This window comes from Ochotona princeps, chromosome 16, assembly GCF_030435755.1.
Source record: "Ochotona princeps isolate mOchPri1 chromosome 16, mOchPri1.hap1, whole genome shotgun sequence".
NCBI lineage: Eukaryota > Metazoa > Chordata > Mammalia > Lagomorpha > Ochotonidae > Ochotona > Ochotona princeps.
This window is the reverse complement of record NC_080847.1, coordinates 30835353-30906902: the sequence shown is the minus strand read 5'-3', so window position 1 is coordinate 30906902 and position 71550 is coordinate 30835353. Positions and strand designations below refer to the sequence as shown.

The 71550-nt window shown below is 45.5% G+C and overlaps 1 protein-coding gene and 1 long non-coding RNA gene across 2 annotated transcripts; one reads left to right on the top strand and one right to left on the bottom strand.

Moving 5' to 3' along the window:
• Window positions 1-24874: 24874 nt before the first annotated feature.
• On the bottom strand, window positions 24875-39282 carry DNAJA2 (DnaJ heat shock protein family (Hsp40) member A2). Its single transcript, XM_058674352.1, has 9 exons — window positions 39075-39282; window positions 37784-37843; window positions 37267-37490; window positions 34389-34469; window positions 34024-34157; window positions 31294-31490; window positions 26916-27060; window positions 26667-26794; window positions 24875-26110 (listed from the first exon to the last, which is right to left on the bottom strand). The coding sequence occupies exons 1-9, from the start codon at window positions 39150-39152 to the stop codon at window positions 25919-25921; spliced, it is 1239 nt and encodes a 412-aa protein (XP_058530335.1). The 5' UTR covers window positions 39153-39282; the 3' UTR covers window positions 24875-25918.
• A 120-nt stretch (window positions 39283-39402) lies between these two features.
• LOC131482212 (uncharacterized) lies at window positions 39403-59595 on the top strand. The gene is made up of 3 exons (XR_009246809.1): window positions 39403-39536; window positions 41611-41734; window positions 59432-59595. It is a non-coding gene; the product is annotated as an uncharacterized LOC131482212 (long non-coding RNA).
• Window positions 59596-71550: the final 11955 nt, after the last annotated feature.

Here is a 71550-nt window from a genome sequence, read left to right as displayed (position 1 = left end):
CCATCTCACCGGTTACCCAATCAATGCCAGTGCTGTCGCCAGGGCCTGATGGCCCCTTTACACCAACGCCCCCTGCTGGCGGCAGGAGCGACAGTGATAGACTGAAAATGTCCTAAGCCAGGAGGAAGGGATTGAATTGTTTCAAACTGAGTTTGGCCCGTCTTCTGGCTCTCCGTGGGTGAAGGGAACAGAGCTTGGCAGCAAGAGAGCAGGTGATCTGATCTGACTGGAGGTGTTTTAACCAAATGCAAAGAGCTCTGCCTTCACCTTGGCTCCTGGCTCTACCTAACCCCTGTCTAGGTGCACTGGTCATCCCTCTGGGCCAGGAGAGGGGCAGCCACCAAGCGCGCAGCCTCCATGGCACTAGCATCCTCGCTGGCCCACATCCCAAGAGAGCAGGTGCCACAGGCAACAGCTCCACTTGGTGTTCTCCTCCCTTTACTGGGAGCCCTCCGCTGACCTCCTGCGGGAAGTCGGGGAAGCTGTGCCAGCTCAGGAGCCTGGGGACCCAGCAAGTCTCCAAGTAGACTGGAAGGAGCTGGGCAAGGGAAATCACAAGAGGTCGCGAGGTGAGGCCCGCAGCAGTCCCGATGCGGTAACTCCCACACTGGGTGCGTGCTGGGGAAGACGCTGAAGACCGCAAACTGCCATTGCGCTCCCCAGGAAGGGGGTGGCCAGCATCTCTAACAGTAAAAGGGAGTATTTCAGAACTTCTTTCCAGAAAAAAAAAAATTGAAGAAATTCCACTTGTGCTTACAGTATGGTACATAAACCAGGACATGTCCTAAGGTCATGAGTTCTCTGGTGGAGAGGTTACATAGTAGAAGCTAGTATATTTTTTATATTTTTGTAACAATTGCTTTTTTCATGGGGAAGGGAGGAAGGGTTAGCATTTGTAGTCTTAACAAACCCAGTCATTTTTTTACAAATCTCTTCAGATTATAAATAACCCCTTTACAACTTTGCAACGTTTACATGATTTTTTAAGATATGGTTTGCTTTTGAAACAAACAAATGATAAGGTCAGCCGGGGTGGATAAACATCAGGTCGGAGTGCTGACCATCGGTTACCGTGGTGCCTTTCCTGTCTGGGCACCACCTGGGAAAGCTATCTGTGGCTTGGGGTTGCACTTTGGGTGTACAGCTGGGAACCTGCTGCTGTTCATCCGGGTACCGGCAGGGGGATGTGCCCCAGGCCTGGAGTTCAGGCCGCGTTCCAGGCCCATGCATACAAGTATACGGGAGGACCAGACTTGGGCCTGCTTTGGCTGTTTTTCAACCCCGGGCTCTCACAGGCATCTCCCAACAAAGGTACCTAATGATAGCTGTTGCTGGAAAATTCTAAACAATAAAGTATGTGTCCAAAATGGTGCCTGCGTTGAGCTTTCCTGTGGTTTACCTCTGGGAATGGAGTACAGAGCCCCCACTGCACAGCTTCACTCTGTCTTGTGCGTTTCTGGCACAGCCTGAACGCTGGAGTTTTTGTAAACTCCAGTAGCAGCTTTTCAGCTTCCATGTCTTAGGGTAACCCCTAAGATCCCTGGAATTCACCCCCCAACACTTCTTTTTTTAGGTAGAGAAACTTGGGGTTAAATAGATGAAGACTATGGCTTTCTAGAGGAGGATGTTAAAAGAAGTTACAGCTTCATCACAGGGTTGGGGCCACTGGCCAGAAGGGGGAGCTGGGGAGGAGGCTCCAAGGAAGCACACGCAGGGGTGTTTGTCTACAGGAGAGACTTCGTTCATTTACCCCAGCCTTGTTCCATACCACATCAATTCTAATGTGTAGTTCGGGAATACAGAACTTTCTTCCCTTAAAAAGCCAAAATCTCTGTTCAAGGAAAATTGGAAAATGTTTTTTAAAATGAGGACTCTCCATTGGAAACCATAGAAACTCGTGGGGTAGCTTAAGCAGGAAAGAGAAAAGAGGCGTGTGCTTCCTCAGGTAACTCCTAGGGGGAGCTGGCTTTTGTCCTGAGGGTCCCTCTGGGCAGCAACACTCACCAGCACACACAAAACCCGTTGCTGGGATCGTGCCTGGTAGGAGAGCGTGAGGAACTCCCGTGCTAGACTGCATCTCCCACTGATACGTGTAAAAGCCAGGGCTAGCAGCAGGCTAGACCAGACTGGGCTGCAGCACCCATTGGCGTATATGTAAGCTGGGTCTGAATGCAAGTGAGGCAGGGTCAGTCTGCGGCACACAGAGCAGCACAATTCAGAGCCAGAACAGGGTCCATGCAGGCCAGGCCAGGTTGGACTGCAACATTTACCAGTTCACATCAGGGCTAGGACTGGGAGTGGGCCAGGCTGGGCTAGGCTGCTGTGCTCAACAGTAAGAGTTGGACTGGGGGTGAACCTGGCTGAGTCAGGCTGCAATACCTGCTGCCAAATGCCAACACTGGGGTGGGTCATTGAGACTGCATTGTACCACCAGCTAGCAAGTGGCAGGACGGTGCAAAGCATGTCAGCTGGACCACAATACCCCATGGCAGATACAAGATCAGAGGCTGGGAGCATGCCTGGCAGGGGAACTATGGGCACTATGTACCTGTGGTTGGTGAGTGCAAGAACCAGGGCTGAGGGGTGGACCAGGCTGGACAAGGCTGTACCACCTGTTAGCATACATGACAGCTGGCTGTCTGGGGATGGATGGGTCAAACTGAGCTAAGTTGCAGAACCCATGGATGTACACAATAGCCAGCTGGGATCTGGGCTGGGCTGGGCTAGGCCAAAGCAGAGGCTGGCACATGCAAAAGCCAGGGCTGTGGGTTGGCCTGGTGGGAGTTATTGGGGGTCATTTTATCTGGGTTGCAGCAAGCCCATTGCTATGAGTGAAGACAGTCTAGTGGTATGGCTGGGCTGGGCTGCAGCACCCATTAGTTCATATGAGTTACAGGGTTGGGACAGAACTGACCGGGCAGCTTGCATTCTGCCAATGCAGGTAATAGGCTGAATCTGATACTGCACTGGCTGATGCACACACAAGTCTGAGGTCACCCCAGGCAAGGTTTCTTGGGGACTCCCCAACTAGACTTCTGGATGCAGACCCTGGCCATAGGGAGAATCATAGGATGTGTAGTTCAACTTTGGAGTGTGTGTGTCTGTGTTGAGACTGGGCCTGCTCAGTTGCTGATGCCTACGTTGTGGACAGCATGCCCAGACGCACCTGGGGGACATGACAGCCAGCTCATCTAGGCCAGCAGGGGACATCAAGTGCCTCATCAGAGGATGGAAAGAACAGGCTGAACAATTCTGGCCAAACTTTGCAGTATGTTTCTGGGTCAGCGGATGCACTAAGGAGGACTTCGTCAACAATAAACCTTGGAAAGGTTTTATGAACCATGGAACAACACAATCAACAGCTTCTGAGAACTACCAAAATCACCCAAGTAACATTCTTAGAACACTCTTAGCACATCAGGGTCTGTAAGACATCATCAAATGACTGTTCCCCATTCCTGGCTTCTTATATAGCTTGACAGGAAGGAACAGTCCTCTCCCTCCTCTCCCCTGCTGACACGGGAGAAAAAAGAAAAAGGCTGAAACTATCCCACCCACCCTCCTTCATACATGACCCTCCCCACCCTAATCTGAGGCCCACATGGGCACGCATCCTTCTCAACCATGTAACAACATTAAAAAGAAAATTGGAAAAAACAGTTTAAGAGATTTATTTATTTGAAGGGAACAATGAGAGAAGGAGGGAGGGAGGGGAAGAAAGAGGAAATATTTTCCATCCCTGGTTCCCTCCCCTGGATAGCGGCAGTACCTGGGGCTTGTGCAGACCCAAACCAGGAGCCCAGAAGTCCATCTGGACCACCCACGTGGGTGGCAGGTGGCAGGTGGGTGACGTGGGTCACCTTTCTTGGCTCTCCCAGGCACATTATGAGAGGATGGAAGCAGAGCAAAGCTCTGATGGGGAGTGCCAGAGACACAGGTAGCAGCTCAGCCTGCCAGCCTCAACCACCTCTTAAAAAAAAAAACAGACACAGAATCCTAGCGGTGCTTAGAACCCGAGAATAGTATACATTTACATTACACACAAGTGCAAAAAAAGAAGTTCTGGTTATCCATGCAAACACATACGTGTGAAAAAGCTGAAAATGAAAATCAAGAAGATGTGAAACTTGCAATCTTCCAACGACAGCAAATCAAGCCTAATATTCTGGACCAGAAACACGTCCTTTCTCTCCTTTTTTGGAGAATGTTTTATGTGGTTGACAGATATGTGTATGTGACGTGTCTAGCTTAAGATCCTTTTCTCCCTTGAATATTATAACATTTTAATAAAATGTCTGGGGCTGCCATTGTGGCTCAGTGAATTAAGCCACTGTCTGAGACTCTGGCAACCCATGTGAGTGCCAGTTCGAATACCAGCTGCTCTGCTTCTGATCCAGCGCCCTGCTAATGTGCGTGGGAAAGCAGCAGGTGATGGTTCAAACACCTGGGCCCCTGCCATCCACGTGGAAAATGCAAATGGAGTTCCAGGTGCCTGCCTTTAGCCTGGTCCAGCCTTTTCTGCTGCAGCCATTTGGAGAGTGAACCAACAGCTGGGGATATCTCTGTGTCTGCTTCTCTCTCTTTGATTCTACATTTCAAATAAATAAATAAAGATAAAAATGCCTGATGAGCAATTTCCTGGCTATCATATCTATGCCATGTGTGACTATTAGTTAATGCCACTCTTAAACATTTGGGTGTGACATAAAATCATCTTCCAGCTCACTCCCCTCAAAATGTCTACCACTGGTACAGTGACCCAACTGAAACCGGGAGACAGGAACTCCATCAGAGTATCCCACGGGAGCAGCATCCCCCGCAGCCTTTTCGGTGCATCAGCAGGAAACTGGAATGAAGCAGACCCAGTGATATGGTGTGCCAGCAAGGCAAGCAGGGTTTAAGATTGGAGTGATAGCAATTTGTGCTTCATGTCCTCCAGGTAGTAAACAGAGACACCCCCACCAGGGAATCCTACCCTTCATTTCAAAAGACCAGTCTAACCTGTCTCCACTCCCTCTCTGGCTCCTTTGACTCCCTTGCCCCAGGGAGCAGACCTAGTAATGTGAACAGCTGTCCTATCCTCACCCACACCTCCATTTCCGAGGAATTTCCCTACCCCCTAAGAACACCCCAAAACCCCAAACTACAAAAAGCCCATCCTGCTAAGGGCCTGGGCTTCTGCCATACGGTCCTCTATCTACACACTGGCAGACGGCCACAGTTTTTAAATTGATTCAATTTGGTTGTGAATTTGCTCTCCATTTCTCAGTTTCTCTGCCTTTTTCCCAATAGCGTAACCCACTGTACCACAACTCTAGTTCCTACAAATGGTATTTTTAAAATCTGTGGGGAAATGTAGTTATGAGTTTATTTTGGTATCCAAAACTTTTTTGCTTAATACATGTATGCTTCGAAAAAGTTACACACGGGGCCTGACACAATGCCTCAATTGGCTAATCCTCCCCCCTCAAGCACCAGGGTCTCACATAGGCACCAATTCATGTCCCAGCTGCTCATTTCCATCCAGCTCTGCTTTATGGCCTAGGAAAGCACTGGAGGATGGCCCAAAGCCTTGGGAACCTACGCTCATGTGGGAGAACTGGAAGAAGCTTCTGGCTCCTGGCTTCGAATCAGCTCAGCTCCACCCATTGCGGCCACTTGGGAAGTAAATCAGTGAATGGAAGATCTTTCTGTCTCTCCTTCCTTGTGTAAATCTGCCTTTCCAATTTTAAAAAAAAACCTTTAAAAGAGAAAATTATAGGTGGATTTCAAATTTTTCTTGCACCAAAATAAACCAATGCATTAAATTAAAGACTGCTTTTCTATCAGTAACTTTTGCTTTTGGTTACGATTCATAAAATTAAAGTGTTCTTCATCAGACCCACAAGCTGGGGACTTTATTTCTTATCCTTCCTTGCAGCTATATATGACCATTTAATGGGACATAAGTAAGAATGTATTATTGCTAAGAACTTCTTTTAAGCAATTATCCTCCCTCCTCGCCCCTCATTCCTTTCCATTCACTGCTTGGAGTGCCAACCATAACTGGTAAATCCTAGTCATGACAGCAGGGCTCCAGGCTTGAGGCAGGTGTTTGACCACAGCAGAGTACCTGGGTTCAAGTTCCAGCTCTACTCTCGAGTCCAACTTTCTACTGACGTACACCCTAGAAGGCAACACAGTGGGAGACCCAAGTTTAGTTTCTGATTCTGACTTCGACCTGATCCAGCACCAGCAGTTCTAGGAATTTGGGGAGTGACCCAGCAGATGGAAGATTTCTGTCTGCCTTTAAAATAATAAAATTAGTTAACATTAAAGAGTTATCTACTATTGTTATTACTGCACTCTTAAGTCCTGAAGCACAACCTTTGCACTCTCAGAAACACTCGCTGGAGTTAAGTGTTGTCTCATTTTTGTTACCATAGTATCTTTACTGAATTCATTCTTAGAGAAGTTTAAGTTTCTTCTTATTTGTTCAGCCCCACCAACCAGGCAGCTCTGCCTCAGGTCCAGTGCTGGGTGACAAGGATACCCAGGAAGTAAGGCAAGGTCTCCACAAGAGATGAGAAATGAATTCAAGCAACCTTTAGAAATTGCATTTTGGCACTATCAATATTAAATATATATAAATGCCCACTCTAAAGCTATAGTAATCACAACAGGCTGATATTGCTGAAAAGACAGTTAAATAATGGAACAGAATAGAACCCAGAAATAGAGTACTTCTACTATGGCATAAGTAGTCCACATACTTACACACTGGCCTTGGTCACTGCATTGACAAAATGATCTTTGACAAGCATGTCAAAGTAATGCAATGGGAATTGAAAATATCTTCAATAGCCCGGCGGCATGGCCTAGCGACTCAAGTTCTTGCCTTGTGTGCGCCAGGATCCCATATAGGCGCTGGTTCTAATCCCGGCAGCTCTACTTCCCATCCAGCTCCCTGTTTGTGCCCTGCAAAAGCAGTCGAGGATGGCCCAAAGCCTTGGGACCCTGGACCCGCGTGGGAGACCTGGAAGAAGTTCCTGGCTCCTGGCTTTGGATCGGCATAGTACCGGCCGTTGGACTCACTTGGGGAGTGAATCATCGGACGGAAGATCTTTCTTTCTGTGTCTCCTTCTCTCTGTATATCTGACTTTCCAATAAAAATAAAATAAAATAAAAAATATATCTGCAATAAAGTATCTTCAATTAATGACTCAATTCCCTGAAATTCAAACAGGCGAAATATAGTGAAGCTCAATGCCTTTCTCTTATTCATACAAAATTGTAAATAGATTTCAGACTCCAAAGTTAAGAGAGAAAATTATAAAGCTTCTAGAAGGAAACAAACTGTCTTTGCTATTTTTCTTAGAATAAAGAATCACAAATCATAAAATCAAAAATCAATATATTTGGTATCATCAAAATTAAGAACCTCTGGGCCCGACATGATGGCTCAATGGCTAAATCATTATCTTGCAAGCGCCAGGATCCTATATGGGTGCTGGTTCATGTCCTAGCTGCTCCACTTCCCATCTAGCTCTCTGTCTACGGCCTGGGAAAGCAGTCGAGGATGGCCCAAAACCTTAGAATCCTGCGTGGGAGAACCAGAAGAAGCTCCTGGCTTCTGGCTTCAGAAAGAATCAGCTCTGGCTGTTGCGGTTATTTGGAGGAGTGAATCAATGGGTTGGAAGATCTTTCTCTCTGCCTTTCCTTCTCTCCGTAAATCTGATTTGCCTTTCCAATAAAAATAAATATTTTTAGAGAATATAATCATTATGTAAAACTAGTGGCTTCTTACAAAGTGAGATATACATCTACTTCCTTTCCTAGCTACATTTACCCCTGAAGAAATGGATGTCCTCAAAGGCCCAGCCTAAGAAGACTCTACAGGGGTCCCTGTCGCCGTACTGTGGTCTGGGGATCTCCAGGCAGAATGCTGAACTAGTTCCAGGTTCACTTAATTTATTTGCCATCTCAGGGACACTTGGACTGCCTGTTGGCAAGTAGCTAAAAACTACTGTTTCAGATTTTTTCCAATTTGTTTACTCTCCCCTCTTATTTCGTCATGTCCTCAAACACAAACCCTTTATTCCTTTTTCTTTTTTTGCATAAAAAAGTGATAAAAATTATTCAGAAGGTGAGGAATGAACCTGTGTTGTGTGCTAAGGAGTTGATTAGCGCTGGTTGGAATGGGCGGGAACAGGAACTGGGCTTGTGGCTAAAAACACCTAGACTAATTGGACTCATCTGTATTCAATATCCTGGCGAAATTAGGACTTGGCCGAGGAAGAGTATATAAGGAGAGGTGAAGGAGCAATAAAGAGAGATTCGCAGAGACTTCCACCATCACTGGTCTCCTGTCGGTGCTTCATCCCCAGACCCTCTCCCTGTCCACGTTACTGGCTCTGCTGGTTGGAGCAAACATGGGCCATATTCAGGGAGAGTAGTCCGGGAAGGGAAGGGTGAGAGAGAGAGAGAGGTTGCTACCTTCCATCTTCACAACCTGTCTGTGGGAAGACAGCGCACCAGAGCCACATGTTTTTTTGTTTTTTGTTTGTTTGTTTAAGATTTTTCAAGATTCATTTCAGGGCAAACTTGTGGCATAATAAGAAAAGCTTCCACCTGAGACATTAGCGTTCTACTTCAGTGCCAGTTCATCTCCTGGGTGTTCCACCTCTGATCCAAACCCCTGCTAATCACCTGGGCAAGTAGCAGAAGATTGCCAAGTGTTTGGGCCCCTGTACCCATATGGGAGACCTGGATAAAGCTCTTGGCTCCTGACTTCAGCATGGACCAGCTCTGGCCATTGCAGTCATGCGCTAAGTGAACCAGAGAATGAAAGATTGTTCTTTCTCTCTTGCTCACTCAGTCTCTCAAGAGTAAGAAAGACTATGCTCTTATACATACAGCTGAAGTTTATAAGTGACTGACAGCCAGGGCTGGGCCAGGTCAAAGCCAGGTGCCAGGAAGTTTATCCAGTTCACCCAGGCTAACAGGGACCCAAGTACTGGGGTCATCCTCAGCTGCCTTCCCAGGTGCATTAGGAAGGGGCTGGATCGAATAGAGCAGCCATAACTTGAGTCAGCACTCCAATACTGAATGCTTGCATCACAAGCGACAGCTTACCTGCTCTGTGAACATGCCTGCCTCTGTTCCAAGTCATAGAACTGTGGGATACATTTGTCAAAATTATAAAACTTTCTCTAATGAATTTTTTGTGTTTCATTGTAATGAACTTCAACAGACTTAGCCAGTGTAGAAATTCTACCTCTGGGAATCTATCCTAGAACATTTCTGCACTTGTGATAAATACTTGTACAAGAATGTTCCTGCTAGCATCGTTAGCAATAGCAAAAGGGGGGATGAAATCCGAGTATTCACTCCAGAGGGCTATGCAACTGCTAAGCATATGACTGCTTCTGTCCCCCCTGATGGGAAAAGCCACCTGGGAGACACTGCTGACATGAAGCAGCAGTTGCAGTGGACATCAGCAGGGCTGTGGTTGACAGGGACATCCCTCCTGACCATCTGTGGGGAATTTGCTTCCCTCCCCAAAGGAGCTGCCTTATTCAATTGAGTTGTACCGTGGGTTCTTTGGGTAAATCAACAAATTCCCTCCCAGGATTAATAAACTGGAAACAAAGTCGAATTCTCCAGCAGTCCAAACTACTACAAACCTGGAGCTTGTAGCCAGCACTGTGACATAGTAGGTTAAGCCAGCACCGCAGGTGCCAGTTTGCATCCCGGCTGTTCTACTTCCATTCTAGCTCCCTGCTAATAGTCTGGGAAAGCAGACAAAATGGCACAAGGCCTTGGACCCTGTACCCACGTGGGAGACCTGAAGGAAGTTTCTGGCTCCTGACTTTGGACTGGCCCAGCTCCAGTTGTTGCAACTATTTGGGAAGTGAATCAGCAGATAAAAGACCTATCTCTCGGACCCAGCTGCGTGGCCTAGCGGCTAAAGTCCTCGCCTTGAATGCCCCACCAGGATCCCATATGGGTGCCGGTTCTAATCCCAGCAGCTCCACTTCCCATCCAGCTCCCTGCTTGTGGCCTGGGAAAGCAGTCGAGGACAGCCCAATGCTTTGGGACCCTGCACCCGATGGCAGACCTGGAGGAGGTTCCAGGTTTCCGGCTTCTGATCGGTGCAGCACCGGCCGTTGTGGTCACTTGGGGAGTGAATCATTGGACGGAAGTTCTTCCTCTCTGTCTCTCCTCTCTGTATATCTGACTGCGTAATAAAAATAAATATATCTTTAAAAAAAAAAAAAACTCTCTCTCTGTCCTTTTCTCTGTCTGCAACTCTGCCTTTCAAATTCAAAAAAGTAATAAAATAAAGAGCCTTTTAAAAACAAAGCAAAACAATGTGGAGCCCAAGTCCTGAAGACACACCTGGATGGTGGCTTCATGGAGGAAAGGGACTTTGCTAAGGCACCAGAACTGATATGCCAAGATCTGTCGTCCAGGGCCACAAAATGCTTTGCCCTGAACTGCATCCGGTATTTCGAAAGGTCACTGCCATTTCCCCTTGTTTGGTCAGCTCTGATTTGGGATTCGGCTAGCAAACTCTCCTCTTATCCCGTGTGAGTTGGAGTTAAGTTTCTATTGCCTTCAACCAAACCATATACTAGTATATAGTTAGGATAGAACATGAGTTACACATATACTGGGTGTTTCTACACATAAAATTCTTGGCTTGAATTTTGGCGTAGAGGCTGGGAGACAGAAATGGTGTGGCCGTAACCACCCACTGGCATCATAAGTTCTATCAGAGCAAGGCTTGCTTAAAGCTACGCAGTGTGAATTTCAAACAGGGAGTGGGCCAGGGTACCCTTCAGACTACACTTAAACAGCCTTAGATGGGCACATCATCTCTGTTCTCTTCAGTGCAAGCGATCTCTCACAATGGTATTCTGAATTTGGAAAGTCTTTAAGAACCATTCTTACAAATTCCTTACTCTTCAAGCTCCTTAAAGGGTATGAACCCTTATTTTGCTACAGATCCATCAAATTTACTCATCTGACTGCTTTGTATAGTCTGTGTTCCTGGGAAGATGTACATCAAAGGCTTTTAACTTTAATGATTTTTTTGAAAAGATTTATTATTTATTTTTATTGCAAAGTCAGATATATATAGAGAGAGGAGAAGAGGTAGAGAGGAAGATCTTCCATCTGATGATTCACTCCCCAAGTGACTGCAATGGCTGGAGCTGCGCCAGTCTGAACCCAGGAGCCAGGAGCTCTTCCGAGTCTCCCATGCAGGTGCAGGGTCCCAAAAAAGCAGTCCCATCCTTGACTGCTTTCCCAGCCCACAGGCAGGGAACTGGATGGGAAGCAGGACTTCTGGGATTAGAACAGGCACCTATATGGGATTCTGGCATGTGCAAGGCGAGGACTTTGGCCACTAAGCCACCGTACCAGGTCCTAATGATTAATTTTATAGAAGATTATTGTTATTAGAAAAGTATGAAATACAGTTAAGAAGCTGAAAGAGAAAATCACTTATTTAAATGAAAGAGAAACAGAGTCACACACACACTCACTCATACAGAGAGAGATTTTTTATTTGCTAATTCATTTCCCAAGTGGCAACAAATAGGTTAAGCCACGGTAAAGCCCGGAGCCAGAAACTACACCGATATCTCCCACATGGGTGACAATGGCTCAGACACTGGGCCGTCATCCGACCCTTTCCAGGTGCGTTATTCGTGACTGATGCAGAGCAGCCAGGGCTTGAACCAACACTTCCATGTGGATCCCAGCATTGCAAGCAAAGGTTTCTTCCATGGCACCACAACGACAACTCCAAAGATGTCCTTTTTAAAGATGCGTGTAAAATTACGTAGGGATGGGGCTGGCATGTCAGCATCAGCATCCCTTAGGGCGCCAGGTCAAAGTCCCAGCTGTTCCGCTTCCTAGTAAGGTCTCTGCTTACGGCCTGGGAAGGCAGTGGGTTCCTCAGGCCCCTGCATGCATGGGGGGCACCTGAAAGAAGCTCCCGTCTTCCAGCTTTGCCTCAGCTCAGCTCTGGCCATTGCAATGGTCATTTAGGGAGTAAATCAGCCTATGGAAGAGCCCTGTCTCTTCTCTCTGAATATCTGCTTTTCAAAGGAAAAATTATGTAGGGATAAATTGTAGTTATGTCTCAGATTTCTCTTAAAATATTCCAGGGAAGAGAGACATCAGTTAAAACAAAGACCAGGTGGGACTTGCACTGTGGTGCCAGGGGTTTGCAAACAATCATTCAATGTGACTTGTTATTTGTACTGTCCTATCATCTCTAAGATAAAAGTCGGAAAAGAGAATTTCTGGATTAAAAAGAAAACACTTTGGCACCAGGGGGAGCTGGTTGACCATGAATTCCCCTGGCAGTTCATACTTTTCTGTGTTTTAAAGTGAACCCCTCTGCCCTGGCAGATTCAGCTTTGCAAAGCACCTGGACTCACAGTTCCTATTTGACACCTCGGGAACCCCAAATCCCTAAAGGGGACTCTCATCTTGGAAACCCCACTCCAACCTCCTGCATTCTTAAAAAAATAATTTCTATTTATTTGAAAGGCACAGCAAGAGAACACACACACACGTAGACAGAAGTAGTTCTTTCATCCGCTGGTTCACTATCCAAGTAGCCACAGGACTGGGCCAGGCTCATGCGAAAAGACAGGAACCCCCTTCGAGCCTCTTACGTGGATGATAGTCACCCAAGTACTTGGGCCATCATTTGCTGCTCTGCTAGATGCATTAGCAGGGAGCTGAATTAGAAGTGGAGCTGTCGAGCCTGGTGCCAGGCCTAATGGTTAAAGTCCTGGCCTTGAACGTGCAGAGATAAATATGGGCACCCGTTCTAATCCCAGCAGCCCCACTTCCCATCCAGCTCCCTGCTTGTGGCCTGCGAAAGAAGTTGAGGATGACCCAAAGCCTTGGGACCCTGCACCCATGTGGCAGTCTTGGAAGAAGTTCCTGACTTCAGATTGGCACAGCTCCGGCTGTGACAGCCAGTTGGGGAGTGAACCCAGAAGATGGAAGATCTTCCTCTCTGTCTCTCCTCCTCTCTGTATGCCTGTCTTTCTTTTCTTTTTTCTTTTTTTTTTTTTTTTTTAAAGATTTATTCATTTTATTACAGCCAGATATACAGAGAGGAGGAGAGACAGAGAGGAAGATCTTCCGTCCAATGATTCACTCCCCAAGTGAGCCGCAACGGGCCGATGCGCGCCGATCCGATGCCAGGAACCAGGAACCTCTTCCGGGTCTCCCACGCGGGTGCAGTGTCCCAATGCATTGGGCCGTCCTCGACTGCTTTCCCAGGCCACAAGCAGGGAGCTGGATGGGAAGTGGAGCTGCCGGGATTAGAACCGGTGCCCATCTGGGATCCCGGGGCTTTCAAGGCGAGGACTTTAGCCGCTAGGCCACGCCGCGGGGCCCGTATGCCTGTCTTTCTAATAAAAATAAATAAATCTTAAAAAAATAAAGTGGAGCAGCCAGGACTAGAAGCATTGCAAGCATTGGCTTAATCAGCTGCATCACACCAGCTCCTCCCCTGCATTCTTTCATGTGGACAACTGACACTTCCCGTACTGGTAAGGCATCATCTCCTGTAAGTCTCTGACAGGTCATTTCAGTGAGGATGGCTCCACCTTAGGCTCCTTGGCTATGACTCGGCCAATTATCGCATCATCTGCACCCTGACCCCAGAGATTGCCAAGAGAGCCCCACCCCTGGACTTCTGCAGCAAGTGGATGAAGGAGCTGCTGCCTTTGCCACAGAACATCATGCTGAAGTAGAATCCTCCCTGGACTCCCTGAAATTCCTTCATCCCTCTGAGATACCCTGAGCTGTAAGATGGGTACCTTCCTACCAAATGGGGCTGGTGTGCGTCTTGTCTGATGGATCACACATGAAACAGCAAGCACCCAGACTGAGACATGGAAACTTCCGGTGATTTTTGTCAGGAGGCTACAACGTGGAGGTGAGGTGCGTCCAACTTGTCAAGCCTGTTAGTCCACTGCACTGTTTATTCTCTTCCTCAATATATAGATGCATCTGTCCTTTTCCGGTCTTATCACCTGACACTCACCATGACCAAGGATTTCTGGGAAGCTGTATTTGGGAGATGACAGCCCGAGATTTATCTGGGAAAAATCTATTTCAGCCATTTGACTCAGTTGTCACAAAACAAGTCACATTTCAGGCCCAAGGAATGTAAACTCGTGTTCACCTACTATGGGAGTAGACCTGAGCCATGGCTCTAGGCATGTGCTTTGAACCCTGGTAGGAAAAACAGTAATCGGTGCTTGGCCAGCTTCATGTCAGGAAGGGCTCAACTGGTTGCCAAGTAACAGGAAACCCAGTTCAAACAAAAGAGGAATTTGTCAGCTGGTGAAATACAGGCCAGTCTGATTCACAAGGATTAAGAATCAGTATGGGGGGCCCGGCGCTGTGGCCTAGCGGCTAAAGTCCTCGCCTTGAACGTACCAGGATCCCATACGGGCGCCGGTTCTAATCCCGGCAGCTCCGCTTCCCATCCAGCTCCCTGCTTGTGGCCTGGGAAAGCAGTTGAGGATGGCCCAAGGCCTTGGACCCTGCACCCGCGTGGGAGACCTGGAGAAAGTTCCTGGCTCCTGGCTTCGGATCGGTGCAGCACCAGCCGCTGCAGCTCACTTGATGAATGAATCATCGGACAGAAGACCTTTCTCTCTGTCTCTCCTCCTCTCTGTATATCTGATTTTGCAATAAAAATAAATAATAAATCTTTTACAAATATACATAAAAAAAAAAAAGAATCAGTATCAGGTGTTGTGCCCTCAAGCTGTGGCTGCATGAGAACAGTCCAGAAACTAAGTAAAGGAACGAGCATGGCGGCGGAAGTGTGGCAGACAGGTTAAGCTGTGTCTTAGGATGCCCACGTGGAGTTCTGACATGAGTTTCAGCTACTCTTCCAATCCAGTTCCCCCCTGATGCTCCTGGGAGGGCAGCAGGTGGTGGCTCTAGGGTTTGGGTTTCTGACACCCAGGTGGGAGACTTAGCTGGACTTGCTGCTGACTTGAGCTTGGCTCAGCCAAGGTGGTGATGGACATTTGAGCAGTGAACCCAGGGGAGGACTCTCTCTGTCCCTCATTCAAAAAAAAGAAAGTGTCAAGCGTATCTGCATTCCAACATCCATTGTGACAATGGATAGCAGACTGCATTCAGCCCAGGGCTGCGGTTGGCTGACTCCTGGATTAAGAATACAACCCAAAAAAATGGAACTGAATAAAGATGTAAAAAAAAAAAAAAAAGCACATCCAAAAATATCCATTCAAATTTCCAAACTCTCCAGAGTAATCTGCCTTTTCTGCTCTCTTTAAGCAAACGGTGGCGAGGTGACTGGCCTGGGCTGAGCATCCTGTCTATGTGGCTAGAACAAAGCGTCTCTTTGTGGACCTGCTTAGTCCATAAGAGACTCAAACCCAGGACCTTAAAAAATGTGTAGGGTCGGGCAGCGCAATGATGTGGCCAGCTAATCCTCTGCCCTGTCGCGCCAGCATGCCATATGGGTGCCAGTTCGTATCCTGGCTGTTCCACTTCTGATCTAGCTCTCTGCCTATGGGCTAGAAGCGCAGCAGAGAATGGTCCAAGACCTTGGGACCCTGCACCCATGTGAGAGACCCGAAAGAACTTCAGATCAGCTCAGCTCTGCCTGGGTAGTGAACCAGCAGATGTAAGACCTCTCTGTCTCTCTTTTTCTCTCTGTTAAACCTGCCTTTCCAATAAAAACAAGTAAATATATTTGTTTAAAGATTTACTTATTTTTATTGGAAAGTCAGAGTTATAGACAAAGGAAAGATTTTCTATCCACTGATTCACTCCCCAAGTGGTCGCAATAGCCAGAGCTAAGTCTATCTGAAGCCAGGAGCCAGGAGCTTCTTCCAGGACTCCCACACAGGTGCAAGGTCCTAAGGCCTTGGGCCTTTTTCTACTGCTTTACCAAGCCACAAGTAGGGAGCTAGATGGGAAATGGAGCAGCCGGGACAAGAATCGGCCCTCAGATGGGATTCTGGCTGATGCAAGGCAAGAACTTTAACCACTAGGCTACTGTGCTGGGCCCAAAAATAAGCATATCTTAAAAACAAAAGCTAAAGTGTAGTGTATGCTGGCATGTTGATTTACTACAGTTCTTGCTTTTTTTTCTTTCTATAGTTCTTTCTCCCTCCCCCCCTTTTTTTTTTTTTTACAATTTCTTGGCACTCAGGATTATTCATGGTTTAAGACCTTTGGACTTGCTTGCTTTGTTCTTTTCCTTTTTTTTTTTTGTTTTTCAAGATTAATTTATTTGTTTGAAAAGCAGAATTATGAAACAGGGACAAAGAGGGAGAGAGAGAGATACAACGAGAGAGAATTTCCATGTGCTTGTTTACTCCCCAAATGCCCACAATGGCTGGAGCTGAGCAGGTCTGGAGGTTTCCCATGTGGGTGCAGAGGCCTAATCTGGGCTGTGTTCCACTGCTTTCCCAGACTCCATTAGCCGGGAGCTGCACTGGAAGCGAAACAGCCAGGATTAGAACCTGTGCTCATAGGGGCTGCTTGGGACCAAAAGTGGTGGCTTTTACCCACTATTCCACAGTGCCAGCCCTTGAACTTTCAATGATACCATATAATATGTGGTGTCTTCTCTCCCCAAGCGGCCACAACGGCCGGTGCTGTGCCGATCTGAAGCCAGAAGCCAGGAACTTTTTCCTCCAGGTCTCCCATGCGGGTGCAGGGTCCCAAGGCCTTGGGCCTTCCTTGACTGCCGTCCCAGGCCACAAGCAGGGAGCTGGATGGGAAGCAGGGCTGCCAAGACCAGAATCGGCGACCATATGGGATCCCGGCGCATGCAAGGCGAGGACCTTAACCACTATGCTATTGTACCGGGCCCAACATAGCAGGTTAAGCCACCACCTGTAGCAGATGCTTCCCTATGGAGGGCTAAGTCATGTCCTGCTTGCTCTGCTTCTGATCCAGCTCTTGCTTTTGCCCCAGGGAAGGCAGCAAAGAATGTCCCAGGCGCTTGAGTCCGTATCCATGTGGGAGACCAGGGCAAAGTTCCTTGTTCCTGGATTTGGCCTGGTCAGTTCCAAACATTTGCAGGTATTTAGGGAGTGGACCAGTAGATGGGAGATCTGCCCCCCCCCCCCACTCCCCGTGCTCTGCCTTTAAAATGAGTACCTAAGTATTTTTAAAGATTAAATAGAGATCCCTCCGCTTTAATGACTGCTGTTTTGATCGGTGCTGCTCCATTAATTAGATTCACAAGACGTCTTGCGTGTGAAATAGATGTTGGTCAGTGTCAGCGGAGTGTTAAGCAGCTTGACACACAAAGGCCTTCTGCAGGCTTCGTGTTTACCAGATGTTAAACAGTTGCAGGAATCTCGCAATGCAGTCAAAGGAAGGAGGCAGAGGGTTGCCAAGGAGCCACGGACGGCTGCCCGAGCTGCACGGCTCCTGTCTCCTTGTAATCTGGCAAGGAGCTTGTTCTTGCAGCGCACAGCTGCTTTTTCTGATGCCGAGAAACGAAGCAGTCAGAGGGCAGCACCTGGCCACCAGAAAGAACTTCTCTAGGCTGCTGGCAGATCCAAACACTGCTTGTCCGCCGCTCTTGGGTTAACGACTCTGGGTAGCTCATTGATATCTGGAATCAAGTCAGGGAGGACCCAGAACCTGGGTGGGATGGGGGTACTCCAGAGCAGATGGGATGTTACCATGCTGTCCTGTCACCCCATTGCCATCCCTACTGGCAAGCTTTCTTGGAGAACCTGGGAATAAAGATGGTTGGGGACAATGGACCAGCAAGCCCTTTAGGGGCTCAGGGCTCAGATATGGGTGAGAGTTGTAGACTAAGTCTTGGGAAGCTTGAACAAAGCCACAACCAAGGAAAGCCCAGGTGCCAGCCAATCCAGTTGCCCACAGAGGAAACCCACTTCCCAGTGGGCAGGAATAGATCATAGAATTTAGCAGTGGCATCATGTCACACTGGGTTACGCTGCCACTTACATTGCCAGCGTCCCATGTAAGCACCAGTTCAAGTTTATTGCAGCCATCCAGAGTGTGAACCAGCAGACAGATCTTTCCCTGCGTACCCCACCCCCACCACCATGTGTCTCCCTCTCTCCTTCCCTCTCTGTGACTCTGCCTTTCAGATAAATACATCTTAAAAGAAGAAAAACTTGGTGTTGGACACACTGAGTGTTTTCTCAGAGGGTGGTCCATACAGGGATTTCCCTTCTCTCATTCAGACCGTCATTGTTTACTGCTGCTTTGGCTACATGCCCACCATTTCAGGAGAATCTTACAGGGACAAATTGTACTATGAGAAGAACGAGCCATCCAGCCACACCAAAAGAAGCGGTGCAGTGTAACTACACACCACTCAGGAGGCGGCTCCCTACAGACTCCTTTGTAGATCTTTGCCTTGGCTGAAGTTTGTGCAGACTCCTTTAATGTATGGGTTTGATTCCACTTCTCAGCTACCTTTGGGCCTACTGGACTTAAAATTATGCCTCAACAAAGTAAAAAAAAAAAAGTAAGTAAGCATATCTGGGAAACAAAACATTTTAACATGAAATCCTGGGTTGTGATGAGGTTAAGAAAAAACTGATGGCATCCTATACGAGTGCTGGCTCAAGTCCCACTGCGTTACTTCCTTGGTTTTTCTTTTTTTGCATTTTATTGTATTTATTTATTTATTTGATAATCTTACTTAGCTACTAACGGTACAAAGGGTCAAGGGCTACAGGAAAGTGGGTAATACCATTGTTTCCACACTAATATCATTTTTTTTCCTTGTATCTGGGGTCAGGGGAGAAACAAAGGGAAAAGCCCCACCCAATCTTCTTCCCATCCCAGGTCCCCGATGTGAGGCTCGCTCCGGGATCTTTGATAGTTCAACAGGTCTGAATTGCTGCCTATCTTGCCGTTCTAATCGTGACAAAATCTATTCAGAATCCACTGGCTGACATAGTCCCTTCATGGTTGGGGTTCTAAGATCAGCGGTTCAGTTGGAGGGATCTCTGAAGAAACTTCATCTGAGGTGATCCCAGACCTGATTCTTGTGTGAATTTGCCAGTACAGGGTCCGGCACAGTCTGTCTCCCCAGTCAGCTTATGCATATGCTGGTTGTTGCAATTGCTGGGTCAGTTCTGTTTCCAGCCCTGTCTTCCACGTGAACCGATGGGTGTTGCAGTCCACTTCGATCCTGTCCATTTCATACTCGGCCCTCACGCAAACCAGTGGGATCTGCAGCCTAGTTGGGGCGACTGGTTCCGGGGTGTGCCAGACTGGGCTAGGCTCCAGCACTCACTGGTGCTCACAGAAGCCAGGGTGGGTGTAGGAAAGGCTGGGCTAGGTCTCTCACCTGCTGAACCATATGAAAGTTGGTCTGGGTTTGGACCAGACAGGGCTGGGCTGTAGCACCAAACACTAAGAGCTGGAATGGGTAGCCAGTCGGGCATGGGCACTGTATGTGCCAGGTCAGGAGGTGGGCCAAGTCAGGTTTAGCCAAGAACTCACTGGTGTATGTGAGATCTGCCACTAAGAAGTCTGATAGAGGAACTTGGGAAACTCCTCTGTCAGGACACCGTCCCTGCAGGTGATTGCAAGAACCAAGGCTGGGAGCAGCCAAGACCAGGCCAGGTTACAGTACTCACTGACACACATGTGAGTCAGGTCTGGGGGTGGGCCAGGCTGTACCTGTTCAGAGCACCCACTGGCAGATGTGAGAGCCAAGGTGGGTTGCAGGACTGGCCAGGTTGGACCACAACACCAGCCAGCCAGTTCACATTAGGCCTGGGACTGAGGGCAGTCCAGGCCAAAGCTGGCTATAGCACCTGCCAGCATATGCTGAGATGAAATGAAGTAAACCTTACCAGACTGGGCTGCAGCACCCACTGCTACACATAGGACCTGGGATGAGGGGTGAGCCCAGTAAGGAAGTTGCATGGCCTGCCTGTTGATCCACTGTTCCCGCTGTTGAGTGTGAGAGCTGAGACTGGGGCAGACCAGGCTGGGCAGGGCTACAAAGCCCATTGGCCATCAAGTTGCTGGGTTAGGAGGATAGTCAGGCTGGGCTAAGGGACCATATCCACTGGGTTTGTGCCTGAGCCAGAGTAAATGTAGGCTGACTGAGCCTTACCACAGCATCAGCTAGCAGTTGCTGGAACTGGAGGTAGGTCCTGTCAGACTAGACTGCAGAACTTTCTAGAAAGTGCGAGATCCAGGACTGGGAGTGTGCCTAGTAACGAAATTGCGGACACCTCTCTGATGGGCTTCAGCTCCTACTGGTTAGCATGAGAACCGGGGTGGGGATAGAGCTGACTAGACAGTAAGTGGCACTTGCTGGCATGAGTATGAGCAGGAGAGTGGGTCAGTTTGGCTAAACTAGGCTCCAACAGATGGACTGGACCAATCTGTTGTACATACAGGCATGCAGAGTAACTGATGCTTGGGTTGGGCCTGGTGAGGGTGATTTGGGTCACTTCATCTAGGCTGTAGTTCCTGCTGGCGTGTGAGGTTTGAGTGTACGGTGGCATGGGGTGGGCTGCGCTGGAACTCAGCATCCATTGCCTTGTGTATGATATGGTTCTTGGGACAGAACTGCCCTGGAGGCTGCATCCACTAGTATATGTGCATCCTGATGTGGGTGATGAACTGAGCTGGACCCTGCCCTGGCTGGCACACACGGGGCGGGTGGCAAGGTTTCTTTGGAAACCCTCTCAATTGGATCATTGGACTCAGTACGCCAACCACAGGGAAAATCGAGAGTCTGAGGTCTGAGCATGGAATACATGTGTCAGAACTGTGTCTCAGTTGCTGAGGCCTGTGCAGCGAATAGTATGTCCAGTTGCTCCTGAGGGATATGACTAATCATTGCTGCCTGCAGAAGACAATTGATCTCCTGGAGGGCAGAACAAATTGGACAGTTCTTCCAGTCAAGCTTTGACAGCAAGTAGTTGTCAAACTGAGACTGTATAAGGTTGGCTATGTCAGCCAATGGATCTTGTGTTTTCTCAACTTTGGATCAATAGAATCAATTCTCTGAACCATGTAAACCACGTTAAGCCGGACCGTTGAAACATGCTCTACATCAGGGACTCTGGTATCTTTGGCTATGCGACATCCCCAGGGACTTGGCAACTGCACATTGTTCTTCTGGCTGTATGCAGCTGTAGCAACTGTCAAAACGTCTTAAAATAAACAAACTGGGCTTAGTAGGTTAAAATTTTGGGCTCCAAAGGATATTATTAAGAAAGTAAAGACAATCACGGAATGAGAAAAATCTTTGCAAATTGAGTACCTGGTAAGAGATAAAATGTGCAGGTGGGTGTTATGGCATGGCAGATGAAGCTATCCCAGGCAATACCTGCATTTCCATATCAAGGTTCTGGCTGAGTTCCTACTGCTCCCCTTCTGATTCAGCTTCCTGCTAAATGCCTGAGTCTCTGTCACCCATGTGAGAGACCAGCATCCAGCTCACATCTCCTGATTTGTTCTGGCCAAGCTCTCAGTGTTGTAGGCATTTGAGTGGACAAACCATTGGATGGAACCTCCCTTTACTACTCAGCCTTTTAAATAAATGAAGTATTATTTTTAAAAGAGATAAAGTGGGACCCGGCATGATATTGTTGTGGTTAAAGTCCTCGCCATGCACGTGCCAGGATCCCATACGGGCGCTGGTTCTAATCCCGGCGGCCCCGCTTCCCATCCAGCTCCCTGCTTATGGCCTGAAAGCAGTCGAGGACGGCCCAATGCTTTGGGAGCTTAGACCTATGTGGGAGAACCGGAAGAGCGCCAGCCACTGTGGCCACTTGGGGAGTGAATCATCGGAGAGAAGATCTTCCTCTCAGTCTCTCCTCTCTGTATAACCGCCTTTCCAATAAAAATAAATAAATCTTAAAAAGAAAAAAAAGTGCAGAACATTCATGCACTAAGAATCTTACTAAGCCAAGCAAAGACCTGGATGACTCTTATATACCGCTAAGTGAAAAGGCTATATGGTTAATGATTCAGAATATGGAAAATTCTGAAAAAGCAAATCATTTAGTTGTTCTAGGGCTGGTGTAATGGTACAGTGAGTAAAACTGCAGCCTGTGGTGCTGGCAGCCCACCCCAGCTCTGGTTCAATTCCTGGTTGCTCCACTTCCATTCAGCTCTCTGCTAACGTGCCTGGGATAACTTTACCATGGCCTATATGGAAGACGGCTCCTGCAACCATTTGCAAGACCAGGAAGCAACTCCCAGCTTTGTTCTGGGCCAGTTGTGGCCATTTGGAGGCAGAATCAGTGAATGGGTTTTCTGCTTCTTCCTCATTCTGTAACTGCTTTTCAAATAAACATAAATATGAGAAACAAAATGGTTCACATATTCAGAACTGGCAAAGTAGAATTTTTTTTATGATGGTGAAACTCTGTTATTGTGCTAGATATAGAAAACTATGTATTTGTAGAAAACCATCGAACCTTTAATATTTCGAGTGAACCTATCCTGCATTTTATAGACTAAGAAAATCATTTAGAAAATCTGAGCAGAGACTCTAAGATGGACTATGCTAGCCAATGGATTCTGGAGAGATTTCATCATGTCTGGAATGGTGAGATTGGCAGCAATTCAGAATTATCAAAACCACTTGAGTAGTGCCCTCAGAGTATGCCCCACATCGGGGACCCAGGGATGGGTGGGAGGCTGGGTGGGGCTTCTCCCTTGTCCCCCCTCTTCCCCCAGATACAAGAAGTAGACAAAAAAAAAAAAAAAAAAAAAAAAAAACCACCTGGAGGACAAAGGTGGAAGATAGGGAGAGGATATTCATATTTTTATAGAAGATAAATAAAAGGTGTGCATACCTGTGGTGCAAGTTAAGAAAAAATCACTTAGGAAGGAGGGCAAAAACCAGATGGAATGTAGTGTCCAAGCCTCTACACTACATACACACACACACACACAGGCAGGGATTTCACTGAAGGGAGTTGGGCAATGATCTCACTAAGTTTGGAAATAGTCTACACAATAGAGGGCCAAGACAAAGGGACACAACATTACACTCATCTGTAAAATTGCTCCCTAGGTGGTTATGAGCTAACCACCCTGATACCGATACATGTGTGGGTTCACCTGGATTTTTTTTTGTGTGTGTGTGTGAAAGTATTCTTGGTATAAATTGTGTGGAATTTTGAGCTGTGCTTGTTCTGTGCTAGTGACATGTGGTATCATCTTATGCTGGGCAGCACCTAGTGAGCTGCAGCTGCCGGGCAGCCACACCTAACATTGTGTTAGCAGAATATTCTGGATACAGCTAGTTATGGAATTACACAAGAGGCTCAAAGTAAAACAGGATGTGTCAAGAGAATTTCGCTTAACTGTAGGGTAATGAAAGGGTATGTTTAAGGTAGCTAGAATGACCTCAGGTGTTTAATGTTACGTTAGGTCAATGAGACACATTTTCAATTCAAGGTATTTCCAACATGTATTGGGTTACAGCCCCAACCTATGCTGGAAAAATCTGTACATTGAAATGAACAATGTGGTGGATGGCACATGGTGTCAAGTCTCCGACAGTGTTTCAGGCATTTGCAGTAGCAGCACTGGTGGAAACAACTTCTACATATTACATGCTATTCGTAACACACCAAGGTGTTAAATTCCACACTCACATAGCAGTATTGTTTTAGACACTACTATCAGAAACAATTCTCACACCTGAGCCTTCAAATGGGCGGGGGGGTGATCGGAGAGATAACCTACAAAACACTAATATCTTATGTAAACTATCCAGGTCATGAAAAGGAAAGTCAGACTTGTCACTGGCTAGTTCATGCCAAGCATGAGGACTGAATATGTAGTATCCTGGAGTTAGTTACAGCAGAGCTTGAAGTACGCGTGTAAAGAGGGTTCACATCGTTAGCTATCAGGAATACAAATAACTTCACACGAACTGATATGGCTCTAAGTGAGCAGGAGAAGTACAAAGTTGATGCAGATGAGAAAACCTGGAGCACTCCAACAATGCCAGGGTGATAAATTGGTGCAGCCACGTGGGGGAGGGGTGGCAGAGGAAATTTTAAAAAAAAACCAAATACCCCCTGATGGAGAGAGAAAACAGAAAGTTACTAATCCACATGCTACTGAAAAAGACGGCCTGGTGCCCATGCCCACTAGCATCTGAGGGCACTGGAATATTGAACTGAATTTTATGGTAAAGTCGTATCCTTGTAAGGAGTTATTTGCTATGTGCTTACTCTCTGCACAGGTGCTGTACAGCAGAGCAAGCAGACCAAGCCAAAGATCTTGACAGGCTTGCCACTCCAAATAATCTCATTTGCTATAATAAAGCTCCTGGATAGACGAATTGAAACAAAGACTGCACTGCACAGGTTTACAAACCTTTATTGGAAAGGCTACAAACTTCATACCATAACTGCATTTCTTAAGCTTAACATGGCTGCGGGGAAGTTAACCTTGAATACAAAACTACTCTGCTGTTGTATCTTGCCCAGGCTTGTTGTAAATTTTTTTGTACAGTGGAGGTAGAATGGATTGGGCAGTAATTTAAACCTCACGTCTTGAGTAGTGTCAGGCTGTAATAGATCTAGATAAACCGCATAGGGCATTTAGGCTCAGGGACGTCATTAACACAAAAATCCTAAATTTTAGTTTCCCATTTGCTCCTTTACAAATGCAAAGGACGCATTTGATGTTTTTTTTCCCCCCCAAATGTGTTCTAAAACTATTACTCTAAGGAGTAAGAACACAACATCCTTTTTATACTTTCCCCTGATTTTTTTTCATACCAGCCCATCTTTTCCGTAAAAGGTTATAGGAAATCAAAATAATAACTTCCCCAAATTTCAAGTTCGAATATTCAACTTAATGGAGACAGAGCAACTTTTAACTTAACATTTAATGAACAGAGCATTTTAACAGGTTCTATGCAGACATGGTTCTACTAATGATTTGCTGTTACCTTATTTTTAAAAAGGGGAGTAGGAGGGAAGATACAGAGGCCTGGGCTAGCCCTAATAATCAGGATCAAAACTCAGGAGTCACATTAACTTAAATGTCTTTGACTCTACAAGTGACTCTACAAGCATCAATTAAAGCCCATAAAGCCTGTTTCTATCAACCTGTCTTCACACTGTAAAATGAGCAGGTGCCTGAGGCACAGGCTTCAGGCCAATAGATTAAAGGTTAAGAACCAGAATGAAGGATGCATTCTCCAGTTTCATACATTTTACAGTTCAGAGTATGTTGTTCTTCCTAAAAATGTGAAACCAAGAATCATTTACACCAACCGCTCTTTATTATCAAGTTTCAGAAACCTTTCACAAAAAAAACGAAAAAAAAAAAAAAAAGAAAAAATAAAGAAAAAAGAAAAAAAAAAAAAAAAAAAGAAGAAAACCACTTTACAACCACAGCTAATTTAATTTTCTCCATTGTTCCCAGTCAGCTCCAAACCCATTGTGTGCAAAGCCCATTTTCCATGCATCTAAATGATAGATACAGGCTATGAAATTCTTTATTCTATTTGTAGCAGCTTATGTAGGTGCAGCCAAACACAAAGCTTCAGGACAAATTTTACAACTTTACAATGTGGGATTTGAATTTAAAATATGAAACATAAAATCTACACAAAACTGGTAAAAATCAAGCAGATACCAGGACTGAAACTTATAACCCATATGTGAAAGGGAGTCTTATTTCCTTTCAAGTGCTTTATTCTGCTACAGAACAGTCAAAATGAAGATGTAAAGCTTTGTGTTAGTTTAAATTATACACTCTCTGTAGATACTATACCAATTTTAAAAGTTACACATAGACCAGCAGATGTCCATCAGTTCATCTGGATTGATCCGACACGCCAGCTGGACAGCTGAGAACAAATCAGGCACACGGGGAGGACACTCCACCTGTGTCATCTGTCTGCAGTTTACTGATGGGCACACTGCACTCCAGGTCCGTGATGGCTGCTGCTTTCCTCATCAGAGCTATCATTGTAGGCCTCCCGCCTCTGACCACCTCCTGAGCCCCGTGTGCTATCAAACTCCTGAAGCTCCACTTCTTCGGTTTCTCCAATGATGTTAGGAACTTCTGGTCTAGATGGAAGAAGATCTTCTAGTTCCTTAATTTAAACAAACAGAAGGTTAATTGTAACATTCAGATTAATTCCTTTTGACTAAACCAAGGAGTATGCCACTGTGAGAGTTAAGAAAAATCAGCTTTGTACTTTTAAATCAGAACACAAACTGATAATTCACAGGCCAAATCTGCAGAAATCTTTTGTATAATCTATCTTTTGCTTAAAACAAAACAAAAAAAACAAACAAACATGGAACAAGCTGCTGATATTTAACCACCACAGAATTCCACAGCAAACAGCTTCCTGAATCCTGCAGAGGGGGATGGGGGATGTCCAGTCATCCTCTGAATGACTGGGCTCCAGGGAGTCCCAGGGCCACCACCACCAGTTGGCTAAACTCCTCCCAAAGTCCCTATTTGGCTCAGTAAACATTTACACCAGCAATTCTTACTGTTATAACCAGGGAGACCCAACAATTATGCAAATATTTAAAAAGTAACCTCCTGTGATCTTAGTGTCAACACAAAATTAAAAGCGACAAAGTGCCACAACTACTGCAAAACTTTAAGTCATCTGCTTAAATTTAAAGCACACTTACAGATAGCTTGTCTGGGTTGATCCAGTTGTTCTCAGGAAACTGCACATCAAATTTTATATAAAGATCACCCTTTTCAAAGGGATTGCGATATTGTGGCATTCCTTCACCTCGAACTACACGAACACATCCTATTATTTGAACATGAAACCACGATGAGCAAAAATGATATTAAAACAATTGATGGATAAACATTAGAGACATTTACAAATTAAAATACTTAGAAACCTGGATCAGAAAATTTGGATTTACCTGGCTCAATTACTTTGCCAGGAGGATACTTCACCACAATCTGACGGGCGTCAAGGTGCTTAAATGTAAACTGAAATCCACATAGAGCTTCAACAAGCCCTATTTTATATGTCATGTGCAAATCATTTCCGTCTCTCTGAAACACCTGCAGACGAAAGCACACAAGAAACACAACACCTTAGGGCCTGCCATGATGGCTCAATTAGCTAATCCTCCCCCTCCAGGCACCTGGATCCCATTCAAGCACTGGCTCATCTTCTGGCTGCTCCACTTCCCATCCGGCTCCCAGCCTGTGGCCTGGAAAAGCGGCAGATGGCCCAGAGCCTTGGGACCCTGCTCCCACATATGAGGCCTGGAGGAAGCTCCTGGCTCCAGGCTTCAGATTGGCTCAGCTCTGGCCACCTGGGGAGTAAACCAGCAAAGGAAGAATCTTGTGCCTCCCCCCTTTCCTTGTAAATCTGCCTTGCCAATAAAAATCTAAAAAAAAAAAAAAAAGCACACACAACTTGTTAAAAGTTGCACACCCATACTCCATTCTACTATGTTCACTGAATCAAGTCTTTAAAGCACAATTCCACTACTCAAAAGGTCAATGTCCCTGATTCCCTAATTTTTTATTAGGAAAGCTAGCCATTAAAGTAGTATGTTGGAAACTTCGATTAGGAAGAAAGGAACTGGGAAAACAGCTGCACACAAAAGCAGCAGGATTGAGGCTCCAAAACCACACTGGGTCTACCCTGCTGTTACAGTTCATTTTCTGCCTCTGGGCAAAAAGGTACAGAAAGCTCAGCTGGGTTTCAGCAGAACACACATGCCCTGGTAACACCCCCCAGGTAACAGGGGTACGGCACGGTTCAGGACCAACATAGGGACACCGAACTCCAGGGGCTTAGTTCTGTGCTTTACACATGCACAAACCCCCTTTTGCTCGCTTAAAACCCAGAATGTGTTTTTGATGAGTACAAATTAAACAGCAAATACTAAATGAAGTTAGCTCACTTAACACTACACTATAAAGATGCAGGGTTACTCAATATGAATGAAGAATATTTCTGAGCTTCCAGCATGTAAGGGGAAAAAACATCAATTTCACACATGCCCAACTGTAAATTTTGCTTAGGAGAATTTACAAATATGTACACAACTTTCAAAAGTCAAACCAACCATAACCTCAACAGTGATTCTCTGAAGGTGGTTCTGGACCAGCAGTGTAGGCAGAACTCGGAAACTTGCCAGGAATACTATTACTACGACCCACTCCCACACTCACTGCTGTAAACCATGGAGGTAGCTTCCAGAAAGCTCTAGATTCCCCACTGCTTAACCTGCTGTACTACAATGTGGTCCACAAACTTCAGTTTTTTTTAACTTACTCATTTTTTTTTTTTTGAAATATAGTTAAAGAGGGAGGGAGACAGAGTTCTTCCCCAATGGCCAGCAACTAAAATGTCAAAAAAAACGCCAACTGAGCAAATGACAAACATTTTAAATTATAAGACACTAAAGTTGAGTTTCAGAAACCTTTTTTTAAAAGATTTATTTATTTTTACTACAAAGTCAGATATACAGAGAGGAGGAGAGACAGAGAGGAAGATCTTCCGTCTGTTCAATGATTCACTCTCCAAGTGACCTCAATGGTCAGTGCTGTGCCGATCTGAAGCCGGGAACCTGAAACCTCCTCCAGGTCTCCCACGCGGGTGCAGGGTCCCAAAGCTTTGGGCCGTCCTCGACTGCTTTCCCAGGCCACAAGCAGGGAGTTGGATGGGAAGTGGAGCTGCCGGGATTAGAAGCGGTGCCCATATGGGATCCCGGGGCGTTCAAGGCAAGGACTTTAGCTGCTAGGCCATCGCGCTGGGCCAGAAACTATTTTTTTTTTTTTTTTAATTTTTAGAGCCATCAGGGTGTTATGTCGGGGCTTTTAATTGATAGGGATGGTGCTCTGCTGGCTCTACCTTCAGACCAGAGATGGTCTCCCCAACAAGCCATTGAATTTGGGCAACGAGACGCTGGACTCTATGCTTGGTATATGCTTGCAATGAAAGAATCTCAACTGATTTTGAACTGTGGTAATGCAGCAAGGTGGAGGAATCCACCATAGGGGGAGGGTTTGGGGGAATCCCAGTGCATATGGGACTGTGTCACATAATGCAATGTAATTAATTAAAAAAGAAAAAGAAAAAGAAAAAGAAAGGTATTCTATAAAGTTCTCTGAAAAACTTAAAAAAAAAAACAAACAAATAAAAGTCATCAGGGGGCCCGGCTGCATGGCCTACCGGCTAAAGTCCTTGCCTTGCACGTGCAGGGATCCCATATGGGCACCGGTTCTAATCCGGGTGGCTCCACTTCCCATCCAGCTCCCTGCTTGTGGTGTGGGAAAGCAGTCGAGGACGGCCCAATGCCTTGGGACCCTGCACCCACATGGGAGACCTGGAGGAGGTTCCAGGTTCCCGGCTTCGGATCGGCGCAGCACTGGCCATTGTGGCTCACTTGGGGAGTGAATCATCGGATGGAAGATCTTCCTCTCTGTGGCTCACTTGGGGAGTGAATCATCGGATGGAAGATCTTCCTCTCTGTCTCTCCTCTCTGTATTATCTTTGTAATTAAAAAAAAAAAAAAAAAAAAAAAAAAAAAAAAAAAAAAGCCATCAGGGAAACCCCTGCCATTTGTAGGCCTGGCAATATATATGGAAAAGCAAAATAAAATTTATGGCTTGTGGCGGGATGAACTATGACTAATACACCTCAAAAGGATAGAGCAGTGGAGCCAATCACTAACCTGTGAAGGAGACAACCCCAGAATCTTTACCTCAATACGGCTTTGCTGATCTCTACTGAATTTTTAAAGTCATTTTGAAAATCCATTTTATTTGTAAAAAACACACATTGAGTGGGAGCAAATTTTAGTGTAAAGTAAGAAGTTGACTATTCTGTGATGGAAAGAGTTTCAGAGGAACTCCTGAGCAAATGCAACCAGGTACAGAGCCAGAAATTATTAAAGGCTTTTGCAAATTCATAAATTTGGGTGAATACCCAACGAGTATTTCATAGCTAACTCCAGATATATTCTGGCGCACAATACGCCTTTGGCCATTCAATATACAGGGAAGAGACTCATCTAGTTAAGCCTCCAACTGCAAATCCCATACAGGCGTCAGCTCGACGCTCATGTCCTGACCGCCCTACTTCCTAACCAGTTCCTTGCTGATGATCTGGGAAAGCAGAGGAGGATGGCCCAAATCCTTGGGATCCTGCATCCGAATGAAAGATCCCGGAAGAAGCTTCCAGCTTCCAGCTCCAACCACTACAGCCACCTGGGGACTGAACCAGTGGATGGAGGAGCTTTTTGTGTTTCCTTCTCTTGGTAAATCTGCCTTCCAAATAAAAATAAGCCACGCCAAACCAAACAGGGAAGGAGTAGATGTTATGGTACAGCCAGTTTAGATGCTCCTTGGAACACCTGCATGCCCTTTAACAGAGTACAATTTAAATACAGGCACAATGGTATAACCAGAACAACATGTACTAGACAACCATACTGTTGGAGTTGTTCATTTTGCCCTAACCTAACTATAAATACATATAATACTAAAACCTTGTCTAAAGGCGTATCACAGTGGAAAACAAACTGCCTTAGATTATCTGGTCCAATGCCCTTCTCTCTCCCCTCCTTCTTAAAAAAAAAAAAAAAAAAGATTTATTTTTATTGGAAAGTCAGATATACAGAGAGGAGGAAGAGACAGAGAGGAAGATCCTCCATCTGATGATTCACCCTCACAGTGACCACAACAATCAGAGCTGCACTGATCCGAAGCCAGGAACCCGGAGCCTCCTCCAGGTGGCCCATGCAGGTACAGGGTCCCAAGGCCCTGGGCCCTGCACCTCCAAGCCACAAGCAGGGAGCTGGATGGGAACCGGTGCCCTTATGGGATCCGGGCGCGTGCAAGGCGAGGACTTTAGCCACTAGGCCACTGCGCAGGGCGTTCTCTCTCCCTTTTAAAGACTTCATTTACAGAGGGAGCTATTTCACCCACTGGTTCATTCCTAACATGGCTGCAATGCCCAGAGCTGAGCTGCTCCAAAACTAGCAGCCAGGAGAAGTTTCTGGATCTTTCACAATGCCCTTATTTTCATAAACAAGGACACTGAAATACAGTGTATAAACTTAAGGTTATAGTGCCTGTCACTGACCTGCTCTGTTGGTCTCACATGTACTCGTTTGTTGTATAAACGAAATGAGCCTGAACTCAGCCATGTTACACCGACAGTTTCATCCAACTTCAGCATGGCTCCAGAAGCCCAAACAGGTCAAACCTATTTCTCACAAGCAAGACACATTTTTGTAACAGAACAAAATGCAAATAAACAATAAAGGAAATTACCTCATGTTCTTTTTCCTGCAGTAAAAGAACAATGTCTCCTGGTTCCACTCCTGGAGCCTGGTCTGCCTCCCCAGTGAAGGTGATCCTCTGTCCATGCTTCATGCCTTTGTCCACATGGACTTCCAGAATCTTCACCTCCTTAATCACCTTCTTCCCTTCGCATTTTTTACAGCGGTCCTTTTCATTAATGACCTCTCCTGCAAAGAGGGAACAGTCAACAACACTGCACTCAAGACAGCTCCTGATAATGTCCTTAGTTCATTACATAAATGTTCTGATTTTTTAAAATGTATTTTTACTGGAAAGTCAGATTTACAGAGAGAAGGAGAGACAGAAAGATCTTCCATCCACTGGTTCACTCCCCAAGTGGCTGCAAAGGCTGGAGCTGAACCGTTCTGAAGCCAGGAGCCTCTTCCAGGTCTCCCACCACACAGGTGCAAGGGGCCGTCCTCCAGTGCTTTCCGAGGCCACAAGCAGGGAGCTGGATGGGGAGTGGGGCTGCCGGGATTAGAACCAGCACCCCCATGGCATCTCAGTGCATACACGGTGAGGACTTCAGCCACTAGGCCACCACGCCGGGCCACTGAATTTATTTCAACCTGCAGTTAAATTCCTGTGTAAAGTACCATTCTCAATACTTAAAACAGGATCCAACTACACATTATTGAGTGCTATGTATCTGAACACTGTTTTGGTTTCTGACTTGAACTCTGAATGATTAAGCAATGCTGAAGTGTCTACTTCTGCAGGCGATAGCTTAACACCCTGTGCCAGAAGGCTGGCCCTAAGGGAGACAGACCTTAGTTTTATTTTCAAATAAGTTTAGTATCAGACAGAAATAATCAAGATTAAAAGGCTAAATATAGGGGCCCGGCGGCGTGGCCTAGCAGCTAAAGTCCTCACCTTGAACGCGCCGGGATCCCATATGGGCGCCGGTTCTAATCCCGGCAGCTCCACTTCCCATCCAGCTCCCTGCTTGTGGCCTGGGAAAGCAGTTGAGGACGGCCCAATGCATTAGGATACTGCACCCGCGTGGGAGACCTGGAAGAGGTTCCAGGTTCCCGGCTTCGGATCAGCGCGCATCGGCCCGTTGCGGCTCACTTGGGGAGTGAATCATCGGACAGAAGATCTTCCTCTCTGTCTCTCCTCCTCTGTATGTATATCTGACTTTGTAATAAAAATAAATCTTTAAAAAAAAAAGGTTAAATATATACGTTTTCAAAAACTAATATCACGGAGGGAATATCACAGAGCTCCATTCTGCCTGCCAACAGTAGCCAGGGAGCGGGTACAAGGGAACCCCTGAGGGAACAGGGAGTTCAAAAAATCTAACTACTCAGTCCCTCACTGCTGCCTCCTGTGGCCACGTCAGTGCTGCAGCTTATTTCAGACTAACGCGGCTTCCGTCTAGGGTTCTTCCTTTACGGAGGCACACCGTTACCGACAACGTCCCCAAGTAATCGGCGACCGTTGACTTTTTGTTGGTCCTGGGTACTTTTCCACTACTTTTAAGACAACAGAGCTTTTCTACATACCTTTCTGCAGTATTTGGCCATGGAAACACATAAAACTATTTAAAAATTACATCACTTTGTAGTGGCCGATACGGGCTGTTTGATGAACAATGGTTTCTGTAATTGCAAAGTTATGTTCTACAAAGCACCAGTTCCTCAAAACAGCACTGGGGCATAGGGGAAGATTTCACTAAACCTTGTTTTTTGATAACAGCAGTTAATTAGCATATTCACCAGAATATGCAGCTTCTTAAACTGTCGCATGACTTAGAAGAGCAATTTGGAAAGGGATTCTCCAGGGCCACGCTATCCAATGCGCCAGACACCATTCTGATTCTTGGCAGGGCATCGGAACACACCCCATTTGGAGTGCGTGGGCTTGAGCCTAAGCTCTGACTGTACTGTGGCTTCCTAATGCAGGCCCAGGGAGTCAGTGAGGCATGGCTCAAGCAACTGCATCTCCCCACATTCATGGGAAACCTGACCTGAATGCTTCTGGTTCCAGCACAAACCAGTCTTGGCTACTGTGGGCATTTAGGGAACGAGCTACTAGATGACAACTCTCCCTCTAAACATATGTTGAAACAGGAAAATTCAGGTCCTCCATCAGCCCAGACACACTTTAAGGACTTAATAACCAAAAGTGTCTAGATGCTACTACAATAGGCACTGAAAACACAAAACATTTTTACACTACATTAAAAACAGTAACAACAACAAAAAGCACCCTCTAGTAGATAGCCCAGCTCCAACAAAGGTTTCCTACAGGCTAAAGAGGAAAGATACTTGTTTTACTGGAACACAGCCATTCTCATTTGTTTACATATTGCCACTGCCTATAAGCACTAAGGGGCAGAGGTTAAACAGCTGTGACAGAACCATTTGGCTCACAAAGCCTAAAATATTTACTTTAGTGGGAAGAGCTTTAATTCCAATATCCATCCTCAAAAAGGTAACCAAACCTTCCAGTGAAATCCTATACTTAACCAGGATAACTAAACAAGCTGCTATATCTCATTCATCAAATTTTAACCTTTTCAAATAGCGAGACAAAAATCATCTTGCCCATATTTTCCGAATTAAAGACTTCAACTTCGTCAATGCTTATTAATTTCTTTTACAACTTTTTTGCAATATGAATATAAATATACCTTCAAAGAGAAGATTTCGGTATTCCCGACCCAATCCAACATGAAGCAAGTACTGGCATGCGTACCTTCTCCATTACAGTCGGAGCATACAGACTGCATCTGCTGTACCATTCCTGGAGCCAGCTGTCTGATCATGATGCGCACACCTCGACCTCGACAAGCAGCACACTTCTGAACTGCTCCAGACTTCCCACCTTGGCTAGAGAAAACAAAACCATGTCAGGTTCTTCTCAGTACACTGCTCTAGTCAGCCATAACAAGCTGTGTTTTTCACTTTCATTTTCAATCCCAATGACTAATATTTAAGTTAATTTCCACAGAAAACAAAATACTCTGCTGGGTAAAAAGTCTGAATTCACATTTTTTTTTAAACCTGGTGCCACTGCGAGAACAGACTGTACTGTACAAAGTGGAATGCACACACACTCACCCACTGCACGCACTGCAGAGTACATTCTTGCTAAGCTGTAGTTTGGTTGTCTTGCCATTATACAGATCTTCTAAAGACACTCTGTGGAGGAAACAATCAGATTCAATCCAGTCTTGCCATTTGCTTAAACATAAAGAATAGTTGATAAAATAAATTCCACTAAAACTCAGAATTAAAAAACACCACAGAGTAAGTCAATTCAGCCAACTGAGGCTTTCTTTCGCAGCTCAGGTTAGCAGGACACCAAGGCTGTGGACAGTAAGCATGGCGCTCCAAGCCAGGACCTATAGCAGCAGGCCAACAGCTACCGGCCACAATTTTGGACAAAGTTGATGACTGCAAAAACTCAAGCCTCAATCTTCATTTGGCCTCAAGCCTGAGCCCTTTACCTAAGTAACTCCTAACAACTTTCTTCCTGAAACACGTACAATTATCACCCCCATTTTATATGCTAGAACTGAGGCAGTTTACCTGCAGGAATCCCATAAGTCTCTGGCTCTAGGATCAAAGCTCTCAGGCTACAAAGTTGCATTACCGCTCAAGGGAGGAAGCTAATATCTGTACACTGTGACAGAGAGGAGGAAAGAACAGGGTTTCCAAAGAGAATCTACATGCAAGTCTTAATCTACCAAAATATAAGCCAAATTAATGTTGCTAAAAATTGTTCCAAAATTTAAAAGGATCTATTTAAGTCAAATGGCAAATTTATTTTCTAAAATCATCAATCAGTATACATTAAATTATGTGCAGCTTTTTGTTAGCCAGTCATACCTCAAAAAAGTGACACAAAACAAACAAAAAAAGCCAAAACACTGTTGCACCTGAGTGAGAACCCTGGATGAGGCTCCCTGCTTCGTTCTGGCCTAGACCTGGCCTCGTTAGCCATTTGGGGAGTAGAGCAGCAGGTGGAAGTGCTTTCTCTCCTTCTCCCTTTCCAACTCTGCCCTTTAAGTACATTTTTAAAAATCCTAAAAACAGGGCCCAGCACGGTAGCCTAGCAGCTAAAGTCCTGGCAGCCCTGTATGTGCTGGGATCCCATATGGGTGCTTAAATGTGTCCCTGCAGCCCGGCTTCCCATCCAGCTCCCTGCCTGTGACCTGGGAAAGCAGTCAAGGACAGCTCAAAGCTTTGGGACCCTGCATCCGCATGGGAGACCTGGAAGAGGCTCCTGGCTTCAGATCAGCTCAGCTCCAGCCATTGTGGCCACTTGGGAAGTGAACCAGCAGAGGGAAGATCTTCCTCTCTGTCTCTCCTCCTCTGTCTCTGACTTTGCAATAAAAATAAACAAATCTTTTTTTAAAAAAAATTGAAAACAACAAAAAAATCCAAATTTTATTAGGGCCCAGCACAATGGTTCAATTGGCTAATCCTCCCTTGCAATGACTGGGATCCCATAGGGGCACCAGGTTGTGTCCCAGTTGCTCCACTTCCTAGCCAGTTCCCTGTTTATGGCCTGGGAAAGCAAAGGACGGCCCAACTCCTTGGGACCATGTACCCACAGGGAGACCTGAAATAAGTTCCAGGCTCCCAGCTTCAGATCAGCTCAGCTCCAGCCGTTTGGGGAGTGAACCAGAGGAAGAAGATCTTTCTTTCCTTCTCTCTGTAAATCTGCCTTCCCAATAAAATAGATCTTAAAAAGAAACAAAATTTTATTAAGAACACATAACTGGCAAAACCTAACTTATGTTAACTCATTCATCTATTTTAGAATCCTAGGAATTAAAGAAACTAAAAGACAGTTCATATATTTTTGCAAAACACCTATACTATTTTTGTTATTGCAACTTTGAAAATTATCATCTTAAATTAAATCATATATTACAAACAGTACAAAAACACTATTTATAACTATCATAGCCTTAGACAAAGGAAATAGGTAGGTCCTGTTCATACACATATACAATCACATTCAGGACACAGACCCTATATTCTGAAGAAAAATCTGCATCTCAACAAACAGGCCAAGAAAATCCAGGTGCAGTTAACGGCCTGGCAAAGCTGGCACTTCATCAGTGAGGGATAAACCGGCACAATCCCTCCACAGGCAACATAGGAGTTCTTGGCCTCAAAGCACTGACGGTGGCCCGTGAATCCCTGCCAAAGACAAAGCTGTGCATCAAGTTACCCAGAACAGTGTTTTTTAGAGGAAGATACCAGGATATCCTAATCAGTGAGTCATTTAAGTAAATCATGGAACAGAATGTCATTCAAAATGTAACACTTGAAAATGTTAAAAGGAAGCAGCATTTCATACGTAGGATGAAAAAAACCCAAAAGTGATTATGAAGAACCACGATGTATGAGCATACTCTTGACTTCTGGACTGGTGCAACAGAGAAACTAAGGGTAAGTTTTAAAAATCCAAAAACATTTTAAGTTGGAGTTAGTTTATTATTTACTAATAAAACAATTACTGACACATAAAAAAGCTAACGAGGTAAGAGACCCCCAAATTCTGCAAAGCAAAATAGCTATTTTCATTTTGTAGAAGGCTCAGGATTTGTAGTCCAAGACCAAGGTCAGACACCATTCACACCCTGGAAGGTCAATGGCAGGCTGGAAGCCAGCTAACTCCATAGGTACAAATTTAGGCAAGCTGGCACAGAGGAACGAGTAACGACTGACTGTACCATGGCAACAAACCCGGCAATCACTTCCTGTGTTAATGTAGGCAGTGACCTGGATTTCAATATTCCAAAGAAAACCGTCTGCACACTCCGAGTCTTAGAGCATCTAGAAACACGTGGCCACATCAGGTAACAACCCTCTTCCCATCCAGGAAAATACCAAGCATCCTTTGAAGAGGTGCATCAGAATGCAAACACCTGGGTTATTAAAACCTGTTTAGTCACCCAATGAAGACAGGAAAGCCACTCACTTCAGGGGATGCATCATGTCCTCCCCTCTCCTCCTGCCATTCCGACTTCTGCTCTGGTTGCCCATGAAGCCGAACAAGCCCCCACCGAAAATGTGAGAGAAGATATCATCCATGCCGCCGCCGCCGCCACTCCCTTCTCGAAGCCCTTGCTCTCCGTATCTGTCATACAGTTCTCGCTTCTCAGGGTTTGAGAGTACCTCATAGGCAAAGCTGATTTCTTTAAACTATGGGCAACAGGGAAAAAAGAAAATAAAAGGGTTTATTTCTTAGAAATCTACAATCCTTGTAACCCCGATAAAAGCTACATGCTACCTTTGGTTTGATTCTGGGGCCATTCATCACCTAACCCTGCTCAGAATGTTACCACATTTATTATAATACTAAAATACTTCATTCACTTTGCATAAATGGATTCCACCCTGTCCCACCATGCCCAGTTCATTTTTTTCAAGAACAACTACGTTTAAAACAAAAACCCAAGGGCCAGAAATAAAGTAAAAATCTTCCAATCACTTACTTTGTCTCCAGCATTTGGATTCTTATCAGGGTGGTATTCCTTGGCTAACTTCCTGTATGCCTTTAAGAGAGATTTTTTTTGAAAAGGGTTACAAACGCGAGTTTAAATATCTGTCATAACTAACTTATCTGCTTTTGTGAAAAGCAATGTTCTGAAGTCATAACCCTGCAAAAACATCCTCTGTTTGTGCACTGCTCATCTCACAAAGTAACCAGGAGCTGTACTTGAAAATAGGTTCCACTGAAGTGAAATACCAAGATATCAAACTAAAAAAAAAAAAAAAAAAACTGAAATAGTAGCCGATATTTTTACTGTCAAATGTCTCTGATGGCCAGGCACCAGGCTGCGATAAATTCAAGACAAACAAGCGGTAAGCTCTAGAGGGTGCAAAATACTGCTAACATCGACACTCAAAAATCCCTGCCCTTGAAGGCTGCAGCCTCGAAGGAGCAGGAGCTTCCTCGGCACCACAGGAGAGTTGAACTTGCACGCATTCGCAACGGGGGGGGGGGAGAGGGTCGGGACTTGAGTTCTCAGGTCCTCCATTCCTCCATTCACACAGACTCATGAATTATATAACAGGCTAGCATTTCCGGTCAGGCAACAGGAAGTCCATTTTACCCCCTACCGCATCCGTCCCAGCGGCTCCCGAGCAGCCTCCTTTCAGGTTACTAACACGGACACCGCGAGCCTGGGAGGATGCTGCGGGGAGGCCTCGTGAGACGGCGCGGCTGCTCTTCCACCCCGAGACGGAAACGGGGGTCGCGGCCTGGCGCGCGGCCGTCGTGAGGCCGTCCAGCCTGCCCTCCGGGGCTGGGCTTGGAGCCCACGGCCGATCCCACAAAGTGGGGACGGAGCGTTGAGATCACCTGCCCCCAGCAGAACAAAGCATCCCAGCACCGAGCCGCGCTAGGGCGGCGAGCGATGGAGAGGAAGCGCGGGAGGAGCTCCGGGGCCCCCAGCCGGACCCCGCGCCGCCGCAACCCTCGCTCCAGCCGGTTTTATTATTTTTTTTCCGGGGCGGTGAGCCGGGCGCGCGGAGGGCCGGGCACGGAGGGGGCACCGGGGGAACGGCTCCGCGGCGTGTGTGCGCAGCGCTCGGCCGTACCTGCCTCCGCCGCGGGCGGCCCAAGGTCAGCCGGGGCCGCAGCGTCCGCCGGCGCCGACCCCGACCCCGGCCCCGACCCCCGCCCAGCCCGCGCCGGCTCGCGGGGCCGCCCTACAGCGCGGCCTGGGCCGCCCCACCGCGCCAGGCCCCGCGCCCCACGCCGCCCCGCCGCCGCCGCCGCACCTTCTTGAGTTCATTCTCGCTGGCGCCCGGCGGAACGCCCAGGATGTCGTACAGCTTCGTGTCGGCCACGTTCGCCATGGTGACCGGCCGGGCAGCGCGCAGCTCAGCGAGGGGGGCGACGCGGACAGAGACGAGCCGGGCCCGCGAGCGGCGGCGGCGCAGGCCGAGGAGACGGCGAGGGGGAAGCGGAGGCGGGGCTGAACCTTGACCCGGCGCACGGCGCGGCGCGACGTCACCGCTCGGGGCCGGCCGGAGCCGTTGGGGCCTGCATGGCGGGGCGCAGGGTCCGTGCTGGGCCGGGCTGGGCTGGGCCGGGCTGGGCGCTCTGCTCGGCTCCGGGCTCGGCTCCCCGCGCCTCGGCGCCCCCAGGCTCCCACCAAGACGAGCTCTGCGCGGGGCTCGGCCCACCCCGGAAGGCGTGCGTCGCGGCGTCGCGTGGTGAAGACCGCGCCGAGGGCCGAGGTGATGGGGCGGCCGGCGGTCACCCTCGGCTCTGACGGGGAGCACCTTGGGCCCAGACTCGCGCGGGGGACCACTCTCCCACCCCCTGGGCCTGCAGTACCAGTAGCCCCTTGGGACCAATTTAGTTTCATCTTTTCTCCTGCGGCCCCTCAGTCCGTACTTTCCAGTGTTTTCAGGGAAACCATCTCATTCATAAATATCCTCCGTAACCAGGAGGCTGCAAATTTGCCTTTGAATTTCGTTTTTCCGGGGCTTTCTTTGGAAACCCCTTGTCTGTATCTAGCAAGACTGTTAAGGCACCACCACATGTTCCGTGAAGTTAGCAAGTCCCTTAACCCCAGTGCATCTGTGTCCTTTGTGCTTGGTTTGTGGCATTCGGGTTGAAACCCAGGGCCACAGGTCGCAGGGAAGCACGTGTTTTTAAGTCTGACTTGATCTGTCTGGCTCCTGTCGGGGTACATACACCTAGTGGTGGATGATCGTTGATGAACTTCACCTTAGCTTGAGCCCTGGCAGTGTTGGATCTGCTTTGCGTCTACTTTGTGCTAAGATGTGCAGAAGCCTATGTGGTTGGAGGAGACTAAACAAAAGTGCCTTCCTTCAGACCAAGAGCAGAAAAATCAGTCGTTCTTGTGCGCTGGAGCCTGAACTAGTGGCAGAGACCTGAGCATCTCGGCCGGGTTAGTCTTTCTTCTTTCGCATTGCCCCTGACCTAGTTGCTACCAAGGACTCTGAAATTTAACCTGTAAACAGTGGGGAGTTGAAGACAACTTCCCCAGTTCTTCCCACCAAGCTCTCCCTTTCCCTCGGCTCCCAATCTTGATTCCACAGCTTAGCGTCCCTTGTGTCTGATGTGAGTTCCCAGCCTGTTGGCTTCTGCCTCTTGGGGCCAGGTGTGCCGTGTGGCGGAAGTGGAGCCCGGGCCCCACTAACAGGCCGTAGGTTCAGTAGAGCGGTTTCTCTCTATTCCACAGCGTCTGGCTTTCAATGCGATGAAGGCCTCAGTCGTGCAAATGCACAAACACCATGACTGTTTAAAGGCTGACCCTCACATCTCTGTCCTTACACACTGCTGTGAAATGCCATTACTCCAATTCTGTGTGTTTCCAGATGTTCATAAGAACGAGGATGAAGTGGTGAAGTGGGATTGTAGATGGGTAGCCTTTGCTTGCCAAGTGACTTCGCTTTTCTGAGGTTGTTGCTTCACGTGTGAAAGGGGGACTACATATCATCGATCAGTTTGAGGATTAAAAAACAAATACAGGGCCCGGTGCTGTGGCCTAGCGGCTAAAGCTCTCACCTTGAATGTGCCGGGATCCCATATGGGCGCCGGTTCTAATCCCAGCAGCTCCACTTCCCATCCAGCTCCCTGCTTGTGGCCTGGGAAGGCAGTCAAGGACAGCCCAAAGCCTTGGGACCCTGCACCTGTGTGGGAGACCTGGAGGAAGTTCCTGGCTCCTGGCTTCGGATTGGCGTAGCACTGGCCATTGCGGCTCACTTGGGGAGTGAATTATCGGACGGAAGATCTTCCTCACTGTCTCTCCTCCTCCTCTCCGTATATCTGACTTTGTAATAAAAAATAAAATAAATCTTAAAAGAAAAAGAATGAATACATAGGAAGTAGTGACAGCAGGAGCCAAAGCAGGTGCTAGCTGGTGTTTTGCTCTATGTGCCTGCTTTCTGGCCCTGTTCGTTTAAATGCTGGCTTCCCTAATGGGATTCCCCAACTACCTAGATGTCCCTGCTTGCTGATTACTCTTTCTTCCTCATTTCTCCATAAGTGCTTGTTCTTCATGAGAATGTGAACTGGGAACTCCACTGCAGCCTTCATGCCTTTTCTTTCTGCCTCTGAACAGTTAAAAAGGAGCTGGATTTTCCCGTTTGTTTCAGTTTTACTCACTTTTTTTTTTTTTGCTAAGGGAAAGAATCCGTAACTCAGTTGTAGTTTCTGATCTCAGTGCTGACTCTAAACCAGTCATCACAGTTCCAGCTCAAGATCGCCTGCATTTTCGTGCAATATCTTCCATGTCTAAGTATTAATTGCAGTTCCCACTGCTGTTTGCTTGTGTTACAGGTCAGCGAACCATCACCTCCGTGTGCCTTGGCTTGTACATGCTGCTTTCCCTGTCATCGCAGACCTGAGTTAAACCTGCCTTGGTGTGAGCACTGGGAGGTTTCAGCTCCTGACTGTCTTCCAGGTAGTTCATTTATTTTCGCTCCATATTTAGCTAATGTCACGAAGGGATAAGGCCTTTATCTCATGTCTCAGACACCGTAAAATGCTGAGTCATAGTGCATCTCAGGCTGCTCTCAGTAGGCAGTGATTTAAGGTTGGGCTGGGATGAGTTCAGATTTCTGGCAGGTGTGTATCGTTCCGGGCCTTTATTTTGTTTTGACGTGCTTGTGTAGCTGTGGGTTGGGGTACTGAAAGGTGAATAAGGACTAGGGAGGGTGTGTATGGATGCAGCGTTTCTCAAGGCCATTCGTGCTGCCCAGAGTAATCATACAGGATGGTGTCCGTTCCCTTAGACTACCCCGTGTACACCATGCAGGCACTGGGGGCCAGTAGTTTCACTTTCTCCCTTTAGCTAGTTTTGAATGTATAGAGCAGTGAAAGTATTTTTTTTTCCCAGGGGAAAAGAAGTAAGTACTTAATGACGCTTGGTGGGAGAGTATAAAGGATCACCAAATTGACGATTCTATAGAAGAAAAAATTAGTACTGTAGAAGGAAAAACGGGGAGCTTTGGATTGCTGGGTAATTTCAACATTCGCAGAGCTTCAGCTGAAGTATTCAGTGATGGCGCTGAATAGGATATTTTAGCCTCACCTCTAGTGCTTCAAACCTTACAGTGACGTATTAGTTGAAGGATCAATTTTTTAAGAATAATTGCAGCGGTCTGGGAAACTGGGCAAGTTTACATTTCTAACCATTTGTAAGGGAGAAAATAGTGAAGGAAGATATGTTTGTATGTTCATTTGTTCTGTAATGAATGTATTATGTCAACAAATAAGGATTGTGGACCCAAGCCATGTTTATTCAGTGCTAGGTACAGTCAGGAAAAAAGCCAACATCCCAGGCACTGTGGAACGTACATGCTGGTGGGGAAGGCAGATGGTAAGCAAAACAGTCGGTGTATTTCAGTTGCCACATGTGCTCTGGAAGAAAAGGAGAGGCTTCCTTGATAATGTGACAGTTGAACCACAGTGTGAAAGGAGTGAGGTAGTTAGTTTTGGAGATATTTGAGAAAATTTCTCAGGCAGTGGGCCCACAAACATGCCTGGCTTGTTAAAAGGGGTGACCCAGGTGTCTGGGAGAAGCTAAGGTCAGAGGGCTTCTGTGCCACCCAATCAGAACCGTTATTTTTTTTGATTTTTTTTTTTAAGATTTATTCATTTTATTACAGCCAGATATACACAGAGGAGGAGAGACAGGAAGATCTTCCGTCCAATATTTCACTCCCCAAGTGAGCCGCAACGGGCCGATGCGCGCCGATCCGATGCCGGGAACCAGGAACCTCTTCCGGGTCTCCCACGCGGGTGCAGGGTCCCAATGCATTGGGCCGTCCTCGACTGCTTTCCCAGGCCACAAGCAGGGAGCTGGATGGGAAGTGGAGCTGCTGGGATTAGAACCGGCGCCCATATGGGATCCCGACGCGTTCAAGGCAAGGACTTTAGCCGCTAGGCCACGCTGCGGGGCCCAGAACCGTTATTTAAAAATTCACTCTGACATGGGAAGCTGTGGAAGGATTTTTAATTAGAAATAAGTTGTATTTGTATTTTTTTTTAAAGATTTATTTATCTTATTACAAAGTCAGATATACAGAGAGGAGGAGAGACAGAGAGGAAGATCTTCCATCCAATGATTCACTCCCCAAGTGAGCCGCAACGGCCAGTGCTGTGCTGATCTGAAACCGGGAACCAGAAACTCTTCCGGGTCTCCCATGTGGGTGCAGGGTCCCAAAGCCTTGGGCCATCTTTGACTGCTTTCCCAGGCCACAAGCAGGCAGCAGGATGGGAAGCAGAGCTGCTGGGATTAGAACCGGCGCCCATATGGGATCCCAGGGCATTCAAGGCGAGGACGTTAGCTGCTAGGCCATGGCGCTGGGCCCGATAAGTTTGACTTTAAACACTTCACCATGTTAGCTGTGTTGAGAAGCCATTGCCATGAAAACTCAGGAGAGAGATGACTCGGCCAAGGTAGGAAGAGGTGGAATTACTAATGAATGGTTGGATTTTGAATATATTTTGAACTTTGAGCTGACAGAATTAAATGTTGCGGGACAATGAGGGTTGGGTGAAAAATAAATGTTCCTGTTAAATTATTCACATTGAAAGAGATGTTCAAGAAGCATTTTTTAGTTTAAATTTTTATTTTTAGTATAAAATATGCAACAATTTAAAATTTATTTATTTTAATCCATCCACTGATTCACTCCCCAAGTGGGCCGCAGTACCCAGAGCTGAGCTGATCTGAAGCCAGGAGTCAGGAGCTTCTTCCATGTCTCCACATGGGTGCAGGGTCCCAAGGCTTTGGGCCATCTTCAGCTGCTTTCCCAGGCCACAGGCAGGGAGCTGGATGGGAAGTGGAGCTGCTGGGATTAGAACTGGTGCCAATATGGGATCCCAGTGTGTGCAAAATGAGGAGTTGAGCTGCTAGGCCATACCAGGCCCCAAATATGTAACAGTTTTATATTATTGGGACTAATGATGTCTTTATACATGTGTACAGTAAGGAATAATTATACCAGGATAATTACCCTTCCAACTCATACTTTTTTTAGTAGTGAGAATATTTAAAATCAGTTCTTTTAGCAACTAAAAGAATAAGCACTGTTACTGACTGTGGCCATCATGTTGTACAGTAGATCCTGAAAACTGATTTTCTTATCTAACTAACACCGTATGTGTTTTTAGTCAATGTCTCGCCACTCCCCCATCTACCTACGCTGTAACTACCAATCTAGTTGTATAATTTGACTTTTTAAAATTTCACATGAAAAAGATCTTCAAAGTGTTCATGGAAAAATGTGTATTATGGCAAAACTATATGTGGGCTTCAAAAATTCTTGCACCAAAAAAGGTTGATCTTTTTTTATTTGATTCTCTCTAAACATTTTTGAAGTATTGCTTTGTGAGGTGAGGTCATGTAAATTTTTCCTTACTGTACCTTGCTTCACTTAGCATGATGTCTCCCAAATTCTTACTATTGTCAAAAAGGAGAAAGTGTCCTAAAAGGCAGAGAGCATTCGCATGTGCCCGTATTGTGTTTTCTGTATTTATTCATCTTTTGATTGACATTAGATTGATTACATATTTTGACTACTGTGAATAATAATGCAATGAACGGGGAGTGTGCACATATCTCTCTTTTTAAATATCTATTGTTATTGAAAAGGCATATTTACAGAGAGAAGGAGACAGAGAGAAAGATCTTCCTACTGGTCCATGACCAAATGGTTACTGCAGTGGCAATGGCTGAGCTGATCCGAAGCTAGGAGCCAGGAGCTTCTGGGTCTCCCATGTGGGTGCAGAGTCCCAAGGCTTTGGGCCGTCCTCAACTGCTTTTCTGGCCACAGGCAGGGAGCTGGATGGGAAGTGGGACTTCTGGGATTAGAACCGGCGCCCATATGGGATCCTGGTGCATTCAAGGCGAGGACTTTAGCCACTGAACCATCGTGTTGGGGCTGTGGATATCTCTTTGATGTATTGATTGTTTTGGATGATTAGTCAGTAGTGGGATTGCTGAAGCCTAGGGTTTTTTTTTTTTTTTTAAAGATTTATTTATTTATTTTGGAAAGGCAGATTTAGAGAGAGAAAGAGATAAACAGAGAAAGACTTTCTGTCTGCTGGCTTACTCCCCACATGTCATAAATACTGGTGCTGAGCCAATTTGAAGCTGGGAGCCAGGAGCTTCCTCCAGGTCTCCCACACAGATATAGGGTTCCAAGGCTTTGGGTCATCCTCTATTACTTTATCAGGCTACAAGCAGGGAACTGGATGGGAAATGGAACATCCGGTACTTGAACTGGCATCCATATTTTTATTTGATAGAGTTATAGAGAGAAGGATACACACACACACGCACACACACACACACACACACACACACACAGGTTTTCAGTCTATTGATTCACTCCCCGAATGTCCACCGTGGCGGAGCTGAGCTGGTCTGAAACCAAGAGCCAGAGTTTGTTCTGAATCTGCCATGTGGGTGCAGGGGCCCAAATACTTGAGCCATCCTCTGCTTCTTTAAGACGGAACAGGGAACTGTATTGAACGTGAAGCAGCTGGGGCACAAACCAGTGCCTGTGATGCCAGCACTATAGGCAGAGGCTTAGTCTATTATGCCACTGCGCCAGCCCCAATCCTATAATTCTATTTTTTCTTTTGTGAGGATGCTTCATACTGTTTTCTACAATGACTGTGCTAATTTACCTTACTGCCAGCACTTACTACAGGCTTTCCCCCCTTTTTTTTCACAACCTCATGAATATTTGTTACCTTTTGTCTTTTTGGTAATGGCCATTCTAACAGATATGAAGTGGTATCTCATTGTGGTTCTGATTTGCAGTGTGTAAGGACAAATTTTGATTAAGCAGTTGGGTTTATAAAAAATAGAGTTAGAAGGAGGGGAGTCTAAAATAGAGATGTAAATTTGGTACTCCTTCAATATATTGCTGATTGCGTATAATGTAATATAGAAGAATGTCTCAACAGCCCCCCTTGAATAACAAAATGAAATCTGTGTAGGAGAATTTTCTGTTTTCCCATATTTGTAGTAGTGCAGTTCACAATAGCTGAGTCATGTTACCATCCCAAATACTCCTCAGCTGATGACTGGATGCAGAAAATGTGGCACATATACACTATGGAATGCTGTTTAGGCATAAAAAGAGTGAAAGCTGGTGGGGCCTCTCTGGGCGAGGCTGCTGCCAGTGCACACAGGAGCTAGGGCTGGGTGCAGGCCAGTCAGCACTATGGACCTCCCCAGCCCATCTTGGTGCACCCTCAGTGTAAGCCCCATCCTCTTAGATGTCACCTGACAATCAAGATGGGGAGACTGGGCCCGGCGGCGTGGCCTAGTGGCTAAAAGTCCTTGCCTTGAACGCCCCGGGATCCCATATGGGCGCCGGTTCTAATCCCGGCAGCTCCACTTCCCATCCAGCTCCCTGCTTGTGGTCTGGGAAAGCAGTCAAGAACAGCCCAAAGCTTTGGGACCCTGCACCCGTGTGGGAGACCTGGAAGAGGTTCCTGGTTCCAGCTTCGGATTGGCACAGCACTGGCCGTTGTGGTCACTTAGGGAGTGAATCATCGGACGGAAGATCTTCCTCTCTGTATATATCTGACTTTGTAATAAAATAAATAAATCTTAAAAAAGAAAAAAGATGGAGAGACTGCTAAGGAAAGCCTGCAACAAACCTGTGAACACAAATGGTCGTTACGAGATGTTGGGAGGGGTAGGAGAGGTGTGGGAGATTTGGGTAAAAATGATGGGGTAGCTGGGAGTGATTCATTATTATTACAGACAGGGTGTGTAATATAAAGTGTTAATGGGAAGACTGGGGAGTGGAAATGGGAACTCTGTTCTACTTTACAGTTTTCCATATTTTTTTTTTAAGATTTATTTATTTTATTGCAAAGTCAGATATATAGAGAGGAGAGACAGAGAGGAAGATCTTCCGTCCGATGATTCACTCCCCAAGTGAGCTGCAATAGCCGGTGCTGTGCCAATCCAAAGCCTGGAACCTGGAACCTCTTCCAGGTCTCCCACATGGGTGCAATGTCCCAAAGCTTTGGGCCGTCCTCGACTGCTTTCCCAGGCCACAGGCAGGGAGCTGGATGGGAAGTGGAGCTGCCGGGATTAGAACTGGTGCCCAAATGGGATCCCGGGGCGTTCAAGGCAAGGACTTTAGCTGCTAGGCCACGCTGCTGGGCCCACAGTTTTCTTTTTGTTCATTTAAAACTTCTGAAACCAAGTTTATATATAAATAGTGAAATCTTATCTGTTGCAACAAATGGGTCAAGCTGGAAATCATTATGCTTGGTGGATAAGCTAATCCCCCAAAGACAGATCTCATATGCTGTGCCTGATCTGTGACAACTAATGCACAGAGCACAGTAAGCATGGTCCCTGTGAAAGCTGCCTCCTGGGAATTCACTTCTGCTACAGGGAGTGTCGATACTCCTGAGTAACAGTAGGATTCTCCCCCTTTTTTTTCTTTTTCCTCTACTTGTTATATCACTGTATTGGAATGTAAAGCTTACTACTGTGACGCGAATGAGTATGCCATTGCAATAATTTGGGGAAAAAAGTAAGAGGGGAAGAAGGGTTGTGGAGAGGCAAGGGAGGAGACCCTGTGCTTCTAAATCTGAATGGTGAAAAATATGAAATCTCAATTTATATAACTAAAAAAATCTTCATTTCCCCTTCTCCAAATGGGAGTTAATTTTTAGTAAGGTAAGGATGTTACTTTAAAAAAGAGAATCCAAAATAATACTAGTTTTAGAACATTTTTTTTGAAGATTTATTTATTTTTATTGGAAAGGCAGATATACAGAGAGGAGGAGAGACAGAGAGGAAGATCTCCCATCCGATGATTCACTCCCCAAGTGACCCCAACAGCCGGTGCTGCACCGATCCGAAGCTGGAACCAGCAACTTCTTCCACGTCTCCCACCCAGGTGCAGGGTCCCAAGGCCTTGGGCTGTCCTTGACTGCTTTCCCAGGCCACAAGCAGGGAGCTGGATGGGAAGTGGAGCTGCTCGGATTAGAACCGGCGCCCATATGGGATCCCGGCACGTTCAAGGCGAGGACTTTAGCCGCTAGGCCACGGCGCCGGACCCCTAGAACATTTTTTAATAAAAAATTTAATTTAAAAGAGAGTGAGAGAGACAAATCTTCCATCCACTGGTTCACTCTCTAGATGGCTAAAACAGCCAGCACCGGGCCAGGTCAAAGCCAGGAGCCAGTGCCGTCATCTGAGGCTCGTGTGGGGGCAGGGAAGCCCAAGCACTTGGGTCATCTTCCACCACTTTTCCCGGGCTCTTAGCAGGGAGCCTATCAGTAGTGCAGTGACTGTGACGTGAACTGGCGCATGTGTAGCATGCTGGTCTCGTACTACACAAGCCCCAAATTTTGGGACATTTAACATGGTAAACAGCTAAGTTATGAATAACCTAAGAGTCTAATCATTTTTATGTACTTGTTTTTTCAGTTTTGTACATAAAAACATCATTTTGATATGGCATAATTTTATTTATGTTTGGAACAGTCCTTAAAATGTCTGTTCAAGGCAGAATGAATTTGCTTAATAAGATTTCCATTCCCTAAGCATCAGAACAGTCATGCAAAATCTGCAGTGACATTTTAAGTGTCAAATCTTTCTTTTAGATAAAATGCTAAGGAGACTTCAACATTGTCTAATTGGTGGAAAAAGTCATGGTTAAGAAATAGGTGAATAGAATACAAAAAATGCTCTGTTCTGACTATACCATCAAGGTAGCCACAGTCTGGGATTCTGTTCACTTTTTAGAGGTGCTTTTCTTTGTCCTTCATGAATTTGGGTATAAAACAAATAGCAGAACCAAAGGCAATAAAATGCTGGCAAGCCAGTGATCCAGAAGTCAGGAAGCTCATTCGCAGGCGAGCAAGAAGAAATTAGGTGGACTGAACTAGGATGACAACAGTGAAAGTGGAGAGTAGTGGATGAATTTGGAATGCACTGTATTTTGCTTTTTATTATTTAAAGCATTTTTGAAAATTTATTCTCTTACTTTTTACTTATTTGAAAGGCAGAGTTAGGGAGACAGAGATATCTTTCATCATCCGGTTCACTTCCCAAATGACTGTAACATTCGGGGCTGGGCTAGTCCAAAGCCAGACCGTCCAGGTCTCCCATGTAGGTGCAGGTAAAAGGATCTGAGCCATCTTCCGCCACTTTTCCAGGTGCCCTAGCAAGAAGCTGAACAGATGGTGTGTGACAGAAGCGGTGCAGCCAGGACTCGAACTGGTGCCCATACAGATTGCCAGCATTACAGGCGTACCTTATCCAATTACAGCACAGTGCAGTTCCGTCATTTGTAAAAAATGTATTGAAAGGCAGAGCTTCCATTCACTGATTGACTCCTCAGCTACCCATAACAGCCAGGTCTGGGTTAGACTCAAGCTGAAAACTCAATCCAGATATCTCATGCAGGTGGCAGGGACCCAGGTACCCTTGAGCCATCACTGACCACCCCTAGGGTAAACATTAGCAGGAAGCTGGAATCGGAATCGGTAGCAGAGCCAGGCCTCAAAGGTAGGCATTCCAAAGTGGGATGTGAGGGTCTTAACTGCTCCAACAAGTGCCTTCCCCATATGCTGTACTTCAGAGGTGAAGCCTGGAGGTGAGATCGTATCTGAACTTTATTACTGTTTCCAGAGATTTTCCCCCTCACATTCCTAAAGATTTTATCTCAGATCACCAGACTATATTATTTGCTACCCTGTGGCATTGACTTTAGGGGTGGGGAGTTTAAAATTTGAATTATTAATTATCCAAATGCAGTTTTCTTGATTCATACAATTTGTAAATCTTCCCAAATTCTTGTGTTTTTCACCATAAATGACTTCCATCAGTTTATGTCTTAAGTTAGAAAATCTGATGTGATTCAGTATTTTTTTTTTCCAACCTCACATCAAGTGAATCAGCAAGTCCTATAGAACCAGCATCACAAACGATTGATAAGGCAATTAGTGCATTCGTTAAAGTGCCATTTTGGGGCATCTGCATCCCCTGCCAGAGTGATTCCTACCTCTAAAGTCAGTCCTCCTTGTTTCTTAAAACACTTACTTCCTGGACCGCTGTCTCTTGAGGCTCAGACTCCATTCCTGTCTTACCTGTTGCCTCTTTCTCTTTATATAAAAATGGTCTTCCCTTGAAGTAACATCCAGTAATCTTGTCCTCTACCCATTCTCTCAATACCACTCCCTGACCATGGCTTCTTGTCTTTCCTTTCTCCTTAACAGCTGGACAACAACAGTCATTAACCACATCAAGAATGTGCAAGTCATTGATGAGAATGAAGCAAAGTCTCTTGAGTGTCTAGAAGGGACAGATGGTGTCTGACAGCAAGATTTTGTTTATATGTTTGAAAGGCAGAGTTAGCAGGGAGACAGAGGGAAAGATGTTCTATCTGCTCCCCAAATGATCACAAGGGTGGGCAGGGGCTGGACCAGGCTGAAGCCAGGAACCAGGAACTCTGGATCTCCACATGGGTGGCAGGTGTTCAAGTATTTGGGCCATTCTCCACTGTCTTCCTGGAACATTAGCAAGGAGCTGGATCAGAGGTGGAGCAGCCAGGGCTTGGACCAGCACTCCAGTATGAGATATGCTATGCTGTATTGTTGGGGACAATATGATTTTAGTGAGGCTAGTCGTGAGAGAGAGAGAGAGAGAGAGAGAGAGACAGACAAGATACTGAAGATACTGAAACGGGCTGCAAGTATCCTTGGTGACACCTTAATCATTGCATCAGTTGCCTACCCCTGAATGCAGTACTGTTGACTGACTGTGATCCCAATTCTATAGGACTTCCTATAGAAGTCTTATAGTGGGTGTAAGAAAAAAGAGAAAACTGAAATCAAATCAGATTTTTGACATTAAATTGGCAGTAAGGTCATTTACAGTGAAAAACACTAGAGATTGGATAGGTTTGGTGATTGGATGAGTTAAGCATTTGGTATTTTGGTGGTTTGAAATTTCAATATCAGTAAAGATGTAGACTAAGGAATTGGAACTAATCAGATGGAGTTTGGGAAGGAAATTTTGCAAGTAGATTTTTCTCTGGTGGCATTCAAAGCCTGACGACTAGCTGGAGTCATCCTCACCCTTCAGAGGAAAACCGAAGCTTGGGGAGGCTGCAGGTTTTCATTGGGAACAGGAAGAGGAATATTCAGAGACATTGAGGCTAACAGCATTTTGATAGCTAACGCATTCCCCAGGAGGCAGAGGAGGCGTTCCACGTTTATGGTACTTTAGGACCCAGTCCATAGTAACTTTAACATTACTCATGCTAGCCAGTATTGCCTTGAAATATTTTGAATCTGGCATAGTCTGGTTGCATAAACTCTAAGGAGGATTTATTATAGAGCCTTAATTGTACTAAAGTATATCAGACATCTTCCAATTCTGGCTTAATTTGCAGTCCCAAGATTTTTTTTTCTGAATTTCTGGTGTGGAAGGATTGGCCAGTATCTTGAATGAGAAAGGAAAACAGTTGAGCAAAAGACCATGACTAAATCTAGAGAAGTGACTTTGAGAATTGGGATATGTTCTAGTTTTATCTAGCTCAACTTGAATATTTCCTAGACCATTAAGTCTGAGCATTTGGGTATCTTGCTTGCAAAAGAAACTAAGCTTTAAAAATTTTTATTAGTACATTTATGGGATTCAGAAGCTAAATTATGTAAGAATTACAGGAATGGAAATCAAGCTACCACTTCTATCCTTTTATCTTGACTCAATCCCATATTTCTTATATTTCCATTATCAAAATAAAGTATAAGTTTTACAAGGTTACACAAATAAAATTGGCATTTTTTTCTTTTTAAAAGATTATGTATTTGAAAATCAGAGTTACAGAGAGAGGTGAGACAGAGGGAGAGGTCTTCCATTCCTGCTGATACACTTCCCGAGTAGCTTCAACCACTAGGGTTGTGCCAGAAGCCAGAAACTCCTTCAGGGTCTCTCAGGTAGGTGCAGGGGCCCAAGCACTTGGGCCATCCTTCACTGCTTTCCCGTGCCATTAGCAGGGAGCTGGATCAGAAGTGGAACACCCATATGAGATGTTGGCACTGCAGGCTATAATTTAACCCCTTAGTATTTTCCCTTAAAATTAAAAAGAATATATGTGTATCCACTTATTTATTTGAGTTACAGAGTGACGGTGAGGAAGAGAGACCTTCCATTTGCTTGTTCACTCCTCGAATTCGTGCAGCACTTAAGTCGAGGCCAGGCTGAAACTAAGAACCAGAATTTCATCTTAAAGCACATGAGCAGGAAACTGGATTGGAAGTAATATGGAGAACAGGCAAGAAGTTAGATAGCAATAAATAAGCTCGGAGATTTCCTGCAGTTTCTCTCTCAGCCTGGTACTTTAACTGCACCCCCTCACCTGCCAGCCAAGTACACCCACTTTCCAAGACCCACCTGTATCTCACACAGCAGGAAAGAGATGCCACAATGAACATGGAGACACCACGTGTCTCCCAGGAAACCACACACATGTGAAGACACCACGTGTCTCCCAGGAACCCTCACACACGTGGCGACACCACACAACTCCCAGGAAGCCGCACACACACGTGGAGACACCACGTGGCTCCCAGGAACCCTCACAGATGAGACACGACACGGCTCCAAGGAGGCCACACACACGAGGAGACACCATGTAGCTCCTCGGAACCCTCACACGTGTGGAGACACCACGCAGCTCCCAGGAACCCTCACACACATGGAGATGCCATACAGCTCCCAGGAAACTTCACATATGCTAAATGCTGCCCAAATTTAACCCATTTGTGTATTCTGTTAAGTCACAACCTTCTACCCCATAAAAGGGTCTATTGGATATAGGAATGGCCCTTCCATTTTTGGCCGCTTTTTTTTTTTTTTTAAGATTTTATTTATTTTTATTGCAAAGTCAGTCAGATATACAGAGAGGAGGAGAGACAGAAATATCTTCCGTCTGATGATTCATTCCCCAAGTGACTGCAACAGCCAGTGCTGCACTGTTCCAAAACCAGGAGCCAGGAACCTCCTCCAGGTCTCTGACACAGGTGCAGGGTCCCAAGGCCTTGGGCTGTCCTCAACTGCTTTCCCAGGCCACAAGCAGGGAGCTGGATGGGAAGCAGAGCTGCCGGGATTAGAACCGGTGCCCATATGGGATCCTGGCGCGTTTAAGGTGAGGACTTGAGCTGCTAGGCAATGCTGCCAGGCCCATTGGACGCCTTTTTTTGCCATATGTTTCCTCATGGGCAACTATCTGGCCCTCTCCTCCTGGAGTTGCCTGCCTCACACCTGACTGTGTACTCACTGTTGAATTCTCTCATTTATCCACCTCACTATGGCTGTTTCCAATTTTCACCTCACAAAGGGTAAGGATGTAGGATAAGAATTGAGAAATGATTCATACAATAGAAGTAGAGCTACCAGGACTCAATCCATTGCTCTGTTATGGAATGCCAGTGTTCTAAGCAGCAGCTTAACTCAGTGTGCCACAACATTTGCGCCTAACATTTGTGTTCTAATCTCCACCAGAGAAGGAAGCATGCATGGGCTAGTTGCTCTGCTTCTGATTCAGCTGCCTGCTAAAACACCCAGCAGAGAATGGCCCAGGACCTTCTGGATGGAGTTTGTACCCTTCGTCCTCAGCCTGACCCAGCTCTGAATGTTGCAGCCATTTTTGGAGTGACCCAGTAGATAGAAGACTTCTTTGGTTCTGTGTGACTCCTTCTCTGTAAGTGCCTTTCAAATAGATAAAATTAAAAAAAATTTTTTTTGAAAAGAAGAATACAGATTAATATATACTGCTCTGCACTGGTTTTGTTCACTTAAGAATTCTGAAATTGTTCCATATCTGCAGATAGAGAATTTCCTCATATTTTACTGTTCTTTCTTTTTTGGTGTAACAATACACATTGCACCATTATTTATTTAGTTAGTTCTTTATTGGTGGTACTTGGCTTGTTATCTGGTAATTAAGATATGTATCTATGCCAGAGATTAAAAATCCTCAGAAGTTATTCTTTATCTCCCAAGTTTTAGAAAATTAGTTCTTTTGATTTGTGAGCAGTTGACAAGGCTGAATTAAGTTCTGAACTTATTTTTGTTACGTTAATTTTTAAAGGGAATTGTTTTATATTTTCTTGAACAGAAAAAAGTTATCAGGCTATCCTGGAATTAGAGCATTCTCAGGGGATTATTTAAAGCCAGCAGCCACTGGCATCAGCATTTGCCATTTGAGCTTGAAGTCATTAACTTTCTCCTATGATTCAAGGAAAGATACCTGGGAATTGTGAGAACAGTAGCTTTGAATTACAGTTTCTAGGTCAAAGTAATGGAGACATTACTGTAGCTGTGCTTTAGCTGTGAACTTGGCTGGTAGAGCTTTCCTATTAAGGAAACAATCTACTATAGTGAAACTGAAAACACAACTTCAGAAGGCTGTGGAAGCCCTCTATTGCTCTGAAAGCAAGAACCCAGTGAAATACCCTTTGGAGCGATCTCTGTGGTGGAGAAATGGTGGTGGTTTACATCTGTTTCTCCCTGGAATATGATCCCATTTGAACTCTTTACCTGCTAGATTAGTAGAACAAAAAGAGAACATTATGAATGAGCTTGAGGTGCCATGCCATAGCTCTGCTTCTGTGAGACTCCCTTAAGAGCTCCTGCACCTGTCTTCCCAGCAGGATGAATGAAGTCCTCCACGTTTGTTACGATCACTGTTGTTCTGGGAAAGGCTTATGTGTTGTGACTATTCCCTTTGTTGAGACAGGCATCAGTACCAACATTTTAGGGATATTCTCTTTCCTCAAAGATACCCTGGAGCCAGCACCGTAGTAAACTAGGTTAAGCCTCCACCTGCAGTTCTGGCACCCTAAGGGGGCTCCAGTTGGAGGCCTGGTGGCTTCACTTCTAATGGCCCAAGTCCTTGGACCTCTGTACCCACTTGGGAGACCTAGGAGAAACTCATGGCTCCTGGTTTCAGACTGGCCTAGCTCCAGTGTTGCAGGCGTTTGGGGAGTGAAGTAGTAGATGGGAGATCTCTTTCCTCTCTCTGTTACTTTGCCTTTTAAGTAAAAGTAACTTAAAAAAAAGATGCAAGAACACTTTTCCAGCAAATGGATTCCAGAATTGGATGGACATGGAGGAGTATGGAGATGGGAGATAAACAATATTGTTAGGTTTCAGAATATTCTGTAAGGGGAAAGACAGGGTCATCTCCAGATCGTGCAAAAGACCAAGCACTGTGGTTTTATGTCCCATTAATGTCCCAGATGTGGAAATTGTTTCAAGATTTAATTTTATTCACCTGTAAGTTTCATGGAAGCAGGAACTGTTGCTCTCTTGTTTTATTTCCTCTCCTTTAAAACAATGTTTTCTACATAGGTAAATAGTCAATAAATGTTTGTGCATGGAATGAATTAAATTTAAAAAAAAATTACTTATTTATTTACTCATTGGAAGGACAATGACAGAGAAAAGGGGGAATCAGAGATGGAGCAATCTTCCCTCAGTCCGTGCCTATAGAATGGGTGGTAAGGATCCAGGGACTCGGCCCTCATCAGCGGCTTCCACGGTGCATGGGCGGGAAGTTGGATTGGAAGCATGGAGCAGCCTGGAGCTCCAACTAGCATTCTGATACGGGATGCAGGTGTCCCAAGCAATATGACACCTGCACTGAATACACTAATTCTTATGTGAAATATTAATGTGTTCACCCATTTATTCACTTTACAAACATTTATAAATTTTAAATGTATTCAGCTTTTATGTATTTTAAATGTATTCAAAAGGTGGGCCCGGCGGCGTGGCCTAGCGGCTAAAGTCCTCGCCTTGAAAGCCCCGGGATCCCATATGGGCGCCGGTTCTAATCCCGGCAGCTCCACTTCCCATCCAGCTCCCTGCTTGTGGCCTGGGAAAGCAGTCGAGGACAGCCCAATGCATTGGGACCCTGCACCCGCGTGGGAGACCCAGAGGAAGAGGTTCCAGGTTCCCGGCTTCGGATCGGCGCGCATCGGCCCGTTGTGGCTCACTTGGGGAGTGAATCATCGGACGGAAGATCTTCCTCTCTGTCTCTCCTCTGTATATATCTGGCTGTAATAAAATGAATAAATCTTTAAAAAAAAATGTATTCAAAAGGTAAAGAGAGAGAGAAAAAGAATGAGATTCCATGAATTGATTTACTCCCCTGAATGCCCACAATAATTATGTCTAGCGCAGGTTGCAGTCAGGACCTCCAGTCGCCGTCTGGGCTTCCCACGTGAGTGGTAGGGATCTGAGTACGTCAGCCGTTGCTTGTTGACTCTGAAGATGTGCATTGTCAGGAATCTGACTCAGAAGAAGAGGATCCAAGACTTGACCCAGGCACTCCAATACAAAATGCAGACATCCTAAGTGGTGCCTTTTTTTTTTCCTCTTTAAAGATTTGTTTATTTTTATTTTTATTTGAAAGACAGAGTTATGGAGAGACAGAGATCTTTTATCTACTGTTTTCACTCCCCACATGGCTGCAACAGCTGGAGCTGAGCTGATCTGAAGCCAGGAGCCAAGAGCTTCTTTCAAATCTATATGGGTGCAGGAGCCCAAAAACTTGGTCTGTCTTTGTAGCACATCAACATGAAGCAGGATTGGAGGTGGAGCAGCCAGGACTTGAACCAGTGCCCATATAGGATGTGGGTGCTGCAGGCAGAGGGTTAACTAGCTATACCGCGATGTCAGCCCCCTAAGTGATGCCTTAACCTCTGAGCTTAGTGCCTGTCCCTCTGCAAATATTCATTAAGTGAACTGTTTATGCAGATACTGTTCTAGGAACTTGGGGGCAGGGAATCAGTGAACATGCAGATTTGATCCCTGCCCTTAGTACTTCTTGGTGATCAGTAAGTAAGCTATAAAATAATATAAAATGAGATAGTAATCAATAACTAAGGGGCGAAATCAAGAAGAGAAACTAGAGTCTGTTAAGAGAGAGATCTGTTCTTAAAATTTTACATACAGTGACTAGAAATAATACTTGAATAAATCCCCGAGGAAAGGAAGGGAGCACTCGTATGTGTGAGGTAGAGCATTCCAGCCCCAGAGGCAACAGCACGTATACAGATCCAGGTAGGAGCGTGCCTCTGACAAGTGGGGCAGGATGCAAGGGAGGAAAGAGTTGCCACAGAGCCTCATGCTCTTTGCGTAGACTTGGGCTTCTACCCAGAGTGGGTTGGGAAGGCATTGAAGGATAGATACTGAACAGAGAAGCAATATTCTGGAATGGACATTTTCATAAGATATTCTGATTATCAGCTTGAGAATAGAAGGACGAGTAAGCAGTGCAGACATTAGGAAGCTGTTCCACCATTCCAGGCTAGAAACAATGGGTCAGTCCTAGAACAGTGTTGAAGGCAACACAGAACGTATCAACTTATGGATTTCCCGTGAGATGTAAAGACAAAAGCGACATGAGGATCAGTGTGGGCAAAGAGACTTGGAGTTGATATTGAGTCATGCAGAAAATTGTGTTGAAACAGTGTACACATGTAAAGCAGAAATATAAAACTCCCTAGAAAGAAGTAATGCAAAATAGCATGTCCCATTCAATTTCCTGGTTTTATGCGTGTGCATGGCTAGGACTTACAGCGCTGGATTATGTACACCTGGAATGCCTAACCCAATGAACTTCAGGTACCTTCTGGGGAAGGTTTGTTGGTGTTTACTTAACTGTTTTTCCTTTTTCTTTTCTCTTTTTAGCAAGGTATCTGGCATAGGATAAACATTAAATACCTATTTATTGAACAGTTTTTTTTTTGAGCGTATTCACAAGCACAAATACTTTTTCAGGCTGAAACACACATTGCAGGTCATGCTAAGAACCATCTGTCCTTGGGCTTTGTAGGTACTTGTTAAAATTAATCGTTCCTCTGCATTCCTATTGAACGTGTATTCTTCAAATGACCCCTGTCGATTCTAAGTTGTATATTTGAGCATTTATTCTGTAATAAATTTAATTTCACAGAACCTTCATATTCTGTTTGTTTTAAGAAGTCTGCAAAACAGCAACAGAATGACCCTAAACACACACACAGGATTCCCTCGTTTCATTGCTCCAACATTTTGGATGTGTGTGATGCAGGGACTCGGGAAGGGATTGTGAGGAGTTAGATGGGCTAATAGGAAGTTAGGTCAGGTCCTTGTCCAAATGAAAACAGGAGCAGAGTCCCTTTAAGAGTGGACAAAATGGGACTGCTGTGATGGCTCAATTGTCTAATCCTCCACCTGTAAGTGCCAGAAGCTGATATGATTCATGTTCTGGCTACTCTTCTTCCCATCCAGTTCCCTACTTGTGGCTTGTGGAATGCATTGGAGGATGGCCCATGAAACCTTGGGGTGCTGCACCCATGCAGGAGATCAGAGGAGGTTCTTGACTCCTGGCTTTGGATTGGTTCAGCTCCAGTTGTGGCCATTTGTGGACCAGCAGGTGGAGGATCTTTCTGTTTCTTTCTGCTTCTTTCTGTAAATTTGCCTTTCTGATAAAAAAATAAATCATTTTTATTTTTTATATTAGTTGTATTTATTTTTGATGATAGTTGATTAGGGTGACAAGGGTCAAGGGCTACAGGAAGATGGGTGAGATCACCATTTCCACTTTCTCTTTTTTGCCTCCTTCCTCTATCTAGGAAAAGGGTGGGGGGACAAGGAGAGAAGCCACACCCATCCTCCCAAATGTCTCTGCACCCTGGAGGACAACCACCCAACACCACCCCAGAGGCCCGATGTGGAGTAGCCAAAACACTTGTTCCTTTCCAGATGTTGCCTTTTACCAATACTTATTTTATCCTGACAACAGGCTAGATGGCTAGATGCGGTAACCAATTCCAGCCCTCTAATGGTTTTTGGTTTTTATCATGAGAATAGGCTAGACAGAATGAGTAACTTTAATCTTCTGATAGGGCTTTCCCTGTCTTCTGATTGTTAGCTGTTAATTTGATCCTCCCCTAATTGATTAAAAGTAGGGCCAATCAGAGAGAGTCACTTTGTGCCTACAACAGCTGGTAGCCTCAGGATTCGCAGGCAACTCCTGCCTTGGAGTTCCCCTGCTGCCTCTCATGTCAGGAAGTTCCCCACTTCAATAAATCTTTCTTTGCTCAGTGTCCATGTCTGTGTGGAAATGCTTCAATGTGATCCAAGAGCCGAGAGGTCACCGTATCATGCTATAACAGCAGAAGGAGCTAAGTATTGCCAACACCCAAGCTGTGTGCACTTCTCAAATCCCACCGTCTTCCCTGTTGATCCAACATGGCTGAAGATAGCGCACTCACCACCATACAGCAAAGTCTCACTTCCTGTCATGCTCTAAACAGCCAGGACATCTTGGAAACCCAAAGCCTGTCTCCTTCAGATTTTCAGTCAAGCCCTACTCCAATCACCTCCCATACATTATAAAAGGATATCATCCAGTCCAAATAAGGACAAGTCTCTCTTAAGACTGCCAGTACTCACTCCTCTAAGTATGTACTGTCTTTTTGCCTTCAATAAATCCTGCTCTTCTGTTCATCACAACTATTTCTGGTTGCATTCCTTTGTGTGTGTGTGTGTGTGTGTGTGTGTGTGTGTGTAAGATTTTACTTATTTGAAAGAGATTGACAGAGAAGGAGAAATGGAAACTTTCATCCACTGGTTCACTTCCCAAATTGCTGGAGCAGAGCCAATCCAAAGCCAGGATCTGGAAGCTTCTTGGTCTCCCATGTGACTGCAGGGATTCAAGGTCTTGAGCCATTGTCTGTTGCTTTCCCAGGCCATAATCAGGTAGCTGGAGAGGAAAGAGAACTGCCAGAATACAAGCTGGTGCTCATAATTGATACTTGCAGGTGGAGAATTGGCCTGCTACACACTGTGCTGGCCCCATTATGTAGGAAGTCCAGCTGGAGCGCTCTCCAAATGCAGCTAGTGTTCCCAGTCCCCCAATGTCATTTGGGGATCTCCATCAATATAACACTTTCTTTTGTGGCAGAACACCCAGTACCCATCCAGTTGCTTCCATCACAGGCAACTTTTCTTTGATTTCACCCTGAGTTCTCCTTTGTCATTTCTATCCACTCGTGTTGTTTAGTGCTTACTGCTCCTAAACTAACCTTAGCATGGTGTCTGACATGACTTCTGGTTATCAGTGGTAGAACTTTCAAGGGAAAGAAATCTTTCTAGATCTGTTTCCATTTTAACATTTTCCTACCCTGATTCTCCTGAAACAACTGAACACTACCTAGCAGACACTTCTTTTAAGTACATGGCAAGTACTCCTAAAATTTTGAAACACTAATCATCATACAAAATACATGGAATAGTGGAAAAGCAAGTAACTGAGCTGACTTATTTGTGCAGTTTTACACGTATCTTATTAAACTTTTCAGTGTCAGCCATGCCAGTAAGAATATCACCCATGACTTTGGTGCAGTTGCCTTGTGGCCAGTCCTTACCTTGCATGTACCAGGATCCCATATGGCTGCCAGTTTGTATCTGGGCTGCTCCACTTCCCTTCCAGTTCCCTGCCTGGGAAGTAGAGGACGGCCCAAAACCTTGGAACCTTGCACCCATGTGGGAGACCTGGAGTTCCTAGCCCCTGGCTTCGGATTGGCTCAGCTCCAGCTGTTGCAGCCACTTGGGGAGTGAACTAGTGGGTCTTTCTCTCTCCTCTCTGTAAATCTGACTTAACAACAACAATAAAAAAGAAATAAATATATTTTTTAAAAGAATGTAAACCACAATACCATGATAGGGTAAGTAAGGACTGTGCCTAAACTTCCTCAACAAGCAGGGGCTTCAGATTTGGTGTTAGAACAGAGTCCTGGCTTTCAGGCTGCCTTAGCAGGTGCTGGCTAATGGGTATATAAAAGTAAACACTATGTTTGCCAAGCCTCACCAAGCCTCGTAGCCCTCTCAACAGCCCCTTGTTTTGTCTTTGTGTCATTTGTATAGCAAAGGGATTCATTCATCTTGAGTGCACGGGAGGAAGTATGTACAGAAAGAGTCTGAAAAAGCCTTATTGTGCCTTCACTCTGTCCGACACTGGTGGGGATTAGAGACACAGTCATGAATAAAACAAACAAAACCTGGGCAGGCATTGTGGTACAACAGGTTAAGCTGCTGCTTTGGATGCTGCATCCCATGGCTGAATAGCACTTTGCGTCCTGCCTATTCTGATTCAGCTCCCTGCTAAGGCACGTTGAGAGGCAGCAGAAGATGGCCCAAGTACTTGGGTCCCTGCCACCAAATGAGAAACTAGGATCAAGTTTCTGGCTCCTGACTTAGGCCAAGATTTGGTTGTGGCCATTTGGAGAGCCGACCAGCAAATGGAAAGTTTCTCTCTGTCACTCCCTGTTTCTCTGTTGTTCTATTTTTCAAATGCATACAACTGCTTTAAAAAAGATTTGTTGGGTCCGGCGGCGTGGCCTAGTGGCTCAAGTCGCCTTGAAAGTGCCAGGATTGCATATGGGCACCGGTTGTAATCCCGCTGTCCCCACTTCCCATCCAGCTCCCTGCTTGTGGCCTGGGAAAGCAGCCGAGGCCAGCCCAAGGCTTTGGGACCCTGCACCCGCGTGGGAGACCCAGATGAAGTTCCTGGTCCCCGGCTTCAGATCAGGAGTGTGTAATAGCTATGTAATAGAGACTATCATATCCAGATGTGAAGATACAATACAGTGTGCCTCTCTACTTCCAAATCAAAGATGAGCTCCCAATGAAGCTGTTAAATATGTCTTAACAGTAGGATGCTGGACTCTTGCTGTTGTCCATACCCACAATGTCAGGATACACTTAAATAGGAGAATGATGGACTTATGACTGCTTATGAAGGAATATACTATTGCAACAACATAGTGGAAATCAGTGTTGGGGAGAGGGTAAGGGAAATCCTAGAGCTTATGGAACTTTAACATTAAAAAAAAAAGTTTGGCCACATCAAGCCTCTCCCAACCTAACACTGTCCCTTCCTGACTCCAAATCAGGAACAAGTGTTCAAACCCAAAATACAAAAGATCATTTACTTCCCTATTCGGGATCATCCCCACCCTCCCAGCTGCATGTATTCTCAGGATAACCCATTGTGACCCTAAGTTACCTTCCTGGGGTGGAGTTTGTGAGAAGTGTTGCCATTTTGAGTGTGTGGGGGGGGAGAGGGCGGAGTGTGTGTGCAAAAAAACCAAACAAACCCCAATCCCATCAGCACCTGTGAAGTCATCAGCTGGGTGCAAACTCAAGTGCTGTTGTGAGGAGAAACTGTCGGCCTCACTGCAGCAAACGTGGCAAAGGCGTCTGCCAAGCTGTTGCTGGAGAATCAGCCAGCAGAACCTCCGCCCATTGTACTATCTTCCTGTGCTTGAGCATAAGCGCCCAGTGAACCTTGCCTGGGTTGTGCATTGGCCTCTTAGCAATTGCTATTTGCAAGTGAGGCAAAGAACCTGGAGTTGGTAACAATTATGTAGTCATTTCTTTCCAACATCTGTGTTATAAACAGGTCTTCTGATTTACACTGATAAAAGTCATGCCTTTTTAAAAATTTTCTCACAAAATAATGTAGTTTCTTTGGTCCTACTCGGCTTTTCCCAAATCTTGGCAGTAGTAGATGGCTTCCTCTTTCAAAAGGTGAGATTTCTGGCAGAGGAATTGCATCCAAAATACATAAAGGAGTCACAAACTTAATAAATTACCAATAACCCTATTAGAAATTTTTAGAGTTGAGTAGACCTTTTTTTTTAAAAAAAAAGATTTATTTATTTATTTTTACTGAAAAGGCAGATACATAGAAGGAGATACAGAGAGAAAAAGTTTCCATCTGCTGGCTCACTCCCCAAGTGGCTGCAACGAACTGGAGCTGAGCCAAACTCAGGAATCAGGATCTTCCTCCAGGTCTCCCACATGGTGCAGGGGCCCATTGCCTTCCCAGGCTACAAGCAGGGAGCTCGATGGGAAGCGGAACAGCTGGGACACGAACCTGTGCCTATATGGGATCCTGGCACATACAAGGCAAAGATCTAGCCACCAGGCTATTGCACCAGGCTCCTTGAATAACCCTTTTATGAAAAAGGATCTAAAAATGCCCAGTTGGTACATGAAAATGTGCTCAACATCAGTGGTAGTTAGAATAATGTAATTGAAAAGCACAATGAGGTGCCAGCACACGGCAAAATCAGAATTAATCCTTTTGAAAAATGCAACAACGTCCTGGGAAACGGGGCGCGGCCGGAAAGGGGGCCGCCCTCTAACCCATCACGCAACGCACGTTCGTGGGGAACCTGGCGCTAAACCATTCGTAGACGACCTGCTTCTGGGTCGGGGTTTCGTACGTAGCAGAGCAGCTCCCTCGCTGCGATCTATTGAAAGTCAGCCCTCAACACAAGGGTTTGTAAGAATAAACAAATAAAAAAAAATAAGAAATATGTTAAAAAAAAAAAAGAAAAATGCAACAAAATAAGATGAAAAAAGTGACAATACCAACTACTGATGATGCTATGGAGAACTGGAACTCCAGAATATTCCTATTGGGTGGGAAAAGTGGGGCAAATCTTTCGGAGGATGGCTTGGAAAGTTTTAGCAAGTTAAACATATACCTAATCATATGGTCTAGCAACCTCAACACTAGAACAACAAACACGTTGATCATGAAAACTATACAAGTATTTATAGAAGCTTATAATTTAGACACTGAATAAAAATATGCATAGCATAATTGCTCAAAACAGTAAATAAACTGCTTGTTCTTTAGTGTGTGAATGGATAAACTGTGATAGAGCCTTACAGTGGGATTTTGGTCAGTAATAAACAGAAACCTACTGATCTATTCAGCATGAGTGAATCGAAAGTACATTACAAAAGTACAAACAAGCAAGCAGCCACACCCACAGGATTGCATTCCATCTGCACGCTGTTCTGTCAGAAGAAAGGCCATGGGGAGTGAGGACTCAGCATTTGCAACTGGTTAGGATTAGGGGAAGGTTGGTATCAAGGAACAGCATGAGAGAATTCTGAGGGTGACAGACTGTTGGGGTTCAATAAATCCAAGCGAGACTCCAAGGTGAGTGAGATGACTTTATTGCCTATTCCAAGGGGCAACCTCTTACCATAAGCAAGAAGCACCCCGAATGAAATAATCGTGGGGTTTTTATAGTAAAAGAATCAAAAAGCTACGTGACAGTGAGCAAGTACATGATTAGGGGCTAGCAGTGACACAAAACAGAAAGCATGCGACAGGAATTTACAACCTATAGGCTTGGGGGTCCTGATCATATCACTTCAACGCAAACAGTAATAAAATAGCATGCCTTGAAGGTAGCTTGTCTTTCCCGCAAATCCAAAACCTCCAAGACTATCCCTATCACCTGCCTGCCTCCTGGTCTTTCAGCAGCTTTGCCCATAACAGGATGCAGGTGTCTCTATGGAGATTCCAGACTTCCAGGAGTACAGTCACCTTTACAATTAACCCTTTCAACAGATCTGTTTTGTGTCTTGATTGTGATGGAACTGACATGAATCTGCTTGTTTTGCAATGTGTAGCATTATACTCCAAAGAAGATTTAATAGTGCCTTGAAGTTTTTAGAAAAACTCTAATTTGACACATGACATTAAGAAATGTGTGTGTGTGTGTGTGTGTGTGTGTGTGTTTGTATATTTGGTGCCCCTGTTTTCTAAACCCCTAGGATGTCCTAAATCTACTCTTGACATGTTAGGAAGATGGTGACTGGTGACGGGCTCGTGCACAGCCTCAGGGTGGAGGCTGGTCTCCAGGGAGTCTAATCGTGTGATCCTAACTATGAGCCTGACTGTGGCAACTGTCAAGGTGCCCACTCTGGAGAGGCCGGAGGATCTGAACATGGAGTTTGAGCACCGATAACCAAGGTTCGATCCAATTCAGTGAAATCTTTGCAAACCCCTGTGAGTACAGGGTTCTTTGAGCTTCTAGTTTGGAGAACATGTAATGCTGAGAGGGTGGCACATCCCAGCTGCACAGGGCTGGAAGCTCCTCTTCCTGGAACTCAGCCTATGTACTGCCTCATCTGGGGTGTATTTGCATTCTTTATATTAAACTGGGCAATGTGCATGTTTCCCCAAGTTCTCTGAGCTCCTAGAGAATGATCACACCTGAGCAGGGAGTCACAGGACTCCCTGATTTATAGCCAAGTTGGGAACTAGGGCCTACTGCCAATGATTGGCATCTCATGTAGGGGAAGGCTGTGGCTGAGCCTTATTCTGGAGGGTCACTGTCAATGCTGGATAGTCAATGTCATAGTTGAATCAGTTCACTCAGCTGTTCTCCAGAGAGTTAATCACTGTGGGGAAACCACTATCTGGTGTCAGAACTGAAATATTCTGCAAGTATTGAAAATAATAATAACATAGAAAGGAAGTAAGATTTTATCTCCTCCTTCAGACAAGTAGGAAAATTAGTCGTCAAATATGTTGTGGCAATTCTAAAAAGGCAGGATGGACCCATCCCCAAAGTCTGGTTTGGATATATCACACATAAGTGCTGCTGAATATGACCCCCAAAGTCCTCAGTGTTGCAGTGACGGGAAATGGGGCTTTGTGGGAGGGGCTTTGGAATCGGATGTGGAGCTCTCAGGAAGAGAGCAACACTCTGGAGATGAGAGAGGGTTAGTTACCATGGTAGTAGATTGCTGTCTTTCTTCCTTTCTCAGCATGTAACCTCCCTCTGACGTGGGCCCACTTGCCCAGCCTTTTATGCAAGACGTTGAGGCCCTTTTGAGACGTGGACTAGATGCCAGTACCATGCTTTTTGACTGCCCAGCCTGTAGAACCAGTTGTCAAAATAAACCTCTTTTCTCTGTAAGTTATTCCTTCTCAGTGTCTGGCGAGGGCATATAGTTCATAAATGGTGCCTTCTAAGTCTGAACACAGCAGCCTCCATCAAGCTGTGCTATAAGGGCATTCATCCCATTCAAGAGACCAAATCCCTCGTGACCTAATCACATTTCAGAGGCCCCGCCCCTTAATACCATTAAGTGGTGATTAGACTTCGGCTTATAAAAATTTTTTTAAGATTTATTTATTTTTATTACAAAGTCAGATATACAGAGAGGAGGAGAAATAGAGAGGAAGATCTTCCGTCTGATGATTCATTCCCCAAGTGAGCACAATGGCTGGTGCTGTGCCGATCCAGAGCCAGAAGCCAGGAACTTCCTCCAGGTCTCCCACACAGGTGCAGGATCCCAAAGCATTGGGCTGTCCTCGACTGCTTTCCCAGGCCACAAGCAGGGAGCTGGATGGGAAGTGGAGCTGCTGGGATTAGAGCCGGTGCCCGTATGGGATCCTGGCGCGTTCAAGATGAGGACTTTAAGTGCTAGGCCACGCAGCCAGGCCGGCTTATCAATTTTGATGTCATCAAATTTGAGATCATAATGTGTGTTTTGCCATGTTGAGCTCCATTGTGAAAGTCTTCAAAAGGCTTTTAAAAGCTTAGGAACTTGGTTTGATGCTGGTTGTTTGCATATAATCCTCTCTGGATTCTTGAAGCTCCAGTATGAGGTCTGCATGCAATTATGTGATTCTGCATGTGGGTTCTGACACTAAATTTCAGTGGTAGCATAATCTAGAAACACTACAAAGATATTTTAAAGTAATTTCATAAGTTTCAAACTGAAGGCTGAATTTTCTTAAATATATGTAACACTGTGTATATAAAATAATAAAACTAATGCTCTGCTAGCGTTAGTAGTGCACCAGAATGTAGACGTTGGATAAGTTCTGACTCCCAGAGTGAGCATCAGCTGAGGGGGCAGGGGCAGGGGCGTGCACTTATTTCAATGGTGCTGCTGTTGTTTTCACTTAAAAGGATACTTGTATACTCCTTTTGAAGTATCCTGAGGAAGCAGGTATCTATGAAAATAATTGTTTAGATTCAAACTTACTATTATTATTTTTATTTAAAAGATTTATTTAATTTATTGCGAAGTCAGATATACAGAAAGGAGGAGAGACAGAGAGGAAGATCTCCCATCCGATGATTCACTCCCCAAGTGAGCCGCAACAGTCGGTGCTGTGCCAATCCGAAGCCAGGAGCCAGGAAATTCTTCCAGGTCTCACATGTTGGGGCAGGGTCCCAAGGCCCTGGGCCATCCTCGACTGCTTTTCCCAGGCTATAAGCAGGGAGCTGGATGGGAAGTGGAACTGCCGGCATTAGAACTGGTGCCCATATGGGATCCCGGTATGTTCAAGGCGAGTACTTTAGCCGTTAAGGCTACCATGCTGGGCCCTATTATTATTATTTTAAAGATTTGTTTTTATTTGAAAGGCAAAATAACACAGAAAGAGAGAGAGAGAGAATGAAAGAGAGAGAAAGATTTTCCATTTGCTGGTTTACTCCCCAAATGGCCACAATAGCCATAGCTGGACTAGTCCAAAACCAGGAGCCTGGAACTTCCTCCAAGTCTCTCAAGTGGGTACGGGGGCCCAAGAGTTTGGACCATTTTCTACTGCTTTTCTAAGCACATCAGCAGGGAGCTGGATCAAAAGTCGAGCAACCAAGATTCAAAACAATGCCCATGTGGGATGCTAGCACCCAGGCAGAGGTTTAACCTATCATGCCATGTTGTCAGCCTATTATTTTGTAAAGATGTACTTATTTATTTGAAAAGCAGAATGATAGAAGGAAAGAGAGAGAGAGAAAGAGAGAGAGAGAATCCTCCATTTGCTGGTGTACTCCCCAAATGCTTGTAACAGGGCTGGGCTGGGCTGAGCCAGGCCTAATTCAGGAACCAGGTTTCTCACGTGGGTGGCAGAGCCTCAAGTACCTAAGTTTTCCTCAGCTGCCTCCCAGGCCCTTAGGAGGAAGCTGGATCAGAACAGGAATGGTTGGGACTTGAACCGGATACTCCAATATTGTTCCAACTGGCAGCTAAACCTACTGCACCACAACATTCACCACTAGACACAGGTTTTTTTTTTTTTTTTTTTTTTTTTTGAAATCCCCAAATCAACAGAATCACCCTCACTTCAGAATATAAAAAAATAATTGCCCCCTTCCTTCCTATATCCATGCTTCTTTGCTGTGTGATTTTCCAGTTCCTCTCATCAAACTGTGAGGTCCAATTTTCTTTTTTTTTTTTTTTAATCCCTTGAATCTGGGCTGATCTTCAACATATTGCTTTGGTCCTTTGAATAAGGCAGAATTGCAGTTCCAAGTTCAGGTCTTGAGAAGCCTTGACACATATGTGTTCTCTGCCTTGGAACCTGCTCAGGTGTCATGTGAACAAGTCTAGGCTAGCCAGACTTGAGACACTAGACTTGTCACTGTGTTACCTCATTTTAACGTTGAGTCAACTGCCAGGCATGTCAGTGAGGCCTGCCGTCAGCCTACCTGCCAACCAAATTAGCAGCTGAGTACAGATTGATGGGTGAGCCTGGGCAAAGCAGGAAGAACTACACAGCTCAGCCTCAGGTACCAACCCACAGAACTACTGACTAAATACATGATTATTGTTTTGGGGAGTGATTAGGCAGCAATAGATAACATACATCTTCTTTTCGTGGAATCAATTTTGTTGTTTTTGCAAAATAAACTCTCTTATCTAAGGATGAAGACTTAGCTAAAGATATTTAAGATGACTAGATAGGGTTGGGCATTTGGAATGGAATTCTGATATTGCTTTGGACACCCACATTCCATACAGGAGTGCCTGGATTTGAGTCCTGCCTCTGCTTCCCAGTTCAGCTGGCTGCTAATGCGCACTGTGGGAGGGAGGCAGCAGGTGATGATCCAAGCACGTGAGTCCTCGCCCACCTTCATGAGATACCCGGATTGAGTTATGGGCTCCTGGGTCTGTCCTGGTCCAGTCCCAGCTGTCGTGGGCATTTAGGGAGTGAATCGGCAGATGAAAGAGATCTCTCTTGCTCTTTCTAATAAAATGGAAATAAATAAATAAAAATAAATAGAGCTGTGGATGGCATTTCCAACTTGTTTGGTACAAGAATGTTGCTGAGATTAAGTGATCATCCTTCCAAGATGATTACTGTGGTTATTTTAGTGAGGAAGAAACTTTGTCATTTGTATATTAAAATATATCTGTGGAGAATCAAGATGGCGGAATAGGGGAAGGACACGTTTAAACAGACAGAGAAATATTAACCAGTGTGAAGCAGAGAGGGCACATTCCAGGAAACAGGAGAGGACAGAACAACAGCAGAGGGGCACCTGGAGACTGACAGACACGGGAAAGCAGCGGGCACAACGGCGTGGTGTTGCAGTGACTGATACCCCAGTGTCATTCAGTGAGTGGTGATCAGAATTGCACTGGCAGCCAGAACTCTACCAGTAACCAAGTGGGAAAGGACTTTCACCAGGAGCCCAGGAGATGAACCCAGACAAAGAATTGCCCATGCTGCTGGTCTGTTTGATTTGACCAGGAGCAGAGACAGAGCAGCAGATCCCAGAGGGGCAATGAGAAAACAAGATAGATTTCACAACCCAGTCTACCCTCTAAAGCCTTATCAGGCACCATTTTGTTTAATGAAGCAAGAGCTATGGACAGGACTGCTCAGGCACGGAGCTGGGAGTGAACTCATTTCTGACTCAGTTAACTCCAACAACGTGGCATCCTACAGGTTCCACCCAAGATAGATCTGGGTAGCTCTCAGACCTGATGGCCAGTAGTTCAAGAACTCTAGTAGTGGCACATCAGACCCATTTTTTAATGTGTTTACTTTTAGGTTAGGTTTTTATTTTAAGGCTTTCTAGTTTTATTAAGGCATAATTGAAACATTAAAATTTAACATAAATCAGATGACTTTATATCATGGCTATTGTGAGGAATGCTTACAATGACCCTGGAAGTGAAGCTATCTCTTCAACATACTGATTTGAATTTTCTTTGGCTATAAGAATACAGCCAGAAGTAGGCTTCCTGAGCCTTATCACAATCATTTTTTAAATTTTACTTATTTTTATTATTATCATTTTATGATACAGTTCCATAAGCCCTGAGATTTCCCTTATCCCCTCCCCAATTCCCTTCCCCCTCACCTAGTTCCTCTATATCATTACTATAGTATAGTTCTGCATACACAGTCATATGTCTATCATTGCAGGCATGGACAATGGCAGAGTCCAACATCCTATTGTCAAGATATAGTAAACAGTTTCATTGGGAGTTCTTTGTCTGAAAGTAGAGATGCATACTGCATTGTATCCTCACATCTGGATATGATCGTCTCCGTTACACAGTTACTATACATTCCTTTAAATGAAAAGCCACAATGTAGAATCAACAACTGGATGAAAAATACAAATTTACAATGCCATGAAGTTAAATAATGTGCTGCTAGATATGATAGTCTCCATTAGACAGTTACTATACATCCCCTTGAATGTGGGATATACTCAGGAAAAGAGTGGGAAAGATGGGAGAGAAATATTCTATTTTGATCTTGTGTCATGGGAGAGAGAGCTCACCCCTTCTGACCATAAACCTGGAAGGGAGGATGGCTACATGATTCCATTCCCAAGTCCTGAGTGAGGGAGAGTACGTCTCGGGAAGAGGTCTTAATATGGACAGGCAGACAGATGGTAATAGATGTGGGGACAGGGCTCCCAAGGTGACTGCACATCCCATTTCACTCCCCCGTTGGAAATGTCCACCCCTCAAGCCTAAGAGTTGCTGAAGGATAGTCATTACATCTTCTATATCTACTTCCTGCTGCTGAGGCGCATAGGCTTTTCATTACCCAGGTGTCCTCTACTGGATCCATCTCACAGGCCCCAAAAATCAGTGCCAGTAGCTGTACTCCCGCACCTCAACATCATCACTCTGAAAAGTCACTGGCCTCTAGACAGACAAGTCCATCAACTGGCATGTGCCAAATGGGAAAGAAGCCAACACCTCGAAAAGGAAGATTGCACTCTGCTGCTTCCCAAATTCTGGGTGATGACAAGACTGTTCCTATGCAGACTCACAAATTATCCAGCTCCAGTGTAAGCACTATTACTGTCCCTTGTGAAGAGCACACCACCATTACAGTAGAGGTTAGAGACTCCACCAAGCACTGCACGGGCTCTGGATGTTCCGTGCTCCTAGCTTCAATCAGTCTCGACCCTGGCCTTTGTAGCCATTTGGGGGGTATACTTGCAGATGAAAGATCTTTCACCCTGTCTTTCTGTCACTGTGCTTATCAAATAAACCAATTAAACATTTTTAAAGGAAATGGGTGAAGTTATGGCACCAGTAGCAGCATACAAGTTAGCCTCTCCTGGAATTTCAGCAAC

Excerpts from the sequence above, each read along its gene's own strand:
- DNAJA2 (XM_058674352.1), bottom strand. The coding sequence starts at position 39,152 with ATGGCGAACGTGGCCGACACGAAGCTGTACGACATCCTGGGCGTTCCG. Across the intron at positions 37,491-37,783 it reads ATCCAAATGCTGGAGACAAA|TTTAAAGAAATCAGCTTTGC; the intron begins GTAAGTGATTGG and ends TGTTGCCCATAG. Across the intron at positions 34,470-37,266 it reads GACATGATGCATCCCCTGAA|AGTGTCTTTAGAAGATCTGT; the intron begins GTGAGTGGCTTT and ends TTTCCTCCACAG.